Here is a 72,089-nt window from a genome sequence, read left to right as displayed (position 1 = left end):
ACCTGAAGTGTACTTGTGTTGAGGGGAGAATAGTATATATTTATTGGATCAGACTTGGTCATGTTCCCACTCTTTTACTACAGGGAGTAATTACATGACTGACAGTTCTTCCTGGAACCACCAGGAACAGGAAAGACATTCTTAGAAACCAAGAAAGAGTTGGGGATCATGTGGTTGGCTGAAACATTGCAGTTGTTTCTTTGATACACCAATGTTTCTTTATATTCAACCAAAGAAAGACAATGCATTATAAAAAAGAACTCAGTCAAGAGTGATGCCATGTTTATTATATCACGTTAGTTGAAAATACAGTACTTGGATTGTTAAATATGTAATGTTAGCTATGTCTTGAATTATAACATTAGAAATATTAACTGGAATCAGTTATACAAAAGACAAAAGGGGAAATGGCCAGAGAAGATAAAAATAATGAGACTGAAAATCAAGATAAGTGGAAGATATTCTATGAGAGGGAAACAATCATAAATGTAATTTAAACCAGAGATTTTAAATTTACTAATCACATGTATATCATGGTTTATTTAAGACACAATTTAGTTTCTACTGTTCAGTGCTTCTCATGATAGGCCCATTCATGTCAAAACGGTCTCATGCATGCTCTCCATGTCTTCTTATGGTTCTCTGTAAAACTCATGTCTCCCCTGCTACTCACATAGAATAGAGAAACCTGTATTTTGCCCATTTCTTTCCCTGTCCTGGATCTTAACTCTCATGCTTACATCCCTCCTCTCCTCTCTCCTCATCCTCTTCCTCCTCTTCCTCCTCTTCCTCCTCCTCCTCTTCCTCCTCTTCCTCCTCTTCTTCCTCCTCCTCCTCCTCCTCCTCTTCCTCCTCTTCCTCCTCTTCCTCCTCTTTCTCCTCTTCTTCCTCCTCCTTTTCTTTCTTCTCCTTTTTCTTTCCTGTCCTCCTCTTCTTCCTCCTCCTCTTCCTCCTCTTCTTCCTCCTCCTCCTTTTCTTTCTTCTCCTTTTTCTTTCCTGTCATCCTCTTCCTCCTCCTCTTCCTCCTCCTCCTTTTCTTTCTTCTCCTTTTTCCTGTCCTCCTCTTCCTGCTCCTCCTCCTTCTTCTCCTTCTTCTGTCTCTCTTTATCCACACACTACACCACACACACACACACACACACACACACACACACACACACACCCTTGTCCTTGTGACCGTCCTTCTAAGAAAATACAAAGTTTATCCCATTAACAATAGCTTGAAGAGATCCTGGGATATTCTTTTCTCTTTGCTCACTAGAATAATTTTGAGGGACAAAGACATTTAGAATCTTCCTTGGTTAACCAAGCTAGCTTACAATTTTTTGTAGTTACTTATCTTTTCTGCCCAGGACAAATGCTGTTAAAGTTGCTCTTAGGACACCAAGCTAGGTGCAGCTCTTTACTCAGGCCTTTTTACTTACAGCCCCTAGTGAGTTCCAGGTCACTTAATTTGTTTTTCTTTTTCTATCTACTGCCATTGACATTATTTGATAATGCTTACAATACTTTGTAAACTAATGTGGTCACTATTAGTTATCTCCAACCCTCTTTTGTCTCTGGAAAATAGGAGACCATTTACCATGTGGTAAAATTGTCTCCTGACTTGGCAGCAACAGTGTGGTTAGTAGATTACATCCCAGTGGGTCAGTCCTGCTGTACCAATACAGAGACCAAAGAGGGAGCTAAGAGCAAGCCCTAGGGTAGCTTTTCTTGGAACCCAGGTTGGGTCTCTTTACTCTAGCTCATTCAGTAAGAGATAAGCAAGGCCTGTGATGGAAATGAACCCCTAAGGATGGATTTGGTTTTACCTCATATTTTCCAAAACTTTATTATCTCACAATGGGTTTGGAAAGTATTTGCTAACTTTTGGCATGCTTTTGCTTGTTTACTTTTGAAGAGACCCACAAAATATCTTACTGAAGAAGTCATGGCGAATCTCATTGCTGAACAATTAATCAAAATATATCCACTAAGTCAGAGTGTTCTTCATGTCACCCGTTGAGCATATCCTTCCCCTTTCCATTAATGAGTGGGTCTCTATAATCACGCATCTGACACACAGCTTTTTTGATTTCACTACCTACATTTGCTTAAGTCTTTAAGAGTAATTTACAGTGTAACAATTTTGATAGTTGTGAGTACATGGGAGTGAGAGGCAGGCTAGGCTCGCCTTTCCTCAGGAGACTGGAAACACACCATGTGTTTGACAAGATTTTGAAAACTTTTCCCCAAAGGGTAAATTTCAACAGACATGTGGTAATGAGCCATGACTGAATACAGACAGCACAGTTAATCTCATATAGGCAACATGCAGTTGAAACTTGGGGCTCTTGGCTCTAACATCTTGCCCTCCTCTGTTTAATTTTTTAAGTGCATCACTTTGAAAGGGAGAAGTTTCCTACATGTCCACAGGGTCTATTTCTTCCTGTGAAGCAAATAAATGAGACACGGATCTCTCTACAAATTCAGTTACACGTATGAAGACTGTCATGAATACCTTCTCCACAAAAGTTTATGTATCAACAACATACAACTTTAACATTGTCAAGTCAAAATTATAGTCTTATCTCACATTATGAAGACTCCATTTCTTTTTAAAAGGTTATTTTATTTGTTTATACAGTATATATATATATATATATATATATATACTGTATACATATGTGTGTGTGTGTGTGTGTGTGTGTGTGTGTGTGTGTACTCATGGAGGCTAGAACAGTATCAGTATCTTCTTGAGCTGGATATAAAAGAAGTTGACCGTGATGCTGGGAACTATATTTGTGTCCTCCTTGTGAGCAGAAAGTGCTTTTAACTCCTGAGCCATCTCTCCAACTCTCTTAACTCTTATTTTGTTAATTTCATGTTTCTCTGTCTAAAACTTGACCTGGAGTATTGAAATGTTAATGAGGTATATGGATCTATGTATGTGTGTATGCATGGCTATCATATATATACATACATATGTAAATTACACTATATTACATGTACACAGTATTATCTATAACTATATAATTATATATGTAAGTAATATATGTGTGTGTGTGTGTGTGTGCACATATATGTATACACGCACACTTGTACATGTACATAGCTAAAGCCTTCTGTATTTAGCAGGTTAAAACACTAACAGTTGTAGTGCATAAATCTCAGCATAATACCAAAGAGTAGAACTCTGGATGAGCATTTCAGAGCGAAGATTATGTATTCAATTAAAGCCAAATTGACCATTTCACCTTCATTCCATATAACAACATAACAGAATAAGAAAGGCAATCCGATACTTACTACGGCTGCTTTTCCTCTGTGTGCTCAGCTACTAACTGAGATCTTACTTCACACATTTCTCTGGTTATGTATCTTCTAGCAGCCTTTATGGAAAGAAAGTCAAGTTCTAAGAAGCTAAAGTGAAGGTAGTCACAAGTAGTAAGCATGCAATTCAAGAGTCCACTTTGATTTTGACAGGTCATGCGATGGATGCTGAAAAGATTCTCTGCCAATGTTTTTTAATGATGCTTATAACCAATGCTCTTGTACCATGCTTGGATAACTGTAAATGACCGACACAGGAGGGTGAGGCTAGCAGAAGAGCAAAAGATATTTTTTTTTTTTTTACCTAGGATTTCATGAGAACAATAATTGAAGGATCACTTATTTCAGAGTGATGGCCAAATAATACACATTGGGCAGGACTGCTTTTCTGCTCGCTCTTCCAAAACAACCTGAAATACAGATGTTACCATTACATTTACAATGAAAAAATTTCTTCCTTGAAAACTAAATTAAAGCTGGACCATGGAGAACCATGAAGTTCATGTTCTTTGTGGCTTGATTTCTTTGAGAAAGTTTTATAAACACTTCCTAAACGTTTTATGAGCTATGAGAAGAGTCGAGGGAAGCTCAGCCACATGAAGGTTATATTTTAAGTACATTGCTGGAAAACATACAGTAAAATAAAATAAAAAAATGTTCACCCACGTTTCTTGACCTGTTGTGGTCCTGCGGTGGTTGTGCCTCAAATTGCATTAGTCAACCAGCTGGGATGCTTTTGAATCTCCTGTCACTTGCAAAAATTAGGTTTTTCAAATGTACGGATATGTAGGCCAAAGTCTTTATTTCAGGTCATTTGTCATTTTGTTAAAAAAAAAAAAAAAAAAAAGTTGTTTCTTTGGTGGAGACTATTCTCAACTTCTAAAGTATTGATCAAATTTGTTTCGTCTTACAGATGACATTTCAGAGAGTTCATATTAAACCCAGAGCTTTTTTTCCTTTTGCTATCTGTGACTTACATTCAGAAATTGTTTATGCTGAAACTCAGAGGTGGTTGGTCTGGTGTTGCAGTATTTTCTTCTCTTCAGCATCTGTATGTTTCTCCTTCTGTTATCTCCAGATGAGTGGTTATCTTGGACTAGAGGAGCTTTGGTTAAGTCAAGTAAGTTGAAGTATGTATGGAATGTTGACTTTAATGACTGTTAGCAGATTATATTCCAAGTTGGCTTAGGATCTCCAACACTATGTGTTCTGACTTAGATGACAGTTAAGTGACAGCATTGTTTACATAGGAGAACATACCAATGGTCAACCCTGAAAACATAATACAGATTGAGCAGGCTATATTTATGTGTATATACATATATATGTAATAAAACCTAAAATATAGGCCATGAATTTGAAAGAACCAAGGGTTGAGAGGGAGAAAAGGGATGGGAGAAATGATTTAATTATAGAATAATCTTATATACTTTATGTTCATTTAAACACAAGTCAGTATGCTTGTTTTTCATTTTACAGTATGCATTTTGTTCTTTCTTGCACTGGGCTGTGGAACTAATGTAGTGCTGGAGTGACAGAATTAGCTAACTTGTCTATCATTCACTTGTTTATCCATTCTATGCCAGATACATGGAACATATAAGGATGTGGTACTTAACAAGATACCCAAGTCTTTCCCCTAACAGGATCTAGTGATCTTGGCTGAGTTTCACAAACTCTCTGAACATCTGTAAACAGGGGAACTAAACCAAATGGCTTGGAATGTGCTGTCAAATCCTGAGTTTCTAATCTCCACCATGAACGCAGATGGAAGACGTAGACAGGCTTCTACACTTTCTTTTCTCTCATTTCTTCTTTTCTCTGACAACACTAGATGCTCAGGGAAAGACTTAAATGAAAGCACTTCTTTGGAGAAAGAAAAGGTATGTTAGAAAGGGGAAATGGGGAAAGGGGATAACATCTGAAATGTAAATAAAATATCTAATAAAAAAAGAAAAAAAGAATAATGTAATGAGCAGAAAAGAAAGAGAATGAGAGAAAATAAAACAAAAGAAAATATCCCAACTTACAGGATTTTCAAGCCCGTGGTGGTTTCAATTTGGAAAGCTTTTGAAATAGGGAACATTTTTCTTGGTGTGCCCTTCATGCTCTCTCCAACCCATATTAATTCCATGCCATATTTGCATAACTTTGTTTTCCTCCAAACCATGATTAAGAAGTCCATGAATAATCTATAGCACTTCCTGAATGCTTCATTCAGGCACAGCTGAAGAGTTTTACGTACATTATTCCCCTAAGGAGGACTTTATGATTGCCTTCAGTTTCAGTCAGGGAGTTTAAATAACTCGTCCATGTTCCACAGTTAGAAAGTGGCAGAGAAGATTGAGTGCCTTGTTGCCTCCCACAGACCCCAGCTTATCCCCTAACTGAATAGCCTCCTCCACTGCTTTACGGCTTTCCATCATCATCTATTAGGAAACACGACTAATGAAAGCTTTCTAGTGTCTTTCCATCACACAGGATCGTGAAGCCAGTTAGAATTTTGCCCTTCTTTTATTTTATGCTGCTATATTAAAAATTAAAAAGGTAATGATATTTTAGTTTTTACTTGTTTTAGTTTTCTTGGACTGAAGCAACAAATTATCAAAAGCTTAGTGGCTTCAAATGGCAGAAATATTTTATTTCCTCATTCTGGCTGCTGGAATTCTAAGGTCAATTTATTGATTGGCTGGGTGAACTCGTTCTGAAGACTCTGGGAAAGAATCTCATTTGTGCCTCTCTCCTAGATTCTGGTGGCTGAATAATCCTTTGCCCCACTCAATCTGTGATCTGTAGACTTGTCTGATGGTTTCCACCTCTATTTTCATATGGCTTTCCCACAGAAGTCGCTGTGTCTCTAAACTATCTATATGAGTATAAAGCATTGACTTTATGGCTCTGCTTAAATAAAATTACTGGATTCTGAAACTCTACATGGGCTCACAGGAGCAAGCTTTGGAAACTGATTAATCTTGGAGAGGACTCTATACAAATCCACTATATTATTTGTTTTAATCTTTTAAAATTATTATTATGAAATTATTTTATTTATTTACATTCCTAATGTTCCTCCCTTTCCTGGTTTTCCCTTCAAGAATTCCTCACTCCACCCCCTGCCCCTTGCCTCTGTGAAGGTACCCCCCCCCACCTACCCACCCTCTGATCCCCACCCTGAGCATCCCCCTTCCCTGTGGTATCAAGTCTCTATAGGATTAGGCTCATCCTCTTCTACTGCAGCCATACAAGGCAGTCCTCTGCTACATAAATGCCCATGTATGCTCCTTGATTGGTGGATTTCTGTGAGCTCTCAGGTTCTGGGTTAGTTGATATTGTTGATCTTCCTATGGGGTTGCCACGGACCACAAGCAAAGTCAATAATGTTACAAGAACATTTAAGAAAGATGAACTTGAGAAGTCCAAAATTAAGTTGTTATCTTAGAGTTTTACTGCTGTGAAGAGATACTATGATGAAGGCAACTCTTATAAAGGTAACCATTTAATTGGGGCTAGCTTACAGTTTCAGAGGATCAGTCCATTATCATCATCATGTGTGGGTAATTGCTAGAGAAGCAGGGTTCCTCACACCGCTGGGCTGTAGGTAGTTGCTGGGAACACTGAGGGTTCCTTCAAGCTGGAAGTTAGGCATGGCTGCTGTGGCTCCACAGCTCCTCACTACATGGTCCCAATGACACGAGAAAGTCCATGGGTTTTTTTTACTGGCTTTAATGTCACAGCAGATGGTGGATGGATCTGGATGCACTCCCAAAACCCAGGGCAGACCTGAGTTAAATAGGGAGGGAGAGAGGGGGAGGAGCTGGGGAAGAATGCTTAATTGGCTCCACCCTCTGACCTACAGGTACCTCATTAGTATGTAAATCTCTCTAGGGCCTGAGGCCTGTTCCTCCTTACTGTTGGCCATAGACCTCTCTGTGGGAGTGGTTGTTGGAGGGCTGAAGCTAAATGAAAAGAACCAGGGCCTGGGAGCAGAGCTGAACTCCTGCCTTCCAGTAAGGTTCTGGGGTTCCAAGCTCATGCTAGACCAAGCACCCAGCTGCTTCTCACAGCCCACCGCCCCACAATCGTGGGAAGTGTGACATTGTACAGGCATACTTGGGGCTTGAGGTCCTGAAAGTTCTATGTCTTGATCAGAAGACAGCCAGGGGAGACTATACCACACTGGCAAGACTTGAGTCTATCTATCTATCTATCTATCTATCTATCTATCTATCTATCTATCTATCTGACTTCAAAACCTGACTACAAAATGACTGCATACTTGCTCCTACAATCTGCTGATTATGATGAAGGGGCCCAGCTCCAATGTTCTCTAATATTGCAATATCTGACTAACTCAGGGAAATATCTTATACTCACCTGTTTATGTACCTTGGAGTTATGTCACCAGCCTGCTGTTTCTATATGTGCTCCTAAAATTCTGTTCATTCGAGTTTATGTGGCAGTTTTATTACTTAGGCATAATTGATTAATTTACTGGTCACAGGTGATTAACTTACCTCAGCCCCTCTTCTCTTCTTTGAAGTTGGGGGAGGGAACGAACTTCCTAACCTTCCAGTGACTGGTCCCTATCCTGAAGCCTCCAGTTATACAGTATCCAGGAGTAAGCAGTGGAAAATTATGGACAATAACTGGGAAGACCTATGTAGATAAAGTGTTGAAGGGATACTTTACAGAGAAGGGAGAAATAAAGAAAAGACTTAGAAAGTCAAGTTCCAACTCAATGTAAACATTAGAAGTGCAATTGGATTTCTCATCTCCAGACAAGAATAAGGCTGTATGAATGTTACTGGAGGAAGTCTCATAGTGCTTTATGACAGATATCTAGATTCTTTGTGTTTCCAATGACCAATTAGATAAGAAATAGGGAAATTAATAGTAGTGAAAGTAGATTTATTAAAGTAAGAGTAAAAGAAAGAATGTATTCCCCATAATGGGAGCTGGCTTGAGGAAGCAATGTGACAGAAAACCTCGAGTTCCTTTTAGTGTTCCTTTCTGAGTTGAAAAGTGGAGAGGGGTCTGGTTCCGTGGGAAAGAATGGATAGGTCCTTATCCTAATCAGCAGATAGGCCAATATAGAACTCTAAATGATCTCATTGTGGTTGAGTATATGTCCCATAAGTTAACCATATGTATACCCACACAAACACATAAGATGCAAGAGATGGGAACTTAACAAGTCTTTTTCAAGGACAGATTCTTCCTCACTCTGCACATTTCCAGTACTGCTGCTAGGTGGCCTTATTTATCCATCCTTCTACAAGCAAGTCCTTGGCTAGAAATTACCCCCAAGAAGGGAAATGTTTTGTGCTGCTCTTGCCCTACAAGGGAAGAGAACAATTTTTTTCCAAAGGGAGTTGCTGGGACCTCTAGACTGTTCCTATGCTTGCCTAAGAGACCGACCAACCAAACGGAAGGCAAATATGCTGCAGCAAGACTGAGTGTTTGGTTCTTCTTTTCTTTTGCCACTGAATTGTTACATGCTTAGTAGATCCTAAATGTGTTGGAATGGATTCCAGTTGGGCTGGCTGAGTTTGTCCTTTTACCTTTTTTCTCCTATTTAATGAGTAAGATTTCAGCAGCTAGCCTGAAAGCCCTGTGTTGTTTGGTCTTCAGAATTAGTCTATCAATCTAGATGTTTTATCATGCCTGTCTGATAAAAATCTTTTGTGGTTGAAAAATGCAATGTTGAAAGCACTGAGGGAAGGACGTCTCTTCTTTCTGATGTCCATGTAATACACAAAGCCTTGCAGTGAAGGCATGAATCTTAATGTCAAGACCCTCTTCTGCCATCCCCTGATTTGTTGTCTATACCTAGGACATGATAAAAGCATAGACATACTTCTAAGGTATATCTGGATCTTGGAATCCTAAGAAGTTTCAAGTTGGCAAAAACCATACCATAAACAATTGTTTCAGAGGAGAAAGGTGAAGTTAGAACTGCAGAGCTTTAAACTTGCACTTGAACATTTCTTAGAGGAAGCTTGACATTAATTTTACAGCATGGCTGCTTATGCCTAAACATGATCAGGACAAAGTTAACAGCAACAGAGATACTAAAGTGGACAGGGAAAGCACGTGAGTCCTCAGCCCTACACAAAGAACTATAGACAACTAAGAAATTCTGAGGACTAGGAAATGGTCTTTTCTAGAAAAGAACGTGACCAGTTAGCCAAAACCAAGTGGCCTGCTCTGAAAACATACAAAACTTAAACAGACTAAGCATATTGTATTTATGTATTTCAGAATAAATACATATACTCATGTAACAACTGTAGTTGTAATTTTATGGGAGATTTGCTATGCCCCTTTCCCCCCCAGATATCTGCAGGGCATTTTACATGCCCACTTTAGACTGTATCGAATAAAGGACACAGAAACCTGGTATTTTCATTAACTAGCTGCAAACCTAAACTGGGCAGATTCTGAGCTATTCTAACCTACATCCCAGTCATAGACCCACCGTTACTTGCCAACGGAGTCTTGCTCTGTTCCATGGATGTCCTCAGGTAAGTATCCCTTGGCCATGTGCTCTTGGTCCTTCTTGCCTCATGGCAACTTTCTTCTTCTTCCTTTGTCTTTTGCATCATTGCCCCACTTAAGATCCCCCTACCCTATACAAAATTCCAGCTTCCTCTCTCCCCTGACCAGTTACAGGCTCTAGCTTTTCATTACCTGATTAGAGATTATTGGGGAGCATACTTTACAGCACGTTAGTCAAGACAATACCTATGTCTGGACTGCAACCTGGTCTTGGGGTACAGAACTCAGCGTCTGAATATACAGTGTACAAGACCAACCCCAACAAACAACAATCATTGAAAAATAAGGTCATGAATTTGAAAAAGGAAAGGTTTATGGAAGGTTTCGGAAGGAGAAAAGGAAATGGGAAAATGATGTAATCAGATTATAATCTCAAAAACTAAAAGAAATAATGAAAAGAATAGTCTAAAAATGTGACAAACTCTGTAAGAAACCAGCACTCTATTAAATAAAACTCTCCCATTTTCTTCTCCAACATTTTCTTTTCAACAGCAGCTGTTGTTAGACCCCTGTTCCTTAGGCTTCCTAATTAAGTTCATTGTTTTCATATAGATAACAATTTTAGTAAACACTGACTATCTATGCCATGCACTCTATAAGCATATCAGAGACCTTTCCTCATTTAACCTTTCTAGCAAGTCTATGGGGAACATATTTTATCAATTTCACTTAAAAGATATGGAGACTGAGGCAGCTTATTGCCCAAATTAAAGACTATGATGACCGGAGTGATTAGAGACTCTAAAGAGCACTCTAGCTATAAGTGCTATGCTTCCATCTGGTTACTAATTAAAGTGTGAATAGCTTCTCATAATTGTCTAGGGAAAAGGTGTCCATGCAATACAAAGAATTTTTTCTTAGCATCCTAGTCACTTTATATTCAGTTGCTTTATGAGAAGCTGAGGGAAAATATGAGTATGGAAAAAGAATGCAATCAGTATTAATAAGATGTGTTTATAAGTTGCTAACAAGTTTATAATAACAGCAATACCACTTGTGTCTCTTGTAATTTTACATTTACATTTAGAAGGACAAGGCCTTTTAAATACACATGCCCATGAAGAACACTTCACGGTAAGGTCGGGCACTGAATAATATGTATGCAATTATGAATACACAAAGTGTACAGCCAGGCCAGCAGATGCCTAGCTTATTGACATTTAAAACATAACATCCTTAAACTACTACACTGCTGGAAGTGATCACTCTGAAGGACTGGTGTGTGGACTCCTGAGCACTAAGAATGGTTGTTTGGTCTCTGGTAGATTATGAAATTCCTTTTCCCTTCAAGACCATCTGCTCTTGATACAGGGCTTAAAAACATATAATGAGGGGAAATAGCACACGTTATTTATACAACTTAAAGGACAGGCCCCAGAATTTCTGCCAATATATCTCGCTTTAGATGCTTTGCTGTTCATAATTTAAAATGTTTATCCAAAAACCATCCTAATAAGCAGGGTTTTCTTTTCTTAGTCCTTTAAAAAATTGAGTTCTGCTGTGTCAACGTGGCTAAGTCTGCCCTGAACTACTTGTAAAGATGGAATTCCTAGAGTAAACACTGCAGATGGTGAATGGTAATCCAAACTGAATCTCTTCAGAATTCGAATGAGGTTGAAGGATTCTGTGTACATCCCTTCTAAATAGAAAATATATTTCAGTTGTCGCAGGGGTTTACTGTGCTCCATCTGTGTGTGAATAAAGCAAGTTGAAAACTTATGATAAAAATTACTAGATAATAAAATAATTAAGAAAGATCAACAAAAATGTTGGGCTGTCTCCCTAGGGAAAAGTAGTGGTTTTGTCGGAATAGAGAGGATTAGCTAGGGTTTATTGCATAGCCATAACCTATTAGTAGAAATCTGTATAATTAATATCAAGATGAAGATATAAATTCTTAAATGGCACCAATTTACTTTGTTTACAAATTTTAAGGTTTTCATTTGCATGAGCTTCTTAGTGATATAAGAGTGAGATGAATATTGTTACTCTCATAGGCATTGTACCAGTATAACACACTTAGGAATACAAAGCTTAGACCCAGTCCTTCTTTAACTTTTTCAACTGATTTGAGATGGTCAGCCTGTGAGTTAAGGGACTATAACAAATTCATGACTTGGAGTTTATTATAAGGGTGTTCTCTATGTTTTATTTAGAAATAGCTGAGTGGAGTTAACAGGCAACAGTTCAGATTACCTTACATGGATAGCTGGTTTTCAAAACATCAGAAATCCTTAGAATTGACATGACAAACATTTCAGTATTAATGTTCATTTTCATTAGAGACCTGTCTGCTCCGGACAGCTTCCAATGTTAAATTCTAAGAAGAAATTGAGCATCCTTGGAGTTACTCCAGTTGTGGTGAGACAGCCACTAGGCAAGAATTGCCACTTTCCTTCTACAGACAAATTACTGTCCAGAAAAGGACACACTTGCAGAATAGTCGACTGATTATATCTGCCTAGACAGAGTAATCAGCCCTTAATAATTCTGCAGCACTAAGGTCTGTCAGATGATCCTGGGCCAGAAGGCAGAAGAACAGATGCTCCAACGTTTTGAAGTAGAGCGAGTGTCCAGGTGTTCAGAGGTCTCTATAAATTGGCTAAGTTTTAGAAGCTATGCTTTGTGCTTCCCACAATTATAGTCAACTCAGTCATTCTGGATTTCTGATAGGGTTGAAAACTTATAGCTATTTACTTTGAGAGAAAAAGATCTGAGTGTATGGTCATCAGCTGACATTCATCCTAAAGCCAAGGAAAAAGCCAGGTTCAGAACTAAGTGTTTTAGTTAGGATAGATGACAGAGGTGCTGGTTAGTCAACAAAAGGATGGACTGGGTATTAGGACTATCTTGTACCTCACTGGTACAAATAGGCATAATTATGCTCTAATTGTATATTGAGAGAAAAGTTTCCTTTTAACAGGAAGGGTGATGTGTAGGAGGAGCTAAGGTGGGAGGAGTACTAAGAGGAAGAAAAGGAGTAAGAAGAGGAGAAGAAGAAGGAGAGGAGAAGCTAGGTGATGAAAGAGAGATAGAGGGGGGAGACAGGGAAACAGATGTTCATGTATCTCCACCAGTCAAAGATAGTTGATATATCTAGGTTGGGTAGTGGGTTACACCTCTGATTGAACAATACCAAACTTATAAAGCCTATGATTAACATTTCTTAAAAAAATGTATAAATGCAAAAAGGAAAAGGGGGCATGGGATAGGGGTTTTCTAAGGGGGGGGAATGGGGAAACGGGATGGTATCTAAAGTGTAAATGAAAGATCTAATAAAAAAAAAGAAAAAAAAAGAAAAAAAAAGAAAAAAAAAGAAAAAAAAAGAAAAAAAAAGAAAAAAAAAGGAAAAAAAAAAGAAAGATCAACAAAGTAAAAGGGAATTTTAAAATATCTTTGTGTGTGTGTGTGTGCGCGCGCTCGCTCACACGCTATGTGTTTCTATATATTTATGGATTCTATGGTGAACGTTTAGAGGCCAGAGAATAACTTCAAGAGTCAGTCCTCACTTTCCATGTTGGTTGAGACAGGGTCTCTCCTTAGTTGCCACTGTGTATAACAGCTAGCTGACTCAAGATATTTCAGGGGGTCTCCTGTCTCTGTCTTCCATCCTATTGTAGGAGTGCTGCAATTCTAAATACATCATACCACCAGGTCAGTCTTTATGTGAGTTGTGGGATACAAACACAGATTGTCACTTTTATGTAGCAAGCACTACCCACTGAGTAATCTCCACAGCCCTGAAAGAAGAAGTTATTACAGTCTATGAAAACACTTTTTCCTGTTCCAAGCATAGATACTGCACTGATTTGTGCTAATATCTACTTCTACTTTGGAAATCTAACAGAAGCCACCTCACTAAAGGGTATGTCTATTGCTTGAAATACTTTAGAGTAAGAATGAAGAAAATTTTCTTCTGGTGGGTTAGGCACTATGTGCAGAGAAGCATGCACTCAGTGATGTGTTGGTCATTGGAATGTATTCCATTTTTATTTGTATCCGATCTATTGGAAGATATTGTTAATGGATTAGCTTGATCATATTGCCTAACTTCTATGTAATATTTCCATTATTTATCTGTTTATTCTTAATTTCTTTGATAGGATTTATATTACCTTGTTAGAATATAGACTTCATATAGGACAATTTTCATGTTCACTTACCACCTCATCCCAAATGGTCCAGAAACAAACACTAAAAGCTGGTAGGTCTTTATTGATGGCTCTTCATTCAAAGAAAGGGTCATTTCTTTCCAAAACCACCTCATGGACCTTAAACAGTATTTTGGATGCAGAGGTCAACAGTCTATTGTTTGGTGAAAAAATGAATATATATTATAAATTTTTTGTCACTATTAAAGTTAGTGGAATTTTGATGACAGGAAAATAAACTGAAATGAGAAATATTCTCTAGAAATGAATCAATACATTCTCACTTGACTATAAAGGACTGTATTCTTTTAGAACATAAGGTACTATATAGATCAGGATATGGCAATTTTCAAACAAGGGAAGAAAACATGGCTAGCAACAACCTGCTCAGCCATCTGTTTTTCAGAAAAGGTCTTAGTAGATATCTTGGTGGGTAGCCATGCAAGTAATTTTTGAAGAATATTTTGCCTGAGAGGAAGAAGAAGACACATGGTGCAGCACTTGATATGGGAGGATATTGTCTATGGGGACAGCAGCTGCTCAAAAGGCCTGTTAACAACAGGTGGGGGACATTTGGAGAAAACAAAACAGAAAAAGTGGCTTGGACTTTTATCACCATTGTATTTGGAAGCCACTGGAAAGTTTCAAGGTTGTGAACAGTGTTCAAACATGTCAAGTAATGTCTACTAAATAAGTGCTTTTTTTGTTATCCAAGTATCTGTCTGTAAATGTATTTGAAAACAAGACCAGAAATAGCACAGACATGTGCACATGTGCATGTATGCACAAAGAGGAGGGAGGAGAGGGCAGGGCACTTTCAGCAGGCACCATTGGCAGTGCTCCACCACAGGTTTCCCTTCCATATATGTTTCTGCAGCAGTGATCATGAGCTGTTACTCAAACTGAACAATCCTTTTTCCCATGATGGCTGAGCACGGTGAGGGAATTGACATGGAAGGGAACTGAGTGACTCCAGTGACTCACAAATTTAACCCAAACATTTATTGCAGGCAAATTTTTCAGCTGTCTTGCTTTTGCTTTCTCTCTGGGTCAATTTGCAGTTACTGTTTTAAAATGCTAGCCACCCATTATCCCACCATTACTCAGTATTTTATCTAAATCTTTCTAGGAAGTTGGCGTGTGAACAACGTGATATATGGAGGAAATTTCATGTTTTCTTTTATTGAGCTTACCATTTCCTAGTCTTTTGTTAATGGCCCTAGTGCTGTTTATTTTGACGTTAATTCCACTGTTCCAGGAAGGGCTGTCTGGAACAAGGAATGAGTCACATACTCTGGTGACTTCTTGTGAACCATCTCCTAATGAATAAAGGAGCCAATTACTGGGCAAGTAGTTGGGACTTCCAGGTTGGATAGGGGAAGGGAGTAGGCAGGAGAGAGATAAGCCCTTTTGGATGGGGATAGCATGAGGACAAGATGTGGCTACTAATGTCTCCCGGTTTCTATGGCGGATCTGCCAGGATTCACCACCAGAGGATTTAGATTTGACATGGCTTACAAGATTAGGATTCTAGTTGTTTCTGATGATTGAGTTACCACTGTTTCTGAACTAAGTTTGTGTGGTGTTTTTCTTCACAAGGAGGCTCAACTGGGTTCCAGAGAGAAAGGTAAGGCCGCAAAGCATGGTGTGGTTTGCCTGATGTGCACCACAAAAGGCTGTGGGAGTTTTGAAACATGGGACTGGCATGGTAGTCACCCACTAGTGGGAACTTAGCTAGCTGGCTGAAAAGATTTTGAAGCTCTGAGACAGAGAGTCTCCACAAGATAAGAACAGGCCAGCCATTGCCTGCCAGTGTATGACGGCCAGCCCACTGGGGCAGAGAGAGTAGCTGGGTTTAGCACAGGATGGTGTTGATATTTTAATCTTTCCCTCAACACAAGTCAGTCCACAGAAGTAACTATACAGAGAGAGCATTGGTCCACTTTTACCTGAAGTCACCTTACCTGTGTTATAGCTTACCTCCAATATCACTAAATACACTTATCTGTGACACTTACACCATGTGGTGTGTAAGACACCACCATTATTTCTGGTCTATGTCGTCCCTTGATTTTTCTCTTGTCACATTTAAAGCAAAAACATTTTTAAAATTCTAGTTTAAAATCTACTTGTCTAACTTTATAGCAACAAGGCATAGGATGCTGCTACTCATTAAAGCCTCAGAGATCTGATGATTCCTTTGAAATTCTGCTTCTTATCAGTCCAAAAATTTCTTTCTTTCTCCAGTAGGAATGGATTTACTTTTCCCGAGTTTACTCTCAAAACCCAAAATTTCTTTTGTCTCCAAGTGATAATTGTGTTAGTGTGATCACTGTGAAAAAGTTTGTCTGTGTCTGAGATTGTTGTTTCAAGGTAATTTTGGTAGAGTTGAGAACGGGCATCAGAAGCAAGGTATGAATGAAAGAATTCAGGCATTCAGAACAGAGTGTTACACTATCATACATTGGTAAATTTATACAGTCTTCAAAAGTGTTTAGTTATCTAATTTTCCTTATGGTCTGCCTTTAAATAAGAAGTGAAGTTATATTTTATTGCCTCTTTTTTTCAATTAATCAGTTTATTTATTAATTAGTTCAGTTTACATCCCAGTCACAGCCCCATCTTCTCCTCCAAGTCTATATCAAATCTTAAGTGAGCTAATACAGACCTCCAAAAGATCCATCCTTGTTTGCCTGATGTAACAGGGCCAAAACCATGAAATCCTCATCTCATGTAATCACTCTTGAGACAGCAAAGGTCATTTTCTCTCGGTTCTGTGTTTTGCTGATCAGACATGCTGGTTTACAGATGAACACCACTAGAGGAGTAAACAGACTCTGGCTTACAGGCTCAGCTTTTTTTTCTGACTCGCATTGTTTGCATGGGTGGCAGCAGCCAAAGAACAAATTTCAGAAACAATGTATGTAACTAACCGTCTTTTCCGCTTAACCCTGGTCAAGCAGCAGGAAAGCAATTAAAGAATAATGCAAAACGAATAACCACTGTGTGGACTCAACTGTGTGTTCCATATGTCGAAGACTTGTGCTGTATTTGGAGGTAAGGCTAACAGGAAATTGTTACAAGGAAATTGTTACAGTTAAATGATATCAGGGTCCCAATCCAATGGTTATATTGTCTCATAGGAGGAAATGAGGCATCACTACACACACACAGAGAGAGAGAGAGAGAGAGAGAGAGAGAGAGAGAGAGAGAGAGAGAGAGAGAGAGAGAGAGAGAGAGAGAAGAGGCTGCTGGCTGCTAGGATCCAGTAAGGCAGACTGTGGGAACTTTATCAGGCTCTGTAGTCTCCTAGACTATGGAAACTATGAATCTTCTGTTTCAGTGACTTGTCCTGTGGCATTTTGTTATAGTTGACTAAATTGACTAATGTATTGCTCTTGGGAAGTCAAAGGAAAAAGACTTAGATAGTCTGTGAGTGAAGAAAGTGTCTGTAGCTAAAGCAATACTTGGGGTTTGACAAGGAGCCCTTTCTTCTCCCCCTGTAAGATGTACACTAACTGTATCTTATGAATAAGAAGCCTATTAAATTTTTCATCACAGAACATTTTTTTCTGCAATAATCATGATCATCTAGGACAAACTGTGACATACTGCCATTGTGGTGGAGAAAGCTGTTAGATGTCACAGTGTCTCTCTGCCTGTTCATAGGCGGGCTAACAACTTTCCATGTTAAAGATCTATCATTGCCCAATGCTTACTTTCATATTTGCTTTGGTTTTGGACATTGGAATCTTGATCTGTTATTGCACTATCAGATGATATCTTTTACTGTTTTGCTTTACTGCCTGGACAGTTTTGTTTTGTTAATTTTCCTTTGACGAGAACCTAGTGCTTAGTTACACTGTAATGAGGGTAAGCCGGTGTCCTTATCTCTAGCTAGAATTTAAGAATAAATGCTCTGATATTCCTCATAAGTTATTTGTCATAAGATATTTGATACACTAATTACTCCATAGTCATCATTGTCTATAGCAAGGTAAGGACCACTATGTACGTTTACTAGGTGTATCATTTGCATAAAGCAAACCTTACTATTTGATTTTCTCCATTTACTATGGAGGGCCATGGATAGAAAACAAGATGAAGGAATCTTAGTGATGGAGCTTAAATTCTTAATATACTTATATTCCAATCCTGGGAATATTTAATAATTGTATAAATTATAATTTCATATAAAAAATGCTTAATTAATTAATTAATCAATCAAGACAGGGTTTCTCTATGTAGCCTTGCCTGTCATAGAATGCTCTATGCAAACAAGGCTCCCTTTAAAATCACTGCCTATTTCTGCCTCTTGAGTGCTGGAGACAAAGGCAGGCACTCGACTTAGAAATAATGTCTTTTAAAATAGATTAACTCCTTGTTTCTTCCTGAGTAATGGCATTTTCTCGTTTGACTGATTGAATATTGGCACACATTTTTATTAATATGTTAGTGAAATTTCTATTTTTTTTTACCCATAAGAGTCTAGTTTTGAAATATGTTAGTCAAAATACTGAGTAGAAAATTCACTACACCCCAGGGTTGTGGTTAAAAAAAATCTCCAGTGTGGCTAGGAAGAGCCAAATATCCTACTTTAAAAACCAATGTGTAAGTGAAGCCAGTCATATTCCCACTGAGCTTGCTAAGGGCTAAAAAGTGTATACATACCCTGACAACAGTGACACAGAAAACTGGAGAGGGACAGGGAATCTTGAGCCTTTTAATATAGATTGGCTGAATGCGTTGCCAGCTACGGTAACTAACATTCATATTTTGGTGGGTCAGTGCAATAAATATTATTATTCATCTGTGTAATTGAACAGTGTGGTTCTGGGCTTGGGCTGACTTCCTTTAATTTGTAACTTTGCCATTAGTAACACACAACTAAACTTGAGAGCTACTTGCACCTCTGTTCCATCAGCAACTAACGGGAAGCATGGATGGGTATCTGCAAGGATTTCACGAGCTGTGTGGCTACCATAACAAGGTGCCACAGACTTGGTTACTTAAATAACAAAACTTCATTTCCTTCAAGTTCTGAAGGTTGGAGTCCTAACAACAAGGCGTGGGCAGGTTTGGTTTCACCTGAGCCCTCTCTGCTTAGCTTGCAAGTGACGTCTTTTCAACCAAATCTTCACACGCTCTTTTCCTTTATGTCTACACATCACTGGTGTCTTACTCTATTTTCAATATTTTTTGACACCAGTTATATTGGATTAGGGCCCACCCCAAAAGTCTCCTCTTAACATGATCAGCACTTAAGCCTTAGAATTTGAGGGGGTAGAATCCAACCCAGTTTCAAAAGCCAGAAGCTAATTAATGCGGTCTCTGGTAGAATTCCACTGACATGTGAAGTGATCTATGAAACTTATTTGCTAGGCAACACACACACACACACACACACACACACACACACACACAAAACAATGCAAAGAGATGAGTTTGACTTGCTAGCAGTCTCTCCGTAACAGTCAGCAAATATTCAACTCACTTATCTTTTTTTTTTTGTTTGTTTCGTTTAATTTCCTTTTTGAGACAGGATTTCTCTGTGTAACACCTATACTAGAACTTGCTTTGTAGACCAGGCTGGCCTCAAACTCACAGAGATCTGCCTGCTTCTACCTCCTGAGTCCTGGAATTAGTTATCCACATTCTTTCCCATGTTCAGTTTGGACAGCAATGCCCATAGAGAGCAATGCCCATACAGAAAAGGTTGAAGATCTCCTAAATAAATACATAGACTTTAAACCACTTTAACAATTATGTAAACAGAAATAAACATTTTATTCTTTTAAGTTAACATAGTTTTTCCATTTTCCTATTATAATAGTTTATCTACCGTGACTAATACAATAAGGGATTTACAAGACCTTTGATTATTATGTGCTTAGAAATTTCATTCTTTCCTAGAGACTAAAAGAAGGATAATGCATTCTTCCTTCAAGATGGCTGCAAGTGGTTTCAGATAGTTTACCTTAATCTGAGAAAAGAGCAGAGAGGAGGCCACAAAAGAATAAAGCTATCTTATAGACGACTTCCCAATGTGCTGTTTCTTCCGCTTCTGCTTCCATTTCCTCTTCCTCTGCTTCTTCTTCAGAATAACATTTTATTGGATTTTTTTTTAATTTACATTTCAAATGCTATCTCCTTTTCAGGTCTCCCCTCTGGAAACCCCTATCCCATCCCCTCCCCCTGCTTCCATGAGGGTGCTCCCCCACCCACCCACCCACTCCCACCTCACCAACCTGGCATTCCTCTATACTGGGGCATCCAGCCTTCACAGGACCAAGGGAATCTCCTCCCATTGATGCCAGATAAGGCCATTCTCTGTTACATATGCAGCTGGAGCCATGGGTCACCTCTATCTGTACTCTTTGGTTGGTGGTTTAGTCCCTGAGATCTCTGGAGGGTCTGGTTGGTTGATATTATTGTTCTTCTTATGGGGTAGCAAACCCCTTCAGCTCCTTCAGTCCTTTCGCTAACTCCTTTATTGGGGTTCCCATGCTCAGCCTAATGGTTGGCTGTGTGCATCCGCATCTGTATTTGTCAGGCTCTGGCAGAGCCTCTCAGGAGACAACTATACGAGGCTCCTGTCAGCAAGCACTTCTTGGCATGAGCAATAGTGTCTGGGTTTGGTGTTTGTATATGGGATGGATCTCCATGTGGGGCAGTCTATGGATGGCCTTTCCTTTCCTTCAGTCTCTGCTCCACACTTTGTCCCTGTATTTCCTTTAGACACAATTCTGGGTTAAAAATTTGGAGATGAGTTGGTGGCCCCATCCCTCAACTGAAGGGCTTACCTAACCTCTGGATATGGTTTCTCCAGGTTCTTCCTCTCCTTTGTTGGGTATTTCAGCTAATGACCTCCCCATTGGGTCCTGGGAGTCTCTTTCTTTCCTGGCATCTGGGACTTTCTGGTGGCTACCCCCAGTTACCCATCCCCCATTACTACACACCTCTTGTTTAATTTTCTGACCCTCTTTATATCATCCTCATCTTCTCCCATACCTGATCCTACCCCCTTTTTTTCCTCTTCCCCCTCTTCTCTTCCTCCCAAGTCCCTCCTACCCTCTACCTCCTGTGAGTATTTTGTTCCCCCTTCTAAGAAGGAATGAACTATCCACACTTTGGTCTTCCTTCTTCTTAAACTTCATATGGTCTGTGAGTTGTGTCATGGGTATTCCAAGATTTTTGCCTAATATCCACTTACTAGTGAGTACATACCATGTGTGCTCTTTTGTGACTGGGTTACTTTATTCAGAATAATATTTTCTAGTTGCATCCATTTGCCTGCGAATTTGGCTGTGAATTTGGTGTGACTCTAACCAAGCAAGTGAAAGATCTGCATGACAAGAAGTTCAACTCTCTGAAGAAAGAAATCAGAGAAGATTTTAGAAGATCTAAAGATCTCCCATGCTCATGGATTGGCAAGATTAATATAGTAAAAATGGCCATCTTGCCAAAAGCAATCTACATATTCAATGCAATTCCCATCAAAATTCCAACTCAATTCTTCATAGAGATAGAAAGAGCAATTTTCAAATTCATTTGGAATAACAAAAAACCCAGGATAGCGAAAACTATTCTCAACAATAAAAGAACTTCTGGGAGAATCACCATTCCTGACCTCAAGCTGTATTACAGAGCAATAGTGATAAAAACTGCACAGTATTGGTACAGGGACAGGCAGGTAGATCAATAGAATAAGATTGAAGACTCAGGAATGAACCCACACACCTATGGTCACTTGATCTTTGATAAAGGAGCTAAAACCCTCCAGTAGAAAAAAGACAGTATTTTCAACAAATGGTGCTGGTTCAACTGGCATTTAGCATGGAGAAGAATGAAAATTGATCCATTCTTATCTCCTCATACAGAGCTCAAGTCCAAGTAGATCAAGGACCCCCACATAAAACAAGATACATTGAAACTAATAGAAGAGAAAGTGGGGAAGAGCCTTGAACATATGGGCATAGTGGAAAATTTCCTGAACAGAACACCAATGGCTTATGCTCTAAGATCAACAATAGACAAATGAAACCTCATAAAATTGCAAAGCTTCTGTAATGCAAAGGACACTGTCAATAGGACAAAACACCAACTAACAAATTGGGAAAAGATCATTACCAATCCCAATGTGCTTCCTAACACAGAGAACTAATTGAAAGCAGTAACCTAATGCAGTAGACACTCCCAGGAATTAATGAGGGTGACACTTTCAAGGACTCCTAGCTACAGGCTTTGTAGCCCCCATCACTATTGATCTCTTAGTGTTTAGAATCTAGAGAGAGTTCAGTTTTAAATATTTTGAAAGCATGTATCTCTAGATATTTCTGTTCCCTTTTGTTCATGTGAACCAACTATTCATTTTTTCCTAGTTCAATTTCCTTAGCATTATCAGTAAAGACATTAAGTAAAAGATTCGACATACTACCTTCCCACCTATTATTTCTTGAACTGAACATTCAAGTTTATTATCCAAGCAAGAGGTGGTTTTTGTCACTACAGAATTTGAATTTCCTGTCTTTCAAGCTTTGCCACTGTTTTCAATTTTCTTATCATCTAATTAGATATTATCTTTAATTTTAGTACCAACATGTTCTTCCTTGAAGATTAGAATGGACTAGAGAATTCTACTTTTTCTAATACTGTAGAATCCTTTTTATAGCCATACATAAATGCTATATAGGTTCTGAGAAATATTATTCTGATTATGTCCAAGATAAATTAAAATCTGTTTTGGTCATCCTATGATTGTCTGTTTCACTGTGGAGTAAAGTATTTATGGGCAAAAGTCTTCTCTCCCCCTTTTTGATTTTAAGTAAAGAGGAGACTCAAGAATATTAATTGAGAAAATTAAGAATTGTTTTAGAAAATGGAGACTTAGTTCTGTTCTTGTAGTACTATGATTTTATATGAGGAATCTGAAATAGTAAATATTTTAACAAGTTAATGGTTAGCATATAGGTTTCTGGAGTCAGCTAAATACTGTGATGGTCAAATTTAACAGTTGTTAAATATTTGATTATTTATTGATTTCTGAAGCAGTGAACTTCACCATTCTGCCTGAAAATACAGAGGTATTCCATTTTTAAATGCAAAAAAAACCCAAATTCAATTGTGAAACTATATGAGAAATGTTTGTTTTTAGGAGCTTTACACACACACACACACACACACACACACACACACACACACACACACACATATATATATATATATATATATATATATCTGAAATACATGACTGGATATACTCAAAAAATCATTATCATATTCAGTACTAAACATATAAATCACTTGTAAAAACTATCTTGTGTATATTTGTAAAATTTTTGCATCTGTCTTGTTGCATTCAAACCATGCTTATTTATAGATTAATCCATTTTATTCTATCAACAATTTATACCGTTTATTATTGAGTAGAAATCCCTTCTACAGTTCTTCCAAAGTATACCCCTCTACCTGTTAATTTTTAAAAAAAAAATTATTTTAGTTTTTACACATTCAAGTAATGCTACTGCTATGTACAAGCCTTGTAGATGTGCTTTTATTTCCCATGGAGAATCCTGAGCAGTGGAAAGGATAGATTTTAGGGCGTGCGTATGGCTGATGTAGAAATGCCTGAATTACCAACATGGTAAGTAACATTAACTACATCCACCAGCATTGTTTGAGAGCTCAGCCTCCTTCATTTCATTGCCAATACTTGGTAGTATCCGTTTCTATTCACTGTGGTTTTATAACCAATGAACTCGAGCATCTTTCCATGGTTTTATTTCCATTTTTGTCTTGTTTGGTTGATGTGTCCGTTTCAATATCTTCTGGCTTTTATTACATTTTAAAATTGTATATTCCAGATACAAATCAACATACCATATACAAATATATTTTGCCAAGGTCTGACTCTTTCTTTCAGTTTTCTTTAATATCTCTTTAAAAGAAGTTTAAAAATTTTTTCAAGGTCAGAAATTTCAACTTTTTTCCCTTAAATGTGCCTCTGTGTTTTAAGTAGGGAAATCCCATCTAACTCACAGTCATAACAGTTTGTTCCTGTGTCTTTCTCTAGATTTGTAGTTTAAGTTTTATGCTTAGGTCTATCTGAGTTAATTATTGTAGATGGAAGGGGATAGAGACAGTTTTGTCTTGGTTTGGTTTGCATGCGGATATCCAATAATCACAATAAAAATTCTTGAAAAAAATTATCCCCTCTCCTCTGTATTTTCCATGAATTATTTGCCAAAATCAGTCATGGATTTTTACCTCACTGTTTTCTGTCCATATTTCTGTCCTCACATCATTGCTTTAATTATTACAGTTTAACAATAATACTTAATGTCGGGTAGCATCAGTTTTCTCCTTCTCCTCCTTTCAGTTTTGTTTTGGATTTACTAAGTCATGTACATTCATTTCCTTTTCCATTTATAGATTCCTATTAAAAATGTCTACTGGAATTCTGAATAGCGGTGAGTTGAATTTATTTGGTAGCTAAGGAGACTTGAGCTTAACATATTTATTTATAGTTTTATGCTTTATTTAATTTTTCCCATAAATTTTTTGTAGTTACAGTGTAAGGGTCTTTCATGGGTTTTAAAAATCTATTTATTATGTATGATTTTAAAAATTAAGTGTATGAGAGATGCATAACTAAGTTTGATATCTTTTTAAAAATTTCTTCAGCTTTAGTAAATACAGTTGCTAATTCCAGAGGCTACTTTCCACATTCTGATATATTTTTCCACATGAACAATCATTTTGTGGATGATTATGTTTCAGTTTGGATCTATGATATTTTACCCATTATAGTATCTAGAATACCAGTATACTGAATAAGAAGGGGTGAGTGCTGACTGAGGAAGACAACCTATCTCTGTACACACACACACACACACACACACACACACACACACACACACACACACACATCTAAAGAATAACAAAAGAAAACAAAATGGATTCTCTGCATCAGAGTCTTGCTATGTAGCTTAGAATGGCTTTGAACTCCCAATCCTGCTTCATCTTCTCAAGTGTGAGAGTTGGGTTGTAGGCATGAACTACTAGTACCAACCAAATTTCTTTCATTCCTTCTTTCTCACTTTGCCCTGCCAACTTTCCCTCCTTTTTCCATCTTTCCCCTCCTCTCCCCTATTTACCTCTATCTCTCTCTGTGTCTCTGTGTCTTTGCCTCTTTCTGTGTCTCTGTCTCTCTGCCTCTCTCTGTATCTTTATCTTTGAATGTGTCTCTGTCTCTGTCTCTGTCTCTCTCTCTCTGTCTCTCTCTCTCTGTCTCTCTCTCTGTCTCTCTGTCTCTCTCTGTCTCTCTGTCTCTCTGTCTCTCTGTCTCTCTGTCTCTCTGTCTCTCTGTCTCTCTGTCTCTCTGTCTTTCTCTCTCTCTCTCTCTCTCTCTCTCTCTCTATATAGATATATATATATATATATATATATATATATATATATATATATCATTCTTTCAAAGGTCTCAGGACGTTACTCTGGCTGGCCTGTAATTTGTTATGTAGACCAGATTGGTATCAAACTCAAGGACACTCACCCGCTTCAGTCTCTCAAGTACTGGTGTTTCTTCTTTGCTAAACATTAGGAGTTTGTATATTTCTTTCTTTTTATTTATGTATTTACACTCCAGATTTTATTCACCCTTTCCCTGTCATCTACCCTCTGATTGTTCCACATTCTACACCTCCAACCCACCAGCTGTCTCTACGAGGCTGTCCCTACCCCTAACCCCCTACCCAACCTGACCTCTAAATTCCCTGGGTCCTTGAGGCCCTTGAAGGTTCTTCCAGAATCCTGTGTTCCAAGGTGTCTCTCTCTCTCTCTCTCTCTCTCTCTCTCTCTCTCTCTCTCTCTCTCTCTCCCTCCCTCCCTCCCTCCCTCCCTCCCTCTCTCTCTCCCCCTCCCTCTCCTGCCTCTTTCTCTATCATGCATGAATGTGATTGATACATATGCCCAGCATTCTGCTCTCTCTCTTTCTACCTTACTCTTTTGAGTCGGTCCTAACTGAATCTGGAGTTATGCTGGTAACCAGAAAACCTCAGCAATCCTCCTGTCTCTAAGTCTCACGGCACTGGATTACAGACATAAGAGTACATCCAACTTCTTAACACGGTGCTGGGAATTTGAACTCATGCTCCTGTGTGGACAGCAAGTGCTCTTGGCCACTGACATCATCTCAGTCACCCTGTTTTTTAATTATTTTATGCCATCATTCCTGAGAGTAGTAAATTGTGTTTTCTATCCTTTCCTCGTAACCAGTCTGTTGTGTATAAATTTTATTGATTTTTTTTTTCAATCAGAGATCCTGTTCTGGTTTCATTGATTCTATTATGTTTTCTAAGAATTAGTTTTAAATGTAAAAATTATTGTAACTGACAAATGTGATTTAAGTAAGATATTGTAAAAGAACCTGATACTCTGTGGAAAAAGACAGAATTTGACATTTGAGAACAGTAATTAAACAAAAGAAAATCATTACATGCTTAGACTCTTACACTAATTGCATAGGTATAATTATGCAGTATTGTCATTCAAATGTAATTTGCCTTAACATACTTCAGTTTCTTTTGAACATCAAATAACATAATGCAACTTTTCAAAGTGGATGCCACCCAGTTACTTCTCTCATATTAACGCATATTATGTGGGGAAAGGGATGGAATCTTTAATTAATAACAAGGACTGGGCTCAATGGAGGTGGGCATGTTTCTACGTATTAGAGTTTCCCATATTTTGAAATACTGCAGGCTCCTTCTTCAATCTTAACGAAAATATGAAGCCCATCACTTCCGTTGTTTATTTGACTCTGGGGATGTTCTCTTCATGGACCAGTGAGAAAGGCAAGAAGTGAAGAAAATACATTTTGGAGCAAATCCCAGGCTCTAAAATATTAGCAAGGAGAGAGAAGTACAAAGTCAAGTAAACTTTTAAACCTTCTCTGAAATGAGGGAGCTAAAGCATCTGTGGTTCAGGTTCTTGTAGAACAGGATGGGAAAGGTTCTCATCCCATAGGCTGCTACTCCCATCATATGATGATGGCCTTCATCTGCAGGAGATTTTCAGTGTCTTGGCTTCCATTTGTCCATTGCTGGTCTTGATGCTGTATGAGAAGGGTCTTGTTCAAAAGTTCTTTCCTGAGATTATAAGTTGAAACATATTCTCTATTTTCTCCTTTTTCAGATTCAGGATTTTATGTTGAGGTCCTTGATCTATTTGATTTGAGTTTTGTCCAGAGGGAGAGATGAGGATTGAGTTTTGTTCTTCAACCTGTAGCTTTTCAGTTTGACCAGAACCATTTGTTGAAGATCAGTTTTGGCTGCTTTGTTAGAAATCAGCTGTGGGTATCTAAGCTTTTAGTTGGGTCCATGCTTCTTATTTTTCTTTTTTAAAAATAACTTTATTAATTCTTTGACCATCTTCACTACCACTCCCCCTCAAAATCCTACAATATTCACCACTTCCTTCATATCCATCCAACTTTTTGTCCTTTCAAAAATGGACTCCAATTTGAGCTGCCCACATATTTTTACATTTGGATCCATCCAGCAGAGTGTACTTGACAAACTAAGAGTCACACCTTTGGAGAAAATCAACTCTTGTTCCTCAAGAAGCCAATGTGCTTCTGTGTCTTTTTATTTAAGGATGGAGACTCTTGAACTTCTCTGTGTTACACTGTTGACTAGACTTTATCTTATGCAAGGAACCATGGGTGCTATGACTTCATAAGCACAGTGTTCTCCTCATGTCCAGAAAACACTATTTCAGTCCTTCTCTACCTCTGGATTTTACAATTTTTCTATACCTACCTCCTCCACAGTTTCTGAGCCTTGGGGAAGAGTTGTGATATAGATGACCCATATGTGATTGAACAAACTGTTCCGCTGACATTTACCCTTGGCACTTTGAGCCATCTACCACACAGAGAAACTTCTTTAAAAGGAATGAGAGCTGAATTAATGTGTGGAAAGAGAAATATCCATTAGAGGGTGATTAATGTTATGCTGTATTAGTAGAATGATAGTGGTTAGTTCATTGGGTCCTCAACTCTAGTGTATTGGTTAATGTGTCTGTTTATATGTCAGTTCCATCACTTTTTGTAAAAACAGCTTTGTAAAGTAACCTGAGCTCAGGGATGGCAATTTCTCCAGCAGTGTTTCTATCATTCTGTCTCTCTTGACTTATTTCTTTTCCTACTTCTTTTTCTTCTTCTTCCTTTTCTTCCCCTCCTCTTTATTTATAATAAGTCTTTATTATAAAGACTTATTAAAATACAAAAGAGAATGGTAAACTGAAGGTAAACATCTGCTCATTCACAGTAGCTTCAAGTACTGTCTCTGTGGATTACCAGTATTATGATAGTATAGATTTACCCTTCTCAGTTTTTAAAATTTATTTTTTATTCTTTTGACATTAGAATATAATTAAATCATTTCCTTTCTCTCCTTTTTCTTCACAAAATTCTTTCATAAACTCCATTCTTGCTTTCCTTCAAATACATGGCCTCTTTTCTTTATTAACTGTTGTTGCATATATATACATATATTTATGTATGCATGACTTGCTCAGTCTGAATCATTTTGCCTATATTTATGTTGTCAGGGCTGACTCCCTGATATTGGGCAACTAATTGCTGTGTTTTTCCCTTGGAAAAGACTTTTTCTTCTGAATTCAGAAAGACTTTTCCTCCTATTTCTTAGATGCCTATAGTTCTGTGTGTAAGATTGATACCTCCTGAGATATCATTCATCCAAATTAATATGCCTATTGTTGTCCTTGTTCAGCTTACTTTTAGGCAGTCATGTTGATGAGACTTTGTGGGTGTAGTTTCAAACCTTCCTAGGAGACACAATCTCATAAGAGACTCCCTGTTTCTCTGACTCACACAATCTTTTTGCTCCCTCCTCTGCAATACTCCTTGATTATTACTGGATATATCATCCATATTCTAGAGCAGGCCCCAGGCCCTGGAGTAGCTGGCTGATACAAAATGGACTCCATGATATATATATGTGTGTATCTGGATATATATATATATATATATATATATATATATATATATATATATGTATATATATATATTTGCCATTTTGGTTTTCTGTTTGTTTTGAGTCTAAATTTTGTTTTATGTTTTAAAAAGGGAAAGAGAAAGAACATGAAGTTAGGGAAGTATGGAGATGTGAAGGAATCTGGGAAGAGGTGGAGGAGGGGAAATGATCAAAATATAGTATATGAAAAATGTAACTAAAAATTTTTAAAAGATGATGAATAACATATGATTTAATATCTGTCAGACATTTATCATTTGTTAATTAATCTCACTTTACAAATAATTTAATTTAAAGAAAACCACACATTTGCTTACTATGAGTCATTGTTCTCTAGGCTTCACCTCCTCAGCAACACTAGGTATCAATACTCTTAAATTACCCCTTTCATGTGTGATGTGTTACAGTTCCCATAAGAAAACACTTCTGATCATTTTCCTCCATTCATGACTGCCACTGCTGCCTAAGATCACCTCCACTTTTCTGCGATTTACCCCTGTAAAGTGCCCTCTTCCAGGTGTTACTGAAGACCCCCAAACTCAGGAGACCCTCACTCAAGTCTCGGGAAGTCATAGCCACCCAAAAACTCGCAAGACACTGAACCTTGATGCAATCAGCAGAGGCTTTATTAGGGAGAGTTGGCTGGCCAATGGTCAATTCGTTTGCCCACGCAGGAGCTGAATTGACAAAGACTGGCTGGCTGAGGGGCTTTTTAAAGGGGAAAACCACAAACCAGGGGAGTGAGGAGGGGGTGAGGGGTTGCTAAGGAAATATAACATAAAAATAGTGGAGAATTCCAGAGGAACCCAACCCAAGTGAGTCAGGGTCATGTGGAAAATACTCTGTATACTCATTTTTCTCAAAAATGTGGTCTTGCCATGTCACTTGCTCAACTATTTCTCAATTGCTACCCTGTCACTTGTTCAACTATTTCTCAGTTGTTGCCCTGTCATGTGGTTACTAGTTTCTCAGCCCCACCTAGATGACTTGCAGTCTCTCTTCCAGTTCCTGAAACTGGGCAGTCTACATTTTTAGCTTGCTTCAGAGAAAATTTTCCATGTCCTTTAAAGAAAAGCCTAAAGAAAAACCTGTATATATTTTATAAAATAATTTTTATAATTTTTCATTCCACCTTACCAGGGGAAACCTAGTTGTCCTGAGGGGAAGATATCATGGATGTATAGTTTCTTTTAGTTCTGATAAATATCTACATTAGACGATAGTCTCTCTCTCTCTCTCTCTGTCTCTGTCTCTCTCTCTCTCTTTTTCCTGGATACTGTTCTTTTCATGAATTCGTATTCTATTTAGGGTTAGCCAAAGGGCCTGTGGAGAGAAGCCAAGAACTCCAAGCTTTGCCCCTGTTACTTGTTGTGGATAACCCGGGTCTTGTATTTTGATGCTAATTCCACTTTCCTGGAAGGGGCTGCCCAGGAGGAGGAGTGAATACAGGTGACTTTTTGTAAACCTTCTGCCCACCTTAATTTGTAAAATAAAGACTATAAAGCCTGTAGAAGGGGGAGTGGAGCTGAAAAGTTTGGGAGAGAGGAGAGAAAAGAGGACAATGGAGGAGGAGGAGGTGGAAGGACAATAGAGGAGAAGCATGTGGCCTGGAAAAAAATGTAAGTTATAAGGGATCTCATAGCTGGGGAATAGAGTAGTGTAGTGGTAAATCTGGCCAATCTAGGTATGCAGCTTGTATTCCTAATTATTGAGTTGTGTTTTCTTTGTCCAGGCTTATTTGTGTTGGAGATTTACCACAGCAATTACTGGAAAGCTCAAGCAATCTTTCCTGAAACCTCAACTTCTCCCACATTTCTATGGCACCAGACAATAAATGTTCTTAGTATTTGTGGTGGCTTGAATGAGAATGGCCCCCATAGACTTGTAGACTTGGTCACCAGGGAGTGGCACTATTTGAAAGGATTAGAAGGCGTTGCCTCATTGGAGGAAGCTTGTCACTGGGGATGGGTTTTGAGGTTTAAAAGCCATGTCAAACCCAGAGTCTCTCTCTTTGCTTCTGGCTCAGGAAGTAGCTCTCAGCTACTGCCCTAGCATCTGCCTACATGCTGCCATGCTTCTTACCACAATGATAATAGATTAAATTCTGCAACTCTTAGCAAATTCCCAAATAAATGCTTTCTTATATAACAGTTGCCATGGTCATGCTATCTCTTCACAGCAGTAGAGTGCTGGCTAATGCAGAACATAAAATTGTTTAGGGTTTTCTTTATTCATAGCAAAAAAATATTGTCAAATACTTACTTTATAGCCTGCTAACACATAATCTTACTTTTTAACCATCCCATGTTCATTCTTCAGTTACTAAAAGTTAGAGCAACTCAAGGTTTTAAAGGGCTAAGGCTACGGTTGACATTTGTGAGCACTATACACTGGGGGGTCATCCTCTCTCTACTTGGCAGGAGTGCCCTATGATGCTCCAGCAATGTAATATTCATGATGAAAGACAGACAGGCAGGAAACATGGCTGTAATTAGTTCCTTATGAGAGAACGTCATTATTTTACCTTTAAGTTGTTTTTATTTGGTAAAATTTTATAAAAATTCATTTACTTTTCTTTTCATAGATGTTTAATTTATTAGCATTACTTAGTTTCAGCTAAAATAAATAATTGCATAAATTCCCTTTTTCTTCCAATGGGGGAAAGATATTTACTATTTTTCTAGGATCTTGGATGTTCAGGAATTAATCAGTAAAAATATCTTATAAAATGAGTGTCTTAGCATCTAAAATGCAGGGTTGACATTGCTTATTTGTGGGTAGATAAAGTTGACAATTACAATAAAAAAGAATTTTATAGATGTATTATATTGATGGGATCTTGTTAATTTTGGCAGTGTTTAGAAATGGGGTCATTATTTTAATGGATTACTGTAAGTCAGATTTTTCCATGTGGGTATTATGGGAGAGTAAATGTATGAAGTACCCACAACCACTAAATGATATTTTATTTCCCTGTTTGATTCCTCCTCTACGTTCTCAAGGATGGAATGCTTTATGTCACTTACCATGGATGCATGTGGATTCATGAGATACCTTGATAATTCTCTTTTGATGCCTTTTCAATTAAGTGTTATTTTTTGGCATTAAACACGTAATTAGCACGTTGTCATTAAGGATGCCCACACCTTGGAACAAACTTTATAAAAGACTTTCACAATATAATGCTTAAGATTGGACATGTCAAGGACAGCCATGATGCTTTGGCATAACTTCTAGAATTATTTAGTGTTGTTCATTTGAATATAGTAAGCTAACCCATTAAGAAGTACTTTCTGATTCTAAGCTTTACTATTAGAAAGCTGAATTGTAAAAGACATGTGAGATACTTTATAATAAGCCCAGAGAGGTTGAGAAATGCCTTAATTTCATATTTTCCTTAATAGACATAGTCATTTTTTAAAAAAGTATTTCTATTACTTGAGAGTTTTATACATTCACATAATATATGTTGATCATACCCATCTATTACTACCTTCTGCCAGCTCTCCTTGTGTTCTCACCCCATCGTTCTTCTAAACTACATATCCTCTTTACTTTTATTGTCATTAATAATCCCATGAGTCTGTGCAATCCCCATATGCACACATGAATGTGTGAACATCCAATGAATTGTAATCCTTCCTCAGCAGTCATCAGCTGCTGATAGCTTCTCTGGTGGGGCAAGAGTAGGGCCTGGAGAGCTCCTCCCCAACCCTAACTCCTGCTGAAAATTTCATTGTATAGAGGTTTTTTTCTTTTTAGAAGGGTTTTTGACTTTTAGGAGACAAGAGCAATCTATCCCTATTAGGTGATATGGAAAGTCTGCCATACCCAGAATGGACATGATTCTGAACTTAATTTTATGCTATTGATCTGTTTTCTTTAGCGCAAGCAAAGTCTAAGTGCAAATGTGCCTATGTTTATTCTGTCTGAATAATAGTATTTAGTTAGGTGATTTTCTACCCTCTATTATATTAGGGCAAGCATTCCTCAAGGTCAGGGAATATCTATTTACAGTTCTGGAATTACTCGGTGATTATTTTTGTCTGGGCTGGACAGCAAGAAGTCCCTTAGGTTGAACCTAAGTGCTTTTCATCTTGGAATCAAGGTTACTCTGTAGGACTTTTAGAGGATTTCAGAATTGTTGTCAAGGCATCATTTCTGCCTGCCATAAGAGCACCTGATTTTCAAGTATGCTATTAAATTTCTTCCTTTTGCAATAAGTGGGGGTTCTCCCACTCCTACAAAGCCCCCTACTTAGAAAATCACTTCACCTTTTACCTTTTTACTAATAACTTTTCAATACAGAGAGCATTCGCCTACATTTAATTGACTTGTTTTGAGTTGTGCCAGAAAGTATGTAGACTCTAAGCACTTTAATCACTTGTGTATTACTTAGGAACATGTTGTGCTAGCTACACTTCATTTTTCTTCTTGCACATCTTTGCCTTCTTTGGCACTATCTCCCTTTTCCTTCCCAGGGCAGCAATCCATTCTAGTTCTGGCAAACAATGATGGCCTTGGAGAACCACTCTGAGACACATGTTTGAGACAGAGCAATTGTAGGAGTTCAGAACTTGATGATACAGCGCACTTCTGGTAGCACAAGGACTGTTTTACTATCTCTCTCAGGTGGATTCCAGACACTAACTCTATAATAGAAAACCACATTGGCAGGGTATGTATTCATTATTTTTATTTATAAATATAATTTTATGATTTTATACATGCTCAGATTTTAGTATCATCTTTATACTCCTAGGAAATTTTTAATTTTCAAACACATAACATTTATATCTATGCTATTAAAATGGTATTAGTGTTATTTATTATTTACTATGTCTCATTTATTTTAGACTTCTATGAGAGTATGACCTGTCCAAAACTATACACATAGCTCATTGTTGTCAGGTGGTATGAAGTGGCTTTCATATCCATGACATGATGTCTTGGTAATAACCCAGAACTTGATGTTTTACTGGTTTTTGTTCTCAAACCTTAGTGAAATATTTGGTACTAAAAAAGTGGTTCAACAACAACTGAAAACTGAGTGAATATGGGTTTGAGTTCAAAGTACACAACATTCTTAATGTTGTGCCTTAAGAATGGTTGTAATAAATTTTTCCTAAGAGGCAGGAGTTTGGCTTGTCTATCTGTTCTGAACACATATTATAGGCAAAGACAAATGGCCTAGCAGGGACTTTGAGGGATAGGTATTGAAGGACTGGAGATGAAGTGGTCCATAATAGAACCATGTGAGTGCACACATGGGCAGTGCATGATATCTTGGCTTTGATTATCAAATTGTTACAATAAAAAGATTGGCAATGAGAACCATATCCAGCTACACCAAAATACAGATATGACACCTGAGTTATAAAGTCCTCATTCTAATCCATTGCTTTTCATATGAACCTTTAATGTACCTTGAATAGCATGGTACCATAGATACCAAAGCTGCCTTCTTCAAGCATTGGCTGAAAAATAATTGACTTCATCTAATTGAGTATCTAGTATTTTTGTTTTGTGATTGTTGTCATGGGGTGTTTTAATCATTTTATTATTATTTTATTTGTTCTTTAGTTCTCTCATATTTATTTCAGATTGAAGAAAGGAAAAAGAAGAGAGAAAATTATAGTATAATTTCAATAAAATCACAAAAGTCCTCACTACCAGTAATTGTGTGTGTGCATGTGTTTGTGTGTGTGTGTGTGTGTGTGTGTATGTGTGTGTGTTGCCTTGATCTAGGCTCTTTGCCTGGTCATTTGTGCTGTTTTTCAGTTCCCCAGAGCACCCACCCATGTTCTGTCCACAGTATGCTCTGTTCTTTCACATATCTTCTTGCTGACTGCTATGAAAGTGACCAAGTGACCGCCCAATATTTTCTTCTTTGGCTTTTAAGACTGAACTTGACAGAGAGACCTGGAAGCCAAGAAGAACAGTGTGCTGCTTGAGTGTCCTTTTATGCTCAATGACATGGCCAAAAGAAATCCTAGTTGATAAGAATCCACTCCTGCAACCATGTCAGCACCACTTACAGTCTCTCAACATAAATCAAGGCAATCCTCAGTATTAGAACATTTATTTCTATTCCCATTTACTTTTTTTTAATGCAGTTTTTATTTTTTCCTTGAGTTCAACAAGGAAAGGTCACTGATTTCTCTGGAAACCGTTTTGTTTCTCTTGCCTCAAGTCTATACCAGTAATTCTTTAAAGAATTTTCTAAATTCAAAATATAATTGATGAACCAAATAAGTATAGAAACACAGTGAATAAATAAAATGGCCGTGGTGAGGGAAGAGAGTCACAGCTGAAGTCTGTGTCTTGTCAACAGAAAGCTCTGGGGATTGTGGCTGCGTATACAATAGAAAAGAGTCACAAACATAAAAACAGTGGGGGAAGGGATGGCAAATGAAAACTGCCGGAAGCCATCCAGAATAAACAATCTGAATATCAAGATGGTCATCTAGTGTCATGCCACATCACGTTATGGCACATTAACTGATAGTCATGACAGCCCTGAAGCAGTCGTGTTCCAAAAGTTTAAGCAGCTACAGAAACATTAAAATGACACCAGATAGTCTTCCCTGGAAAAAAAATCAACAGAAATGTGCAACTTTTTTTTTAAGACTCTTCAAAAAATACCATTTATTCCACTTTGGGGAATAATGGAACTTTAGCACTTAACACAGATACACTTCAGCTGGAAAAACCTCTGACATGGTTCCTGTCATTCCTCACACACCTAAAACAGGAAGTGTCCGTGTCCGCCATATGGAACATTTTGATTTTTTGGTGGATCACTTAACTTTTCTCTAAGATTCTGGAAGATAATAGCTCTTGGCTTTGACCATCTAAAGAAGTCACTGAATCTTTGGGTTTTCAGTTCTCCTGGAACTGTACAACTAGATGGAGAGATACCCATCCTTCTTAGGGTCTCACCTTAACTCATAACCAACTGTGCTGTTGGGGGAGCCTGGGAAGGCTACTCTCCTTCCCCCCCCCCCCATGCTTTTGGCCAGTATCTTTAATATTTCCTCTGAAATAAATATGAAAGAACTAAAAAATAATAATAAAATGGTTAAGACACCCCATAACAACAATCATATAACAACCACAACAACAACAACAAAAAAAACCACCAGATAGTCAATTAGATGAAGTCAATTATTTCTCAGCCAATCCTTGAATAAGGCATCTTTGGTATCTATGGTACCTTGGTAGTCAAGGATTCATATGAAAAGCAATGGATTAGAATGAGGACTTTATAACTCAGGTGTCACATCTGTACTTTGGTGTAGCTGAATGTGGTTCTCATTGCCAAATCTCTTCATTATAACACTTTGATAATCAAAGCCAAGATATCATATCACTCACAGTCCAAGTGTGCACCCACATGCTTCTTTTATGGACCACATTGTCTCTAGTCCCTCAATACTTATCCCCCAAAGTTCCTGCTAGGTCATTTGTCTTTGCCTATAATATATGTTCTGAACAGGTACACATGACAAACTCCACTCTGTTAGTGGTAGTAAGGATTGGAACTTGATTAATGGCCAGGAGTTGGCTTTTATTATGTAGGATTTTTTTATCTCTTTGTTTCAAAAGAATTTAGAATAAAACAAACTGAAGTCTAAATTTAATGAAGATCCCATGACCAAGCCTTTGAAGAAGAACTTCATATGAATTACAAAGCCACTGGTGATTAAGAGCAGGTACTCTGGAAGCACGGGTCTAAAGCATGAAGTAGATGGGCTCACTACTGAAGGGGAGACTGGAAGATGGTAAGAGCCAGAGGATTAAGAAGTTTGCTGTGCTGTGTCTTCTAAAACTGTCAAAGACATTACACCCAGTAAGTCTTACTTCCATAACTGCTTAAAAGTAAGCTGGACAAGAACAATAGGCATGTTATATAAGCAGAGGCAGGGATACTAAGAAGCCTCAACTCTGAAAACACCTTCAAACCACCGAGGAATGCTGAGAGAAGGAGAATAGTTTTCCGCAAGAAAGAGTTTCCCACCTCCATCAAGATAGTTATCCAATAACAAGGAGTCAGCCATGAAATTATATACATGCATGTAACATTATGTAGACTGAACAGGTGGTATTTATACATTTAGCAGTGTGTGTGTGTGTGTGTGTATGTGTGTGAGTGTGTGCCTGTATGTGTGTATTCAGGCATTCAGATGTGTGTGTAACAATTACAATATAGAGAGGCTATAAATTTGAGAGAGAGAACAAGGATGGGTACATAGGAGAGGTCAGAGGAAGGAAAAGAAGTGATGTAATTATATTATAATTTCAAAAAAGTCATAATAACATCAAAACCAATCTATCAAAATAAAAAGACAAATTAAATATCTTTATTGAAAGTCTAAATAAATATGTGGTATAGTAGGATTAAAAAATATATGATCTAACATAATTGAATACAAGATCAATATACAAAACTGTATTTGTACACTAGGTAGAAACCAGTAGTAAGTGATGTGTTTTCTGAGTAGGGTTTATATCATAATAAAAAACATCAAACATTGTATTTGTTTATTGTAATTTTTAAATCATTTATCATAATGCCTTAAGGCTCATCCATGTTGTAACACTTGGCAGGATTTTCTTTCCTTTCAAAGCTGGTGGTGGTTCAATATACTGCATTTTGTTTATCCGTTGTAGAAATCTCTCTAAATTGATGTTTCAATCAACTTTAACAAGGTGTGATGTAAATAGAGAGTTATGACCTGTCATGAATATTAACGAGTATTGAAAATCAGAAGATAAGAATTCAAGAACAAACAAGTGTTTGGGTGTTGGATGTAGCTTAGAGGGAAGGCACCCGATTTGATCTTTATCATGACAAATGATTGCTAAAAATAAAATATAGAAAATTTCTAAATTTCTTACTATCTTATGCAGGCAGAATATTTCTATGAAAATTAAAAATATAACAAACAATCAATTAACAAACAAACCTCCCTCTCTGGGTTCTTAGGAGTATAGAACAATAAAGAACTAGAAAACTAAATACATACGTTTAGAGATTAAAGGGTAAATAATTGAATTAGGACCAGGCAGGTATGGTATAATTTCACAACTTCTGCTCTATTGTCAAACATTTTGCCACAAGTTAATTTGTTAGTGCCCTTTTTATTTAAGTCCCTGAAGGAACCAATTACATGGTTTTATGGCATATTTTACAAGAAGAGTCATTACGAAGACAAGGCTTTAAACTTTGCCTAGTTTACCCTGAATCCAGAGGCATAACCAAAACTGCATTATATAAAAGAACAGAGGAAATTGGAAACAGGGCACTGTAGAACGCTAACAAAGTACATCCCCACATACATAATGTGTGTAATGCCTCATGCCAGTAGGAGTTCCTTTGCATTTTATTCTCATCTAATTAATTATGTCAGGAACTCCGAAGCAGGCAATGAAAAGGGGGAGGCGGGTGGATCTCAACTTTCCAATGTTTTTTCTCTTTGTTAAATACTTCCATGCTTTGCGTCTATGATCCATTAGTCCTCAAGTACGTGTTCAAGGTATTCTTCTAAACTAATGATGGTTTTTGTTTCGTTGTATGATTATGGAGCGCATACGGTGTCTCCCTCTCACTTATCAGAGTGTTCTATGTTAGACAAGAATGGACAGAGTCTCCTCAAGGTCACTGCCAGAATGTAGCAACCATGGGGATGAATGTCTTAAGGCTTCATGATGTCACCTGTGATATCTTTGCCCCTGTTTTCTCTTTATCTCTGCCTCCTGGCTGGCATTCTCATTTGTCTACCCGGTTATGTACTTCTCGGCTGTAATTTTCACTGACAGCAGCAGACTAATTTTTCACGTTTTTGGATTATACTTCCTTTTCCTTTTCAGGCTCGCTCACTGTTTTATTATTAATACTGACAGATTTTTCCGTTGTCAGAGAGAGGCTGTGAAACAGACAGCTGAGAGTTCTCCAGCTGAAAACGAGAGCAGCACTAAATGCAGGAGAAGGTGGAGAGTATGGCTGGTTTTCTTTTTCTTTTTTGTCCTGATTAGAACAATCTTTTCTCTTTCATTTTGCGCCCCAAGTTGAATTGTTTATTTTATTCTTTCATTATTTTATCTGCACGTATGTGTGTATGTTGAAGATATTCAGCACCCGCCACCTTGTTTGCTTTTTTTTTTTTTTTCTCGCGTAATCTCTCTTCTGTCTAACAATTCCCCCTCCTACCTTCATGTCTTTTCTTGGGACCCACTACATTTAATTAAGATTTCTTGCGTTGAGCATGTGTCTTAGTTAGGGTTTTACTTCTGTGAAGAGACATCATGACCAAGGCATCTCTTATAAGGACAACATTTAATTGGGGCTGGCTTACAGGTTCAGAGGTTCAGTCCATTATCATCAAAGTGGGAGCATGGCAGCAATCCAGACTGGTATGGTGCAGGAGGAGCTGAAAATTCTGCATCTTGTTCCAAAGGGAGCTAGAAGACTAGCTTTTAGGCAGCTTAGATGAGGGTCTTAAAGCCCATGCCCACAGTTGCACACTTCCTGCAACAAAGCCACACCTCTCTAACAAGGCCACGCTTCCAAATAGTGGCACTCCCTGGGCCAAGTATATACAAACTATGACAGCATGGGTTGGGGTTAAATGTATTTCTTAAGTTGTGAACTAAGCTAATGAACTCTAGTTACAAAATGCTCACTGTGGACATATAGGCAGAGGCTTTGTCCCCAGCCAGTGTGAGGTGACTGCATAAAAAAGGTGCTGATGTCATCAATCTGTCAATCAACTAAGAAGTTCACACTGATTGGATATGAAGAGGTGGAGTGTGATTGGATGATCCACTGATAAATTCACAGTGATTGGATTTGAGGAGGTGGAGCATGATTGGAGGAAGTATCTCTCATAGTGTACTCTTTGACAGTCCTGCATCCTGCCTGGGCTCACACTTCGTCATGGCTTCTGTGAGATAAGTAGCATTGCTTTACCACACCGCTCCCCACGATAGGCTGCCTCACCACGGCTCTCAAAGTAATTTTGCTCATGTGCATTTTTCGTTATACAGAATTAGGTTATCCCCCCCTCGTTTCTTTTTTGTCTGTACTTCCTCCTCACCCCTGACCTTCACTATCGCTGCTGTTTCAGAAGTTTCTTCTGTCCTTTCTGAGTGGAGCTGGAGACTGAGCTTCATGAGTTAGCTGCTAAATGAGTAGATCCCCAAATAAAGTTGGAGGAGATATTCCAACTACAATAGACATGGGTTACAACACAGAAACTCAAGAAAGATGAACCAGGATGAGACACCATGACTTCTGAAAGATCATAGCTCAACTCCTGAAATAAAATACGTTAAAATTGTTAAATGCCTTCCAATGATAGAAAGAAGATACTTAGAATGAAATACAAACTAGTTAGTGCAGCCTCTGCTTAAGCTTAGTATTTGGATGGTCTCTATTTAGTCAACTAAAGTATTCATACTTGAAGTAGGTTTTCTTCAAACAGTGTGCAATGCTATTTTTATTTTATTTATTTTATTGGATATTATATTTACATTTCAGATTTTATCCCCTTACCCCATTCCCACCACCACCCAGGAACCCCCTATTCCATTCCCCATCCTCCTGCCTCCATGAGGGTGTGCCCCCACCTACCCCCCACTCCCACTTCCCCACCCTCGAATTCCTATATTCTGTATCACAATGCATTTTTTCTTTTCTGTTGCTGTGATAAAATACCATTTAGATTACTGTTTTGGAGCAGAGTCCATAATATCGTATTTTAATACAATAAAATACACCAACATTATTACTGACGAGAAAGCAATTAACATTGTAGCCAAGGCTGTCCTTAACGTACTATATTTGTAATTATAGTGTTTTACCTCATTTACTTTTAGAAAAGTTGTCCATTTGTTTGGGTTTAAATATATCATCTTGATATTTATCTTACATGTTCATTTTTTTCTATTTTTTTCTTTTGAGTTATTTTATATTTTGTATTTATTTTCTGGTTTATTGACTTGTATTTTTCCCTTTAGTATGGGAAATATTGACTCTTTATTATTGAATATCTAGCTTTTATGCCATATTAGCTATCAATAGCAAAGTTAGAGATAGTATAAAATATTAATTTTAAAGGTTTTAAAGGATTAGGTATTATTTATTCCTTATGTCAAACAGTGACTCTTCTAGTGTTTTTAACAATCTCTCTCTCTCTCTCTCTCTCTCTCTCTCTCTCTCTCTGTGTGTGTGTGTGTGTGTGTGTGTGTGTGTGTTCATTTGATTAGCAGATCCTGAGGAGCTGTATCCACATTTGTGGGATGTTCAGCTTGCTCTGTACACAGTGAGATCTGAATTTCAGTCCGGGTGATTTCTGGTGTTAATCTCTGACCTATCTTTCCAATCCTCTTCTGAATGCTTTGTATGATCAATACAGATTTTACACTTTCGGTGGCCAGATTTTTGATAACTTCCATCCTGGTAAAAGCTATTAAAAGTCTTTGGCTTATGTAATGTCCATTTTTCTTTGCCCAGAATTTTGCCTAATGGTTGAGTGTCATTGTATTTAGTAAAATATTCAAAGGCCTCTGTGGAATTTCTGCAGCAGCACCTTTTTTTTTTTTTTTTTTTTTTTTTTGTCTTCTGTAGCTCCTTTCTGGGCCTATAACCCATGATCTCAGTTGTCTTGGGTTTCCTTACTCACTACATAAATGTAACATGTGCTTTGTGCAGCACTTGCATCCTCTGCATCCCATTAGAGGATGTGACTAGACCAAGAGGCCAGAAAGTGCTAATTTACATGTTGCTTCCTTTTCTTTGCTTAGTGATGCTGGCTTTTGCTCCTAACTGCCTGAAGAGTTTCTCAGTATTTTTTCCAGCTTTTTGTTGTTGTTGTTGTTGTTCTTTACAATGATAGAGATTGTGCACATTTCCTCTTAGTTCTTCATGGCTAGAAACTGGTCTACATATAATAGTGTACAATTTTATGAAAATGTTTCATTCCACTTAATTTTCTCTATAATGAATGTGTCTCATCTACTACCTAAACAGACAGAATATTAAACGAATATATCCCTCTTCTGATAGGATGATAGAGCAACAAAAAATTAGAAAACTAAATCCCTTCCCTTCTTGCTTAATGATTTGAAGTTTTCTTCTAGAAGAGCCATTTGTCAAGTCTCAAGCCTTTCCATTTCTTGTTACTGTATTCTTCGACTGTTACTAACTAGCACTTGGCTGAACTCTGTCATCCTATTTTTTTTTTTATAAATCTTCCTAAATATTGTCATTAGTACTTTTTCTGCTAATAATATATTTAGTTATTCTGCTGTTCAAAAATTTTCAAGTTTTTTCACATGCCATAAACCAATATATTGAGCATATTTATATTTAAACATTACTTATTGTTTTGTCAGTTATCATACCTTAATCACTTTAGTGTCTTGTTTGTGTTGTATTTTCCAATGTAGTCATAATTCTTTAGATAATGGAATTCAATTCTTAACAACAAAGGTAGCAAGGTGGGAGGTGAGAACCAATACTCAAGGTTCCCCTCTGACCCCTACAGTGCTGCCATCACATACATAGACTGGCACTTACACAGACTATCACACACACACACACACACACACACACACACACACTCACACACACACTCACACACACACTCACACACCACACAATCTGTTGATTGGGGTAAGGTGACAAATAACTGTAATTTATGCAGTAGGAGGTTCAGACAATAGTATCTTGAATTTATGTGGCCAGCCTCAGCCACATAGCAAGGTAAACTCCTAACCTCTTTCTCAGTATAAAATACACAAGACTTATAAGGAGAAAATTTTATCTTGGTTCATGAGTTTAGTGTTCCTTGTACAGAATGACAGACACATCTACTAAAAAGGCTGCTTGTCCTGTGGTGTCAGAAAGCAAAGATAGAGGAAGAGACCAATGTCACAATCAAAGTCACTGTACTGGCTTGGCTGGTTTTGTGTGTCAACTTGACACAAGCTGGAGTTATCACAGAGAAAAGAGCCTTCCTTGAGGAAATGCCTCCATGAGATCTAGCTGTAAAGCATTTTCTCAATTAGTAATCAAGGGTGGGAGGGCCCATTGTGGGTGGTGCCATCCCTGGGCTGGTAGTCTTGCGTCCTATAAGAAAGCAAGCTGAGCAAGCCAGGGGAAGCAAACCAGTAACATCCCTCCATGGCCTCTGCATCAGCTCCTGCTTTCTGACCTGCTTGAGTTCTAGTCCTGACTTCTTTTGGTGATGAACAGCAATGTGGAAGTATAAGGTGAATAAACTTTTTCCTCTTCAAATTGCTTCTTGATCCTGATGTTTGTGCAGGAATAGAACCCCTGACTAAGACAGTCACATTCCCAATCACCTGCCTCTATTAACTGCATTTGCTTTGCTCAAAGTCCTCCAGGTAGCACCCTGGGCTGGCAACCAAGTCTTTAACACATGGGTCTTTGGTAGTCATTTAAGGTACAAACCAAACTGGCTCAATGGAGAAAGGGAGGAGAAGGAGAGGGAAAGGGAGAAGAAGAGGGAGAGAGAGATTGAGAGAGAGAAAACTCATGAATTTGGTTGGCTAAAAATGTGGGAGTTGATCTAGGAGGACTTAAGGTATTGACTGAATATGATCAAAATACCTCAGATGAAATGCCCAACAGTGGGGGAGAGGGAACTCAAGAGTTCACCTTCAGTAATCAGACAGGGCCTCAAGTGGAGGGACATGATTACTAACTCACAGTCAAAATTTCTGACCCAGAATTTTTCTTGTCTAAAAAACCCTCTAGGGACAAAAATTGGAGAAGAGACTGAAGGAAAGGCAGTTGAATGACTGGTCCAACTTGGGATCCATTTCATTGGGGTGGGGTGGCACCAAGGCCTGATACTGTTACTGATACTATGATGTTCTTACAGACGGGAGCCTGGCATTGCTGTCCTCTGAGAGGCTTTACTATAGCTGACTGAGACAGAGGCAGATACTTACACCCAACTATTGGACTGAAGTCGGAGAACCTTATGGTTGAATTAGGGGAAGGGTTGAAGAAGCTGAAGAGGAGGGCAATGCCATAGGAAGACCAGCAGACTCAACTAACCCAGACCCCAGGGAGCTCCCAGAGACCGAGCCACCAACCAGGAGCATACATGGGCCAGTCCAAGGCCTCTGACACATAAATAGCAGAGGACTGTCTGGTTTGGCCTCAATGGGAGTAGAAGCACCTAATCCTAAAGAGACTTTAGCCCCAATAAGAGGGGAGGTCTAGAGAGGGTGGAACATCCTCTCAGAGACAGGGTGGAAGAAGAATGGGATGAGGAATTGTGGGAGGGGGCACCTGGAGGGGGCAATGGCTTTATTGTAAATAAATAAAATAACAACAATAATAAAATAAAACATTTAAACCAAATCATATATAAAGAATTGTATTCAATATAAATCTCAGACAAAAGAATGTTGAAAATTAAATTTTTTTCAGAAACTAAGTAAAATTTTAGGAGAAAGATCACTACTTATGATTTATTTTCCTGAAAGCTAATTTACAAACTTTAGAAATTAAAGCTCAATCACTTACTTAAAATAAATTATCACACCAGTGAACTTTACTCTGTGCAAAGTATCTATTTATATAAATTCCCAGCAGATAAGATTATGAAGAGTCAAGTGGACATTACAGATTCATTCTATCAAAATTTATATTTTATATAAGATTATTGGTATTCTAAGTTCACCTATTTGGGTAACATGAATCTGAAACCTAGGACAAATGAAAAGTAAACATCTGTGTGTGTGTGTGTGTGTGTGTGTGTGTGTGTGTGTGTGTAATTTCAAAGAATACCCCAGAAGAAAGCAAAAAGATTAAAATAATTAAAAGTTATTGCTTTAAAAACAGATATGCCAGAGTCAAGCAATAAAGTGCTGAGTTCTATAGGCAACAAAGTATTTTTTCTAAAGTATCAGGAGAAGTGGCGTGGAGCTCAAACTTCTGTGCAGAAGGGAATATACCTTCTTCAGTTGGTATCAGGGTTGTCTGGGATTTATTTATTCCAGTTTATTTATTTTTCATCGTAGGCTACTTATAAGATGTATCTCTTTCTTGCTGCTAGATTCAGAGAAGAATGAGACCTGGGGTGCCCAAAAGACAGTATTTCAATCCGAGAGACAAACTTTTGACTACTAGTTGAAGGTAATCTTAGCACTTACCCACGTAGAGAGCAAAAATGTATGTAATTTGTGAGAAAAATCTTGACAGAGAAAACAATACCTATTCTGTTCAGAATGCCTGAGCCAATGGACAGATCTTGCAGAGCTAGAGGTGACAGAGACGTTCTCCTTAGCTGCTATTGGCTAAGGTTTCAACCTTCCCAGCTTAGAAATCAGTGCCAAAGCTGTGCAGGCTCTGCATTTATTAAAAATACATATATGTGTATATACACCCACACAATCACTGTGTGTTATGTATTTGCATTGAAATTAAATTTTTAGGACACTTCTACTCCAGTTATAAACTCCCTTTGCTTCATCTCTATAGCACCAGGTCAAGTGTGACTCTGGTGTTGTTAACTGGTTCAGCTGGATGGGAAAACCATGAAAAAGCACAGTTCAAGGCAGAATGAGCCGACCTGCACTGGGCAGCTTGGCGGACAGTGGACCTCCTTTTTTATTTGTCTCTGACTCCACATCTATGTAGCCAGTGACAATTTTCTATCTAAGAGAAGCACTGCATTCTCTTTCTTTTCCAACCTGCTTGCTCTACCTTCTCATCCTTAACAACAAGCAGAATTCCTCCCTTCTAGAACTCCCGTCGAAACCTTGGAGTTATTAATTAGCTGATAGATTTTTAATTTTTAAAAAAAAAATTGTTCCAACTATGGCTCAACCCTTGGAAAATCATATAGGTTATTATATTCACAAGATTCCTAACCTCTGCTGCATATTGTCTCCACAGGTACCACCCATTTCAAAGCTAGTATCTTTCGTCTACATTGTTTCAACAGGCTTTCAACCTCTGTCCCTGCTCTACTCTGTTTTAACAACAAATCAGACAAACACCTAGAACCAAAGCCTGTGGTAAACACGCAAATGCTTGAAGACCGACTGTAGAGGTAAAAGGTTATTTCCTACCCTCAGGTAGCACCACTACTCTGGAGATTCCTAAGTCATCATGAGTCATAACTGTGATATCATTACTTTTGAAAGCCTGGGTTGAAAGTTATGATATATTTCTTTTATGGAAATACAATGCAGTGTCTATATGCAAAATACAGTAAAATATTTGTTCCTTTATAACTGAATCTCCTTTTTTCCTAAAAATAAATAAATAAAGCAAAAATAAAACCACATTTAAAAATAAAAACCAAAGCATTTCTTTGAATTTATTTACTATTCTCTAATATTGTAAAAATAGTTTAAGTATGAATAAATCAAGCTCTAAAAATCATTTTTAAGTTTGTTATTACATAACAATTATGTATCTTAAATGTAACACCTAAATGGAATTGTCTATCAGTTTTCTGCAATTCAGTTTGCTTGTTCATTTTGCCACTTCCCCTCATTGCTCTGTAGTGTACAACCTAGTATCACAAGACATTTCAAAGGATGAACACAGCAGAGCTCCTGCCTACTTCCCACAGATGTCCAGAAAGGTCACTTCTGTCATGTTTTCAATGGCCCCGTTTCCTTTAGAAAAGAAAGGCAAATAAACAAAAATATCCTTCATTGTGTTTTTTTTTCCACTCCATGCAACTCAGGTATTGATCAGAAACAAGTACTTCTGATCCTTGTCTTTGGAGAAATGTATTATAGGGTCACCTAAACTAATCTTTATGAGAAACTCATATAACGGTGGAATGTCTATTAAAAATAAATTAATCATCACTGAATTTATATGTTCTATAGAAGACATTAAATAGTGAATCAAATAACTGAGAGACCTAGCATTGGTATGGCATCTACCAGTTAAGGTGGCAAGTTATTAAAGTGGCAACACATTCATATCTCTAACTAGTAGTTTTCAACACGTGTGATTAATTAGACTAGATCTTTAAATTAAATCTCAATTACAATTATTTATTTACCTTTAAGGAGTGGTTGGCAAAAGTCCAATTTTCAAAGCAGACACATCCTCCCCCCAGGAGACTTCAGTACCATTTAAATAAAAATGATTAACCATCTTGTAATTTATTTAATAGTTTAAATTTTTATTTAATTTATTTAATAATTTAATCATTATTATTTTAATGATTAAAATAGACACACAAATTTACCGTTGCCATTCTTCGAGTCTCATTTACAGCATCAAAGCATTATTACTGACCTTGACTCTTGCATATTAGGACTTCATCATTTCAGTCCCCTAAGTCATCAGTCACTACAGAAAGAACTCCCATGGTTCCCAGCCAGAAATAGCTATACCAGCAACATGCCGACTACAGGAGCAAACAGAATTTGTATCCATATTAAAGGCTAACTATCAGGCATCTGTGCTCTCTCTTCTTTGCAGAATTTCAGTCTTTCTAAGAGGAGCTAAAAGTAAAACTGGTAGCTATTAATATCTGTAGAGTATATTAACACTAAAAGTGTTGAGTCACCATATGAAATTGCAATGATTTAGCAAATTATATGATGATTTAGATAAAAATGGCCCCCTTAAGTCCACAGGAAAAGGCATTATTAGGAGATGAGGCCTTAGTCTTTCTGGGTAATCAGAGTAAATGTTCACTAAGTTAAGTGGGACTATTCCTGTCAAAAACACTAAAATAGATCAAAGAAGGGGAAACTCAGACACCTGCTCCAAGACTTTTGCATAATCCTGCTCAACAATATAGCATGCTTTTTAAAGACCATTTAAGAAGTATTATTTTAATACAACCACAAACTATGACCTTAAGACACTTAGTAAGTGACAATCAAGTTGGCTCAATTGCCAGGACTGGAAGCCCCACTGAGAGTTCATTCACTACAAACAAAGCTCTCAACTTTGCTTCTTTGTTGTCTAAACATAACTGACTACCTTGGTCTGTGTGTGTGTGTGTGTGTGTGTGTGTCCTAAATCATATTTCTCTTCCTTCCTTCCTTCCTTCCTTCCTTCCTTCCTTCCCTCCTTCCTTCTTTTCTTTCCTTCTTACTTTAGACATAGTCTCATTATGTAGACCAAGTTGGCCTTAGATTCACTATGTAGACCAGGATGGTTTCCAACCTGTCAAGATTCACCTGCCCCTTCCTCCCTTCTCCCTTGTGCACCACTACACCTGGAGATTCATTTCTTTGATTTTGCTTGAGTTTCAGAAAATATATGCTAACCATATCGCTGAATTGCAGTCGCACTTGACTGCTGACAATGAACATGACAGAGTCAATTCAGCTTTCAAAAAAGCAATTGATGTTGAACTGACCACCCAATTACAACATGCCTTGGTGTGCTGAGCTATCATAATCTTTCAATTTACCAACTTGAGCTGGGGATCTTGTAGTGCCTTCCCCCAATGTCCTCTGCATTGAGCCAATTAACTTGCTCTTAAATCTCCACTCTTTTTACCAACCCTTCTTACTTGTGGCCCATGGACTGCAGGTTTCCTTGCTGGCTCTCCTGCCACTGGATATGGAGCTCACAAGTGTCGCTGCCATTGAATCTGGTAAAAATATTCTTCTTTTCAACTTGTTTTCAATGCCTCATCCCCCACATAAGAATATTGAACTCATTCCCTTTCTAGGTAAGTTTCTTTTTTATTTTATCCTTGCCTAACTTTCTAGTTTCAACTGTTATCAACCTTAATGCGAAAATATACAATCAGAAAGGCCAAACCTTGTAATAGTTATCTATTTAAATTAATCTAATATTTGTACTAATAAAGACACAGGAGCTGGGAGCTGGGATAGAAATCTGCTAGCTCAGCAAGATACCTTTATTTTCTTAATATATACAAGATACCTATTTACAAGCCCAATTCTACAACTAAGCTGCGAGCTCTTTAGAAAACTCTTTCTATCTGTGTCATATTACTGAGCTAGTCTACATTTCTCTTAAGCTCCTCCAAACCCAAGAGGGTTCTTTTGATTTTATTCCTAGAATGCTGTTTCATCTGTCTCCCACCAGGTCTTTAAATTCCCTTTCCACCAGTGAGCAACAGTGTAGTCAACATCCACCACACAATTAGATCTTTTTCAATGAATCACCCATCCCCAAATATACTTCTGACACAGCTAGATTCTCTTTCCAGAATCAGCATTACTTCTTCATATGCCGTAATGTATTAATTTTTATTTGCATATACTAAGATTTGTTTTATGTTCTGTGAAACTCTATTTTTATAAAAATACAATTTCATGTATCCTCCATGATGGCAGCAGAGACAATAGTTTCACTACCAATAACATTAGTCTAATGACATTTCCATAATTCTATTCCGGGCCTATCTTTACACACTGCATTGAAAATCCTGGAAGTTCAGAAGAGAGAAGCTTGTTAAGATAAAGAAAATAAATCAAGTCAAAAAATACATGCAGAACACAGCACTTTGACAATACACTCCAAATAATTTAATTTCCAAAACTGTGTTTCCCATTCTTGGGTAGAACGACCTCGTTTTTTTTCCTGCTTGACTGTCAACTCCAGGAGACTCTTTTGTTTTCTTAACTGTTCTGAAGTCCAGCATGCCCAGGAGGCCAACAAACCAAAATGGAAACAAATGTACCCTGAACAAGTTCAAGTTGTTTTTAACCTTGCAAAACACCACCCAGATTGGTGCAATACAAATGTTCTCTAGTGCTACGAAGGCTTTCTTGTAATTTTGGTAAACAATGGACTAAATATATCTACTGTCATGTATTTTTTTAAACAATAGATTTCAACAAATTGAGGGAAAAATGGCAATCTTACATTGATGTTTAGTAAGTACTCTATGCTTCCTATATCCGAACTGGTTTATTTGTTTGTTTGTTTGTTTGTTTGTTTAGAGAGGAGATCTCTCTGCAATTCCCTGTCAGTCCTAGAAATCACTATGTGGTCCAAGTTGGCCTGGAATTCACAGAGACCCATCTGTTTCTGCCTTTCCAGCGCTAGGATCAAGCACCACGACTCCTGGCTGTCTTAGCTGATTTAACAGCTACAGTAACTTACTGTTTATGAAAGCTTTGTGATATGAGTGATGCGGATTCTCTGTCTCGCCTCACAGAGAGGAAAACTGAGAGAGTGATTGAGCATGTTATTCCACGTCACTCTTATTCTGACCTGGGTTATGAGTCGGTATGCTTACTGGAAACTCTTATTCTCTTGTAAGCAGAGAAATTATATTCTTGAAATATTTCTAGACTAAGAAATGCCTGAACTTTTATCTCAGATAGGGATCATGATGTGGGGCAAACATTGTGACGCCATTGGGATATTGACAGTGATATCCTTTGTGTGCCAGATGTGGTTATGGTTTAGGGAAGATTGCTCAACATCTGTCAGACAAAGACTTTATTTGGGAGAGTGGAACCGGAGCATGGGTGTACACTAATATCCAGAAACCAGCTCCCCAATGAATTAGACTTCACTGCACAGGAAAGACAAGCAGCTGGGTTTTGCATTGTGCAACGTGTTTATGTTATACTCCAAAACAGCCACAGAGACCGCAGTATTACATTGTGACAGCGCTTGAAGTTTAACTGTCTCCACTAATAAAGAGCAACTTTTAACAACTAGTGCGGATTCCTCCTTTCTTGAGAAGTGCTAGTACCAACTACTATGAGAAGCAATGTGTATGCTGTGGGTGAGTGTAAGCTCAGTGGTAGACCAGGAATCTGATCATGAAGTGAGGGGTGTTCCAGAGACTCCTGTACAGAGGAAAGCCTGAGTGGACTCAAGGAGTAGATGAAAGCAAAACCAAGAAAGATGCCGATTGGGCAAAGACAAGAATGGCAGATGTAAAAATCCAGAACTTTCTCAGGTGAAGTTCCAGGTAATGTTTAAAGAAGTCTAGCAATGAGAAGATACTCATGACAATTGTCCTTTTTTTCCTGGAAATGAGACATTAAATTGACAGTTTGGGTCTTAGCAAGCAACAGTTGCAATTTTACTTGTGTCTTTATCATTTTCTTCTGACTTCTTTTTCCTCAATGAAATAAGAAGTAAAACTTCCTTGTGTCTCCTCCAGATCAATTCCCTGCCTCCCAATATATACATTAAATTCTAATCCTTCCATGTTGGCTCCTGGAACCTTGCCCTAAATGTCTCCTCTGCTAAGTGAACTCTTAGTCAAGGGTCCAGCTCAAAGGTAACCTCTCTTGTGAACAGGTCTTCAACTCTCCTGATTTGAGGGAGATTTTCTTCCTTTCCAGATCCTCATACTTGTTTAAAACTATCAACAATTTACCTAGAAACGTGCTAGAAGTGCAGATAGGGTTACAATTAGGGGTTAGGGTTAAACTAGGAACCGTGCGGATGGAGCCTAGCAGTATATGCCAACAAGGTAATTGTGGTGCACATTCAATTACTGAAGCCATCAATTTACAGCTCACCGGATTTGGGAAAGTGTTTTTGTTTCCCTTAGCATTAGTTTTACCTTTATCAAAGTTGAAATACTATCATCTCTTCCTCATAACGGATCCTAGGGATGATGTGTTTTCTAGGTCGGTGGTGAATGGTGAGATGTTGCGTGTGTTTTTATTGCTAATGCTCCACTGAGGCTTTTACATAATTTCTCAAAATAAGAATCCTAAAGAACCCATGATAGCATATGAAAGATTATATAATCTTCTCTGAAATTCATGAATTATAGAACAATAAATGGAAAAGAAAGAGAATTTCAACTTTTATACAGCATAAACTTAAATACTATATCAGCAGTATTGTACTGACTACACTTTATTGGAACAAAGCCAGAGTGTCTTAGTTAACCAACTCTGAACATAGTGTCTAACATATGGTACCTAATATGTGAACATCATGGAGTATTCTCTGATTTATTTATTATTGAGTGAAAATTATGTTATGTACTCAGAGATTCACAGAAAATCACCACTGCTTCAGATGTTGCTACCATTTCTCCATAGATGTTTCAGTTTAAAATGTAGACTTTCATCCTGTCCATTCTTCCAGTTCTAACCCCTCCATGATGGCTGCAGCCCTCCCTCATCAAGGCATCTTCAAGAAAATTTGCCCTATGGATTATTTGGCTTCTTAGAGGCAGCTGGCAGGAATCTGTGATCAGATGGCAATGAGAGGCAGAGTCTGAAGGACATGTTTCTCTATCTTGCCTCTTCTTTCAACTCTCTTGATTATGAGATTATCCCCTGGGGGTCAAACTCAAGACTGAATGTTTCACAAACTTTGAAAAACCTATCTGAGGCAACAAAGTTCACAACAGAGAGTCTATGCACTGCACCTTGTTTTTTTGCTTGAATTTGTTTTTAACTTTTATATTAAAATGATAGCACACAACCTAAAGCTATATGTTGATAGCACATGTTAGCTCCTGGATTTTCCTATTAAGAGGTGTTATCCAGAGCCCGTGGTCTGTTTTAAAAATTTAAAAGTAGTGTCCTTTCTTGAGATTTAGAGTGTTCCTTACAAAGCCATTCTTCCTCATTATATATTGGATTATTTTTTTCTTTTGGGAGACTGACCAACATGAATAAGTGATGGGGAGGGGAGGAAACTGATGTTGAGAAGAGCAGACTCTTGGAGATGAGAAGCAGCTGCACAATCCTGAGTTCTGCAGTAGACGGGGAGTGGGCACACTCTATGATCACCTGACACTTTGAAAGGATGTTGACCATCTACCAGCTGACCTACCCAAATCACCTCATGATGACTATCTCTGAATGTTTGAGGATTCTCTTCCTGTTGGTATAATTCTTGCCCAAACTCACAACCATCTTATGCTCTTTCATAGTTATGTAAAATTATTATAAAAGAAAGGAATTATCTTAAGTGCCTTACAAATGATTTATAATTTAATCCATATAATTTGGTTTAGTTTTTATAAGTATTCCTCAGTTCCAGCTTTTCCATCTTTTCCCCTCAGGCAAATTGCCATGCAAGTACATCTCCATGTCATGCTCACTAGATACAGGCACAATGTCTGGTATTCTTTTAAGACATTTTATTTTTCAACTACGACAATACAATGGCTTTTGACAGCTCTATGTCTTAGAGTCCTGGATCAATTATTACTGTCTAATTTTGATTTTAGCCATTTTTGCATGTGAATGGAGACTTTATTTTTTTTCTGTCTTCAGTACAGATATTTTCTTTGGCTGCCAGAGTGGATTGTTGCTTTGTTATTATTGTGGTGCTTTAGTTTTATTTTTTATTGTTTTCATGGTTTAAAAGATAAGTCACTCACAGGTGGTTAAGACAAACTAAGATAATAGAAAAATAAGGAAGCATCTAATTCACGTAATGTCTTCTGTAAAATGTCACTCTGTAATATTGACAGAGCCCCCAACTAAACTTTTTGTTGAGCAAGTTTATAAAACAATATCCTTATATTCATGGATTGGTTACATCATAAAATAGCTTCAGAATAAATAATGCATATTTTGTGATTTTCATTTATCATTATATAATTCATACCATGTCCATGGATCGTTTTAATTCATTTAAAATTGCTCCACGCGGATTGAGTTTGAGAGAAAGCAAAGGAGAGAGCATAAGCTTACATTACCATAACCTTTTCAAGTAGTTTGTTACCAATCAGTACAACTCAGTAAAATGTTTCTCTTTTCTGTATAGAGTTTCATTAGTTTGGAAGTTTGCATATATCTGTGTTCTCACCATCCAAGTCTTGATATAAGTGATTTGGCTTGCCTTCAAAAGTTATTTTGAGCTTCTAACTGGGTAATTTTCCATGTTCTTCCTGTCTTCCCGGAGCAACAAAACTAACAGGCTTGCCAGTCTTAGAACCTTATATCAGTGTGAGATAAAGTATGCATCTGTCTCAGTTTGCTGCTTGCACTAAGCCCAGTAATTCACACGATTTCTCATATGTTGTGCACACCAAGGATGGATTTTATGTATTGCAGCACAGAACAATACTGCTTGGATCATTCCACACACTGGATCCAGTTGACTTCTTCTGGAAGCTTATGAACTGAGCTGCTGGGAACATTCATGCAGAAGAGTTTTGTATGATGTATTCATTTCTCCTGGATAAATATTTAAGGAGTCAGTGGCCTTTGAAGTCCAAGTACTGTTTACTGTATAAGACATTGCATGACTATTTCCTAAAGATTCTGACTCATTTTATAGTTTCAGATACAACTTAATGCAAGTCCCACCATCTCCACACCCTCATTGATATTTGCATTCATTGATCTTCTAAATTTTAGTCTTATTGTGTGTTAAAATATTTATTGGTGTGTGCGCGCGCGCGTGTGTGTGTTTGTGTGTGTATTGGTGGGTTGTACCCACAAAAGCTAGAAGAGGACATCAGAATCTCAGGAGCTGGAAGTACAGGCATTTGTGAGCTGGTTGACACGGGTGGTAGGAAATGAACCTGGGTCTTCTGGAAGAACAGTATGTTCTCTTAACAGCGGGACCATCTCTCCAGTTCCTACTCCTTTTGTTTTAACTCTCATTTCTCTGGTCAGTTAGGTTGTAATGTACATATCTTAATTTGTAAAGTGTCCACTCAAATCTTCCACTCTTTAATTTGTTCTTAATTTTTTATTGTTCTTTTATTCTTTTTTTGGGGGTGGTGGTTAAAATTTCTTAGGTTAGAATGGCATCAGAATATTTTTCTACTCTATGTTTTATCATTTTCTTTTAAAATATATTTATTTATTCTTTGACAATTTCAAACATGTGCAATGTTTTGTGACCAAGTCCATCCATCACCAACAGGCCCTGGGACTTCCTCAACAAGTATCGCCTCTTCCACCTTCATGATCTCTCTCTCTCTCTCTCTCTCTCTCTCTCTCTCTCTCTCTCTCTCTCTCTCTCTCTCTCTCTCTCTCTCTCTCTCTCCTAGTTCCTAGTGCAATTAGCACTGCCTGCATGTACATGGCAAACCCACAAGCGGCCACCCTGACTCCCCTTGCTTCCAGCCCATCGATTGCCAATAGCTCCTCAGCTATGAGTATCCCCTCAAGTGTCTCCTCCATCTGTGCTGGAATTACGGACTAGCTTCAGCTTAGGAAGGTCTTATGATTCAGCCACAGATGCTGTGAGCTCATGATCACGTGCTCCATGTCAGGTCCACAAGGCAACATTTCACAGCTCTCCTCTCCACCTCTGACTCTTACATGTGTTCTGACTCCTCTTCGGAGAGATTCCCTTGCAGAGGTTCCATTAAAGACGGGAGGAGGGGCTATGTGACGGGGGGGGGGGTGGATGATGGTGAGAAGAAGGGGGTGTGTAATCGGGATGTAAACTGAAAGTTTTAAAAAAAGGAAAATATTTAAAATTGCACGCATGCACGCACGCATGTCAGAGGACATCTGATCCAGTCTGTTATTGTCCCCTGTTATTGAGCCTGAACTCACAGCCTCTTCCCCAAATTACGTCCAATTAGAAGAGCCCAATTAACAGTGAAAAGCAGAAAAAAATTTTTTTAGTGTAGTGTGACACAGGGAAGATGGAACGTGATTTCTAGCGACAGATCTCAGGTTGTGCCTTTACTCATTAAGTCATGTCGCTGCTACCGGTGAGTCTACTCTGTGTCCCATCCAATTGTCTTGCTGTATTTGAACTTGATGTGGAAAGGTTGCGGTTGTTTTGATGTATGAAAATATATTTCGTTGAGTGATCATTGCAGTCTACCAAGTCTTAACAAGTAGGCAGAAGATTTGCAGGGAAGTTATTGGGTTTCCACATTTTGGAATCAGCATACCGATCTAACCCTGAGAGGGTTTTGCAGTTAAGATAATAGTAAAATTTGTAGAGACTGTAAGAAAGACTGCATTTTAATAGAAGGTCTTCTATCTCATGATAAGATTGCTGTAGATATTTTAAAAGTTTTATCACGATGTTATTATATACCTTTCAATTTACTGGGTCTATATTTATTTAAAATTATCATTAGAAACATGTAATTTAGAATTTTTCATTTTCTTTTTATTTGATAACACAAATAGATTTGAATTTTGCTTATTTATTAGGTATCCTATAATATTTCTGAATATACTTCTAGTCTTAATAATTGTAAAGATTTCTCAGGGTTTTCCATGTCCTTTTCATGCCCCATAATAATGATGGGGCTTTTCTTTCTAATCAATGTGCATTTGAGTTCTGTTCCTTTCATCCTTTGCCTTAGTTATAATCATGTGGAAAAATTTCCAGACTATCACTATGGATGATTTTTAATCATAGTTTTGTTGTGATGTAGCTGAGCCAGAATCTGGCTATGCAGCCCAAACTGAGCTCAAACTCATGATCCTTCTTTAGGCTTCCAAGGGAGTGGATTGCTGGCTGGCAACACCACACCAGGTTCATCATGTGCTTCTTTTAATATTACCAGTTTTAGATGGGGTTTGTGTTTCTAAAAGGCTTTATTTATTTATTTTTATTAGGAATAGAGGTTAAGTTTTAAAATATCTTTTTCATTTATCGGTGATTTTTTTTTATTCAGCAAACAGCAAATTTTATCAATTATTTTTTGAATGTTAAGCAAGTCTTAAAACCTTAGGGTAGTTTCCTCTTCATTACTATGGATTATCTTTTAAAGTAAGAATTGCATTGAATTTGCCAATAGCTCCTTTTTTTTTTTTTTTTTTTTTTTTTTTTTTTTTCCTTTTTCTAGGTTTTGCCTTAGCTGGTTTCCTCTGATAATTTCTAAAAGTATTTTCATGTAGCTATCATTTCCTTGTATATTTTATAGAATTTACCAGTGTGGGCAAATGATATTGGAGGTTCTTTCTGGGGGTGTTTCATATTACAAATCTAAGTTACATTTCAGATATAGAAATGTCTAGGATTTCTATAACTTTTTCGGTTTGAGATATATATATATATTTGCCCATTTCCTCTGGGTTGTGGATTTTATTGAGTAAAAATGCTCATAAATATTCTTATACTTTTTATGTCTGTGGCTATGTATGTTAATAATCCTCCTTCACGTCAGCAATATATGTCTTATTCTTTTTGTCAGAATATCTAAAAATTTATCATTTCATTGATAGTTCAGGTTTGTTGACTTTTTATGAAAAGTTTTTATTATAGTGCATGTTTCTAAAGGTTCCTGTCCAAATTTGAGTGACTTTGTTGCCTCTGGCCTCCAGCAATGTGGAACCTATAGGTGAAAATGTATGGCAGAGCAGTTGGCTCTCATTATGAGCCAAGAAGCACAGGAAGAGAGGAAGGAAATCCCCCTTGGAGGCGACTCCTCCTTCACCTGAAGACCTCATACAAGGAGATTTTCCTCTAAGCCCCACCACCTCTCCACAGCACCAGCCTGGGAACTAGGTTATTTGACAAACTGACCACTGAAGAACACGGTTTTTATTCAAGTCATTGCCCTGGGCAGAGGGTGAAAGTCAGGCAGTGAAAGAAGAGGAATATTGTGTTCTTCCTGGTCTCAAAAGCGAGCAGAAAGAGCCATGGAGACCAGGTAGGTTCTGAACAAGGTTCCACTTGACATTCACCATCCCCATGTAGCTTCCAGCAGTGAAGGAGCAGCAGATGACTGGGGGAGTTTCCCTGATGCTGGCATCGGTAGCAGTGGTGTGATTTTTTGCCCCTACCAATCAAGGACTTGGCCAAAGTCAGACTGAATTCTCAAGGAAAATACAACCTGTTTCCATTACTTTTTTAAGTCTAGGCTGAGGCTGGGTGTAGTGGCATGCACCTAAAATCCTAGCTACTCAGAGACTGTGGTAGAAGGATTGTGAATTCAAGGCTAGTCTGGGCTTATATAGTGGGGTTCCTGTTTCAAAAATAAGTAAAGCAGCTAGCTAAGCTAATGGAAACCAATGATTATGCTAATTATGTCAACATATGTAAGATTTAAGTCACTTTTATGAAATTATCTACAGTTAGGATTTTGTTTAATTAAATGTATTTGTTACTGTGTGTATGCCAGGACATTTGTATAGAGGTCAGTGGACAAACTGAGGCTATCAGTCTCTCCTTCCACTGTGTGAGTCTGGGGACTCAAACTCAGGTCTTCAGGCTTGACGACAAGCACCTTAACTCACTAAGCCATCTCATTGGCCCCTTCAGTTGAGGTTGAAAGACACCGGCATTTAAGTAAATGAGGAGCCAGATGTGAAGGGAATGGGCTTCGGGTTCAGTTATCCACAGACCTATTAATAATTTTTGTTTGACTGTTTGTGTTTTGAGACAAGGTTTCCTTTACAATCCCCACAGGTTTCAAACTCATATGTATCCCAGGCTGGTCTCAAACTGACAAGCCTCCTTTCTCAGCCTCTAAAGTAACTGGGATTACAGATATGAGCTGTCACATCTGTCCAATTGCTGACATCTGACACAGAATGAAGAGAGGAGGTTTTTTTTTGTTTTTTTTTTTGTTTTTTGTTTTTTTTTGGTTTGTTTTTTTTGCTGCAGAAAAGGAACACGATAATGATTCAGTCCCCCTTCTATTCCTCTTATAAGGGAGTATCAGGTTGTGAGAAAGTATTTTTGGTTCTAATAGTGGCACACTACACTGGTAGGATTTGCTGAAGGAGGCAGAGGCATGAGGATCATCAGTTCATTGACTTTTAATTAAAGTTTAATTAATTTGACTAATTAATTTAAATGCTCGTTTATTGTAGTTCTTGTTACTATAGACACTTAAGGTATAAATTAATCCTGATGCCCACTTCCTCCAACTAGACTCCTCTGCCCAGTTTCTATTCCCCTCTACTCATCAACTCTATAATAAATCCATCAACGGATTACTTTATTGATTAGTCAGGCAATAGCACCACTAGTTGAGTACCAAGCTTTCAACATAGCAGCTTTTTTGGGCATGGGACATACATGCTTCTAATCCATATCAACATATGACTATTTTTATGAATAATGACTTTTAAAATTCTGTCAGACTTTCTTACCTGTTTAATATTACTTTTCTATGTTGACTCTTTAATAATATGAAATATCTTTTTACCTTGTTAATGCTCTTGGTATTAAAGTATATTTGTCTTATATTTCATATGTATAACAACTACCACATTATTAATTGTGCTTTTATGTTATTTGATTTAGTCCTTTTAACAAATTTGATAACTACATACAGTTTTTGAAGTCTAACAGTTTTCTCCTCTGAATTGGAATACATACCATGTTTTGTGGGGATTATTGCTATGCAGTCTAGGTTGGATTCAAAATGGCAATGATCCTTCCTTGTTCTTCTTAGTGCTGGGATTATACATATGTGTCACCATGTCTGATAATATCTTTGTGATGTAGTTATTGGTGTATATTGGCTTACATGTCCTATTTTGAGCGATTTGAAAAAGTTAGAGCAGTGTGTGTGTGTGTGTGTGTGTGTGTGTGTGTGTATGTGTACTATTTGTGAAGTGGTATTCTCAGACACAAGTTTGTAAAGATGAGATTGACCTGTGTCTTACTCCATTATTATTCACCCTAATTTCTTGAGACAGTATCTTTCATCCATCCTTACATTTGTTGTAATATTCCATTTGCATAAACTTCCTTTAATATTTCTATGAATCCAGATATATTCTAAACAAAACATCCACATTACTGTTCATATGAAAAGCCTTTAATTCATCTCAGATGTAATCAAGTGATTTTGTTAAATACAGTCTTCTAGTTGTTTTTTTCCTGTTTAAGTACTGTAAAAATTCACTGTTGTCTTGAAAAGCAACTGAAGAAGTTCTCTGGCTATTCTGATCTTTGGATGTATGGGTGCGCTAGAAACAGATGCTCTTAGGGTCTTATAATTCCTCCTCTATGATGAGTTTCTAGCACTTTAATCATCATGTGTCTAATTCTCATTTTTTCTATCTCTATCATATTTATCTTTCATTTTTCTTGCATTTTTAGTTGTGTGGTTGTCATCAAATTTGAAAATATTTTGCCAATAGGTATTTTTCAGATAATTTCCTAACCATTACATGCTTGTAATCCCAGAACACCAAAGGCTGAAGTAGGGGGATTGTGAATTTGAGGCCAGCCTCAGATACATAGATAGAACTTGGCTCAAAACAAAGACAAAAACAAATACAAACACACAACATACGAATAGCAGTACTTTCCAGAAAGGTCTGAGAATAAATTTCCTTGGTCTTTTGTTGTATTGGGGTGGGTAGAGCATGCCAGGGCTCTGGGACATACAACTGAATTGCCTGATATTTATTCAACAGGTCAGTGTGCCTCTGCTCAATATTATCTTTGTTTTATTTTTTCCTGTTGTGCTTCTGTTTCACTAGTTTCTGTTGCTATAACTTCAAGTTTATTATACTTTTCCTCTTCAGGATATAATCTGCTTCTCAGTTCCTTTAAGGAAAAGTATTTCGACTGTATTTTTGTGTTTAGCTGCAATTTGGTTCAGCTTCTCTTACACTGTTTCACACTTTGATTTCTCAAGCACAAGAAGAAATTTATAAAAAAAAAAAACTCTCTGAAACTTTCAGGTATCAAATTTATTTTCTTTGGTAGAACATTTATTCATAACATCTTAATATATCATGCAATGTACTTTTTGCATTTATGTTATGTTTTGGAGAACTTTAGACATGAGTAGTGGATTTCCATCGTTTCTACCCTACCATCTCAGCCCTCCCTCCAACACCTCCCATCCCCCTTGACCCCATCCTAAGCTCATGAATTATTTTTGAATATCTATTTAAATAGCTTACATTGCCTGCTGACTGTATTTAGCATTGCTTATCTTGTGTATGTGTTCAGTGCTGACCTTATGATATTGTACAATTTATCAGTGGTCTCCTCCCTAGAGGTGATGGACTATCTCTCAGTAGCCATTACCTACAGCTCTGTATCTGAGATTTTTTTTCATTCATGAGGGGGATGTCAACTGGTGTTCTCATTGTGTGGATCTTGTTTAGGTAATCCGTTAGTATTTTTCTGATGCGACTTCTCATCTAATATAGAAGACTCTGTCTCACAGCAGACACCTTGGGCCTCCAGCTCTTGCCTTCATTCCTCCTCCTCTTCCTTGATGATCCTTGACCTTCAAGAGGCAGGTTTGAGTTACAAATGTGTCAATTGGTGTCAGGGACCTCATGGTCAGTTGTTTTTTTGTATTTTTACCAGTTGAGGATTTCTGTAATTATCTCTGTCTTCTTCAAGAAACTTCCTTGACTACTAGTGACAACTATATTTACTTTGGGATATAAGAATACATTTTGAGATTATAGTTGGCAATTATACTGGTTTAGAAAAATGCCAGTTACTCCATTGCACCGTCCATAATCTCACCAGCCTTGTAGTTGGCTAGGTGTAAATTCCAGCCTATTGGGTGGTTGTTAAGTCTAATTATGTGCCTCCTTGTTACCCCCAGATGTAAGTACTAGTGCACCCTTACTAGTATCTTGTCATGCTGTGTATGATTGTGGTTCACAGCCTGTACAGATGGATTGGAGTATTAATAATTTTTCTCCCTTGGCAGCTTGTGTAGCACTTTTGGTCACTAGGAGAGCCTGTCCTTTTGGGCAGAGCCTTCCAGGACAGTTCCACCTTGATTCCTGTGTCAGAAGTGGGTGTTGTCTTCAGCAATAGGGTCTTACAAGTTCTAGGAGGCAGCCAAGGGCAACAACAATCACCTATATTGTTTTGGCTGCCTTTCATGAAGTCCCATGGCCAACAAGTCTAAGATAGATGTCCCATGCCTTGTTACTCAGGTTTTTGGTTATGGCTCTTGAGGGGAGATTTATCAACCCAAGTGGTGCATCTTCTTTGAAACTACTTGTATATAAAATATATATTTACCTATACTTTATGCTTTTAAATAAACACAACGTAATATGTTTGCCTATGGGCTCTTCCATAATTCTAAGTATTCCTCCTACCTCTACCTTCTCTCTCCCTGTTGTCTTCCTTCTCCCGCTCTCATCTGAAACTCCTCCATTGCCTGTGGCTGACCCTTTCCTAGTCTACTGCTTCTTTCACCAACATGTCCCTTTTTTCTTTCCTGGATTCTGCCATTATCCCCAAGGTCATATAGTCACATCCAAAGATTCAGAGATAGGATGAGCAAGTGAGAACAGACATGCAGCATGTGTCTTTCTGGGCCTGGGTTATTGTAAATTCTGTGCCATTTTCACTGTTTGAATTTCCTGCCTCTATGTCACATTGGTCTGCTTCTTGGGATGTCTGGGGAGTTTTACTAGTCAGGGAATGTCATTAGTACTACATTACTGACTATTTAGATCTTGTGTTTCTCTGACTTCACTCTGGCAGAAAGTAATCTGTTTGTAAATGGGTGGTTTGATTATTTCAAGTCTTGTTTCTAGTTGGAGGGAGGCCTGTGGTAGCCCTTCATCCAGAGAGAGTTTGACTGCACTTTTTCTTAATCCCCCTTGAATCTGTGGAATTTATGTGAGATTAGGGCAGATGCGGATGCTGTAAGATTGTGGCTCAGTTGCATTCTTTCTCTATGAGGTGGTCTAAAACACCCAAGTTTCTCTGGTGCTTTGGGCAGCCCTGTGGAGTTTCAGTATGGGTGCTCCTAGGTGGTTATTCAGCAAAGCTTCAATGGGTCTCCCTTACAGATTTATAGAGTTCTCATTCTGTGGTTGTTGCCTTCTCCTCTTTTCTTATTTTAATTGGCTCCATTTCCCTCTCCCCATGGTAAAGAACATGTTACCAGAAGCTGAGACTGTTTTCAAAGGATCAGATTATGTGTTTCTTTTCCTTAAGAAATCTGAATTCTGTGCTGTTCTGTGATGCTGTAGATCACGCTTACGAACACCTTGACTTTTGTTAGAATTTACCGGAAAAGCAATAGACACATTTTGGGTGTTTCTTTTTATTAAGACACTTCAGGCTAGACAAAAGAAACAAACAGAAGAAAAAGAGCCAAATTAAAAACCACAAGAAACACATAGATGCAGAGACATATATTTGTTTGTTTTTTATTTGATCTTCTTATTGTTTTAGATTCCTGTTTGTTTTCTAATGAAAGAGAGAGAGAGAAGGGTGTAGAGGTGGGCAGGAGAAGAAGTGTGGAGGATATGGCAGAAGTTGGGAGGGCATAACAGACTATATTGGATATATATATTATCCAATATATATAATATATTGGAGATTTGGATATATATATAATATATATTATAATAATATATAATATATAATATATAATATATAATATATAATATATAATATATAATATATAATATATAATATATATCTATAATATATATATATATATATATATATATATATATATATATATATGGAGAGAGAGAGAGAGAGAGAGAGAGAGAGAGAGATATTCCAGACTGCTTACCTTTCTATTGTGGAACAAAATTTCCCCTAAGAATTTGTGTTATGGATTAGACATTTTCTTTATAATAGGTGTAACTGTTTAGATATCATCTTGTTCAGACAGAGTCGTGTTTTAATTTTAATCCAAAATCATTCAAATTGCAATGTTTACTGTCCTAGATTCTTCAGTCATTCATTTGCATGCATTTGGACTGCTTTTTTTCAGTGACAGGTTCTTGCCCTCATGCACATGGTGCAGTTTTATCTCCCGGGGATGATACCATTTCTCCCTTCTCCTTGCTCCAAATAAGAGAACAGCAAGCTCTGCCACTCCTTTCAGTAGAATTTGCCTGAGCATCTTTACTAAAAACCTTCTTAAGCCACTGGTAAGCTCCTCTGTCTGAGGATGAATTGGAAATATTTATGACTCCTGCCCCAGAAACTATTTTCCATACTCGGGAAGACACAACTTTGCACAAGCATCTATTTTTTTTTTTTTTTTTAATCATCAGCATTTCTGGAAGCAGGAAGTTTTAAGTCTGAATTGTCAGCAAGTTCTTACTGATAGCCCACCGTGTGTAGGGTAAATGTGGCTTTAGAATGAGTTCTGTTTTCTCGTTGGTCAAGCCTTCCAGGAAACCATCTGGCACTCACTGATGAATGATTTAGACGAGTAATCAGAGTCCAGTGTTCTCTGCCAGGAGTGTATATGAGTCTGGTAGGCCTCAGAAGATCTGGAAGGAGGAACATATGTGTAGAAGAGATGGATCCTGGAGGACAATGACCTCACTGCTGACTGAGAGGTTGACTACAACAAACTAACAGGAGTTTCAGTTCCAGCTAGTTTTGCCTTTCATCTGACACGCATGCTCTTGCTTCTCGCCCAATAGGCAATAATGCCAGAAACAAAAAGGACATAAAATAATAGACCGCTTTTCAAAAAACCAATATCTTTATGTATCCATGTACTTTCTGAGAATGCAGAGCCCTTTCTAGACTTTTTTTTTTTTTTTTTATAGAACTACAATGTGTAGACTTAATTTATGGTAGGACAACATACCGTCTGGATGATGGGTCCCATTTGAATCTACTCAGTTACTTTCAAAAGAACCCACATGTTTATTACCGTCTTTCAACCATATTTTAAAATTATGTATATTTGTATGTCTGTGGGGGGGGTATTTACACGTTATTGCCAGTACCTATGGATCCCAGAGGATCCCTGGGAGCTGAAGTGACAGCCAATTTTGAACTACCTGGAATGTGTACTAGGTATAAAACTTAGGTCCTCTGTAAGAACAACATATGCTTCAACCACTAGGCCATCTCTCTGGCTCTTTGTTTACTACATTCTTGCAAATCAGTCAGGAAGTATCTTCAAAGTGCTATCTCCCTTTTCTCTGCAAGGCCATGCTTGCTCAGGTGTGTAGACGGTTTATGCCTTTACTCTTGTATGTCTATGTGCCTCAACATAGAAACAAAGATTTCAGTAGTTTTCTAGACTATCCTCCAACTTACTTTTGAATATAAAAGATTGTAATTGCTGTTCTGTTGATAGACATGCATTCTATCATTTTATCTTTGAACTGTATTATTGAATACTCATAATGTTGGTATGTATCCATATCTGCTTTTACTCTTAAAGTCTGCTACAGACTATGCTTACTATAATTAAATTTGCCTTCTTTCCTTTCTATCATAAAATAAAACTTAAAATTTTTGTGGGAGAGATTATTTTTATCAGATCGAAAGTTAGGTCAGAGCAGTATTTTTAACTTTTTTTCATTAGAACATAGAGTGAATAATACATTTTTACGTCACATCCTAATAAACAGACCCTTGAACATACATAAACACACACATACACACAGAGACATATACACATGTACACACAGAGAGAGACACACACAGACATGCTCACACAAACACACAGACAGACAGACAGACAGACAGACAGACACACACACACACACACACACACACACACACACACACACAGCTGAAACACAGTTTATTAAGCTCCACTAACTACACCAAGCTTAAGTATTTTCTCATTTGTCTCATTAGCCAGCTCTTCTGTTGCAGAGATTGATAAACGGTTGCTCTTCACATCTTAAAACATACTTGCCTAGGCCTCTTTTCAGACTTCTCATACGATGGTAAAAGACTGTAAGTCTGTGGTTGAAGACTTTATTTTTCCTTTCACTTACTATATTTTTCATCATTGCAAAGTCTTTATGACGTTACATTTGCCACCTGGCCCATTGAAGTGGCTGCAGTGGCTGTTGGTGCATTCATTATGTGGAGAAACTGTAATGACTTCCCAGGCACCTCTGGCTAACTTCTTTTATATAAACCCTTCCTTAAGCATATCATAATTTACTTTTACCATGCCTTCCTCCGGCTCTCTTCCACTGTTTCCACTTAAGTTTAACTTTCTTTATCAGGGATTGAAGGAATTCCAAAGAGGCTTGTAAGTACATCTTGGAAGGAGAACTGAGTAACACGAAGTCCTCTGGATAATGTGTGGCTAAACAAACGGGCTGGTCATAAAGTACAAGGCTGGATGTGGTGTGTCCATGGAGACTTCCGAGAACACCACAAGCACAGAGCCTGCAGCTCAAGATGAACATGTTGGAGGAATGGAATGCTCCTTGATTTTAATTCCTCGCCCACAGCGGAAGGGGAATCAAAGCTTGCCCTCAAAGGAAGACAGAACCTGCTTTTCTTAGTAATAGTTGTCAGCCATCTTGTCTGATATTTAGACACAGTCTTTCTACAGACTGAAAACACTTGTTAGAGATTTGTCCGCTGTCAAAACAAAACCACATTCTGGTTTCTGTGATGGTAAATACTGTAGATTAGGCCATCAGATAAAGGGGTTGAAAATACATGATTTTACATTATCCCCACCAGTAAGGGCAGTTATGCCTTTACTTATCTGATTTCTTTGTGTAAACATGTTAAATACTAGTCAGGACACAAAAAGGTTTGATGTTTGGATTTTCCTGTTCCTTTTGACAAACACAGGCAAAACTGCAGTGTTCACAGTGTCTTTAGGCAACATCCTCTGCTAAATACTATGAGTGCCATCTTTAGTTTCCAGAGCTTTTTCACAAAGTGCCAAATGTTATTTGAACTTAAAATTTGTTGCTTTGCTGTGACTCAAAAGGAAAAAAAAGATTTAAATCAAAGAGAAATTGTATTTATTCTAGCAGTTCTAAACTCTGAGTAATAACTTTTAAAAAAGATTTATCTATTTTTATGTGTATTATGAGAGCTTTGCTAACACACATGTATGCCTACATAGGTAAGAGGCATACATTAAAACAGAAATTATGGAGGGCTAGAAGTCACCAGGTAGGAGCTGGGAACTAAACAAGTACTTTTAGCCACCAAGCCATCTTTCCAACCCAGAAATAGTAACTTGTATTTCATTTCAATTTATTGGTAACATATGTCAGTCCAGTATAAACAACTTCTGTCAACCCATTCCATTTTCATATTGTAATATAACTGTATGTGTTTGAAAACAAAAGTAGCCCGTGCCCCAACTTTCCTCTCAGTGTTCTGGATGCAAGTAGCTATTCAATTTTTCTCTCCCAGATAGAAATCAAAATTCCTGGCTTAGGGAACTAACATGATGTCATGATTTTTACTTGCCTTCCAGAATTTTCCTCCTGCAGAAGATAGTTTCATGCTTGTTACCTGTGAAAATCATTAAATGACTATGTCTCATTCTTAAGGTTATGCGTGTCACCAGCTCTTCTGGGAGGTCTGGCCCATTTTTCATAGAACAAAACCAGAACCTTGGGACCATTTACTAGTTTCTGACATTGCTTGTGCTTGGTCTTCTTTATCCATCCAGTAATGCCTAACTGAATGATTCTCTCTCTGATTCTCACAGATCTCTTTAATATGGCCTATACCAGAGCCTACTGGTATATCTGGAAGTTTTGCCAGACTGGTTCCATTTAAAATACTTTTAAAAATTATTATGTCATTGAATATTTATTGTACACATTTGAAAAATGTAAATGGACCAGTACAAAATATTGGAGAGAAAGATCACTCATGATGCTTCTTCTGCTCTCGACATAATCCCTTCTAGCTAGAGTTATTACTATGTTGGTCTACTGCTCTGCTACTATTGCAAATTTTGGATGCCACAAGGAAGAATCTTGAGATATACCATAAGTAGATATTCCCATATCAGAAGTCAATGTAAACATTAAAATATTACTTGTCCAAGTACAAGATAAGCAATACTAACCGATACTTCTACTCGCTAAGTAGACCAATGTAAGGTTAGATCTTCCAAAGCCTACTTTAATTAGGGACTTTAGCTGCTTCAACCTTCTTTCTAGCCCACTGACCAAAGGTAGGAGAGAAAAATGATAAATAGGACAAGGGGGATATGAACGTGTTTAGAAGTAGTTCTTTGTGGAATACCAATCTTTGTTGTCAGGATATCAGCAGTCCAGTCCAAGACATCAAACATGAGTCAGTAGTGGCAGTCCAGCCCAATTGAGAAACACCAAACATGAATTAGTAGCGAGAGCTCAATCCAGAAGAAACCTCAAGGTTCTACTAAATTGGCATGAGTCTGTGGAAGTGGCACAAAGCAACTTTAAAACCACAATAAGCTTCCTGGTGCATTTCTCTTGATGAAGTCATGACAAGCTAAGAACAGTGAAAACCAGCAAACCATTGCAAGGTGAACAAATGCAAGATCATCTCCTCATTGTCTGTGGGGTTCTATTTGTATTTTTTCTAAACACCACATGCTCACTCAAGTGTCTGTTTCAGCAAAACATCACATGCTCTCTCACAAGAATGATCCCAGAAAAACACCATGAGTTTGTTCTCAACAAAACATCCTCTCATAAGACATTTTCCCAAAAGCCATCACATGACACCTCTGAGTTGTTAGAGCAACCAGAAATTCCCACTTCAAAATAGGTGTTCTCATTTGGTATCAACCTGAATTCTCTTTTCATCAGAATAATTTTGACACAACCACGAGTATATAGATATATAAAAGAGGTGTGCAAATAAAACATTTACTGAAAATGTTCATTAAAAAATTTATTTAAGATCTAGTTGGCATACATAGAATTTTAACCATTTCTTAAATAAAAGCAATGAGATGGGTGTGTTCATTTATTTTTACACAAGAAAGTATGTGAAAATTCAATATTGGTTGTGCATTTGATACTGCAGGGAATAGAGCATCCTCAGTGTCCTCTACAGTTGACCAGTTGCTTGACTTTTTACACAGCAGTGATGATAACCTTGTTTTGCTTAAATAGACTGTCCAAATGGTAGGAGCATGTTTAAGGTCAGAAACTAATTAAATTATAGGTGTTGTTGGATATTCTTTTCTAATTCTAAGCGAAAATTCAATTAATGTCTTTTAAATGAAACTCAAAACTTCAAACAGAATTTTAAAATTTAATCTTTTATTGTTTTTGAGAACATCATACATGAATAATGTATTTACATCATTTCACCTCTCTCTCCATCCAATTCTCCCTGTGCCCCATAATTGCTTTTCAAATTCATAACCTGTCTTTAGTTATTATTGACTCACTTAGGAGTGCATGTTCTCTCTCTCTCTTCTCTCTTCCCCCCCTCTCTTTTTCTCTCTGTGTTTATGTGTATGTACACGTGTGTGTATATGTGTGTGTATGAATCTCTCTGATGAGTCCAGTTAGTTGTTCTTTTGTCCATATGTTTAGGGCCAACTGCTTGAGACTGAACGACTATCTGGGAGCTCTTCCCTGGAGAAAAGCAAGTCTCCCCCTCTCAGAAGCCATTGATTACCTGTGGCTCTTCGTGTGGGAATTTGCAATGTTTCCCTTGTTTACATTAACATGCTGGCTGAAGTCATTTATGCAGGTCTTATTTAGGGACCCATATTGATATTTCACAGGTGTCCTAAAAACTGGTAGAAACTGATCCAAACATATGCTGAGGACTGATGGTAAAAGACAAACAAACAAAAAGAAAAAAAAAAACCAAAGCCCAAAACAACAACAAAATAAACACCTCATGAATATTCTTCATTTTCTGCAAATAGACTATTGTTTCTCGAACAGAGTAAGAACACTGTAATTCATAACATAGAACAGTCTGAATTCTGAGTCTGGCTCTTTCAGGAGGGATTTGTTGGCATTCCATGAAATGACAGAATGCATAGGGCAAGGTGCACATATTGTTGTATTCAAAAAGAAGACAGCAGTGCAGGGCCGTGACACCACACTGGTGATGCCTGCCAGAGGCACCTGGATTTATGACACATTTGGCTTGGAATTGATTTTTGGTAACTGCTTGTTTAGAAACATTTTCTGTAACTAAAGTTTTCATAGCCACAGTTTAAAAAATTGGCAACTAGAGAAAAACAGTGCCCCATGCTTGGATAAAAGAGAACTCCAAAAACTTCTTCACTCTTGGCAACCACATAGATTGCCTTAAAGATGCTGAAATACTATGAACTGGGAGACATGTCTGAGAGAGACATGAATGATGGGGATCCAGGAAGGAGAAAAAGTGGGTAGGTTATCCTGGACCATGCCCACAGACTTCATGGCTCAAACTCCCCTTCTAATTATGTCTTGGTTCAGAGTTATAGATAATTGGTAATACTCAAGAAAAGAATTATTGTAACATAATTTCCAGATCTTTGGCGTGGGTCAAAGGTGAGGTGGTAATACTACTCACAACCGTTGAGAGGCAGAAACAATAGATGTGAGATTTGTTTTGTTTTATTTTTCCTTTGAAGGATTTGGAAATTGAAACAAACCACATTTGCTTTCTGTGGTTGCACATACAGTTCTGTAACACAGGGGAGTAACTTCAGCTCTTATTTTCAGAGTTGAACGAAATATGTACAGGAGCTGGGACCATTAGGAGGTGGAGCTGTGTTGGAGTAGGAGTAGACTTGGAGAAAGCATGTCCCTGCGGGTCGCTTGAGGTTTCAAATCCTCAAACCAGGCCCAATCTCTCTCTCTCTCTCTCTCTCTCTCTCTCTCTCTCTCTCTCTCTCTCTCTCTCTCTCCTTCCCTTCCTCATTCACACCCCCCTCTGCCCCCCTCCCCCACCTTTGTGTCACCATGTTTCCCACCATGAAGATAATGGACTAAACTTCTGAATCTGTAAGCAATCCCTAATTAAATGTTTTCTTTCATAAGAGTTGCCATGGTCATGGTGTCTCTAACAGCAATAGAAACCCTAACTAAGACAGCAAGTACTGTAGCTCTCTATTTTTCTATGTTAAGTGACACTCTTAGAGGAGGAAAATGCATGAGCTATCTGTCTGTACTTGGTGTTGTATACCAAAGACTAAAAAAGTAGCATAGGACTTCAGTTGGCAAGCTATCCTGGTCTCACAATTAATCATGATAAATAAGAAGAAAAACTAGCATTTATAATATGGATAATATATAGAAACAATTTGCATATTTACATTATATGTAATCCATTGCAGAAATCAGAATTAGTGAACATGCTTTACATTTTTTTTAACATATTCTACCACCAGACTTTCCATTCCACAAATTCCTCTCCCTAAAGACTCACCACATACTGATGTTTAACCTCCTGAACCATGAGGCTATAAGCTTCCTTCTGTAAGTTTTCAGGACAACAGCTTTTCTTAATCACAGTAGAAAATGCTTCTTGGTATTGCTTTGGATAATTAACCTATGTATTTTAGAATAGTTATAGACCTCTAAAAAATTAAAATTAGTTTAGAGTATTCTTACACCCACATCCATTTTGTCCATTTCACTATCATATACAGGAGTGGTACATTTGCTGCAACTGGAGAGTCAACGTTGATAAGGTTTTCTTAGTAAAAATTCATACTTTCAGACTTTGTATTTTACCTGATGCCGTTTAAACTCTTGTCTAGAATGCTGTTACATTGAGTCATTTCTTTTTAGGCTCTTGTGAACTGTGATAGTTTCTCAGGTTTTTTGTGTCTAATAACCTTGGATGTTTTGAAGAAGACTGATAAAGTAGTTTGTAGAATAACCTTCAATTATGATCTATCTGATGTTTTCCTCGTAGAATAATAATAAGGCTTGGACTAGGGTTTTGAGGGTCTTAGGTTGTGAGTTTTAAATTAAATGACTAGCAGGGTATGGTGACATAATCCTATAATTCCAGAACACAGGCGGTTGAGACAGAAGTTTACATTCAAGTTTGAGGTCAATCTGAGATACATAGTGATATCCAAATAAAACAAACACTAAATAAAACAGTAACAACAACAGCAGCACTAAAAGAAAATTGGAAGAGAAAAACCTATTGGGTCACATCTATCCTATCCTGTTAAGAACAACCATAACAGCATGTCTGTTGTTGTGGACATTCACACTGCTCACCTGGGGAAGGACACGCTTGTTGGAGTGCTCCACTTCAAAGTTGTTTCCCTCCCTGCTCCTATTTCCTCTCGGGAAGGAAGTATTTTATACACATCCTACACTTAAGGCGTGAGTTTTCCTGTTAGAATGTGTCTGACTTTTATGTTTAACAGATTCTTTACATCTCCACTAAGTGTCTAGAATTGAAAATGTTTGTAACTACTGTCACCCACCCAACACACATGCCCTAGCCAAATCTCTCACTACAATGTTCATGGTGCCAAGAACAGAAACTCCACTATTCCAG

General features: G+C 37.7%; 1 long non-coding RNA gene across 1 annotated transcript; it reads left to right on the top strand.

Annotated features, from left to right (window-relative positions):
• The first annotated feature begins 15,495 nt into the window (after positions 1-15,495).
• Positions 15,496-44,360, top strand: LOC143441918 (uncharacterized). Its single transcript, XR_013109670.1, has 3 exons — positions 15,496-15,648; positions 16,985-17,078; positions 43,996-44,360. It is a non-coding gene; the product is annotated as an uncharacterized LOC143441918 (long non-coding RNA).
• Positions 44,361-72,089: the final 27,729 nt, after the last annotated feature.

This window comes from Arvicanthis niloticus, chromosome 4 (assembly GCF_011762505.2).
Source record: "Arvicanthis niloticus isolate mArvNil1 chromosome 4, mArvNil1.pat.X, whole genome shotgun sequence".
NCBI lineage: Eukaryota > Metazoa > Chordata > Mammalia > Rodentia > Muridae > Arvicanthis > Arvicanthis niloticus.
The sequence above is the reverse complement of the archived record's forward strand: the minus strand, read 5'-3'. Positions and strand labels throughout refer to the sequence as shown.